This window comes from Carcharodon carcharias, chromosome 13 (assembly GCF_017639515.1).
Source record: "Carcharodon carcharias isolate sCarCar2 chromosome 13, sCarCar2.pri, whole genome shotgun sequence".
NCBI classification, from domain to species: domain Eukaryota; kingdom Metazoa; phylum Chordata; class Chondrichthyes; order Lamniformes; family Lamnidae; genus Carcharodon; species Carcharodon carcharias.
Window position 1 is genome coordinate 14,258,467 of NC_054479.1, and position 72,089 is coordinate 14,330,555.

The 72,089-nt window shown below is 47.3% G+C and overlaps 1 long non-coding RNA gene across 1 annotated transcript; it reads left to right on the forward strand.

The window, feature by feature from the left end:
* Positions 1–13,541: 13,541 nt before the first annotated feature.
* On the forward strand, positions 13,542–31,187 carry LOC121285452. The gene is made up of 3 exons (XR_005944687.1): positions 13,542–13,621; positions 23,433–23,593; positions 31,055–31,187. It is a non-coding gene; the product is annotated as an uncharacterized LOC121285452 (long non-coding RNA).
* The last annotated feature ends 40,902 nt before the right edge of the window (positions 31,188–72,089 follow it).

Sequence of the window (72,089 nt, forward strand, 5' to 3'; positions counted from 1 at the left end):
AGGTGTCCCAGTGCAGCTTCCAGGGGAGGGACCTGTGTGAGGAGAGGCACAGGCACAAAGGGTGCAGGGCCAGCAGGTAGTCCAAGGCATAAGGGGCCGCAGAAGAAGCCACTATCCTGCTGTCAGGGTTTACAGGCAGCGATGCAGCTACCTCAATATGACTGAGGTGCAATGCCGAAGGAGGCTCCAACTCTCCAAGGAGACTGTGACCTCCATTTGCCAGACGATTGGGCCTGAGATCACCTCCAACCTCATGCCAGTGGCTCTGAAGGTCACAGTGGCCCTCAACTTCTATGCCTCCGCTCTTTCTAGGGGTCAGTGGGGGATCTGTGTGGAGTGTCCCAATCAGCTGGCCACAGTTGCATCAAGCTGGTGACAGAAGCTCTATTCAGGTGGGCATTGACTTTCATTGACAGGCTGAATGAGCCACAGGCTTTGCAGCAATTGCTGCGTTCCCCCTTGTCATGGGTGCCACTGACTGTACACATGTGGCCATCAAGACGCCAGTGGGTCAGCTGGGTGCTTTTGTCAACAGGAAGGGCTTCCACTCCATGAACGTGCAGATAGTGTGTGATCACAGGAGGCAGATTCTGCAAGTCTGTGCAAGATACCCAGGCAGCTCCCACGATACTTACATCCTCAGACACTCCCAGGTGCCGGGGCTCTTCAGTGTTGCAGCCCGGCTGGGTGGATGGCTGCTGGGTGACAAGGGCTATCCATTGAAAAAGTGGCTTATGATACCTCTCTACCATCCTAGAACAGAGGCAGAGCAGTGGTACAACAGGAGACACACCTCCACAAGCTCGGTGCTAGAGAGGACCATTATCTGGATGCCTGGACCGTTCAGGGGGCGCACTGCAATACCCCCCAGAAGGGGTGTCACTGACAGTGGTGGCATGCTGCGTTCTCCACAGCCTGGCACTGGCAAGGGGGGACCCACTGGAGGAAGATGTTCTTGAGGCAGCTCCACAGGCCACAAGATGATGAGTCCAGTAGTGAGTCTGAAGAGGAGCATGGTGAGGAGAAGGCTGAGGGCATGGAGGCAGACCTCGGTAACCTTCAGCGAGGCAGGGACACCAGGGACACCTTGATCCAACGCTCCTTCAGCTAGGCTGCCACCTCTTGCCAGGGCTGCTGCCTCCATCCTAGATCCCAAAAAGGACCCTATCCTTGGCCCCCAAGATACACTCAGTGCCTGTGCAATAAAGTTTCAAGACACTCACATCCAGCATTAAATATTGGCATACCCTGCACCAATAGAATAAATGAAGCATACTCAGGCCAATAACACAAAATCAAATGTCATTTAATGTTGGAACTCACAGATTCTTGAACTGAACAATATTCCGTGTTGGTGGTCACGCTGTTAAAAAGCAAAAAGCTAAATGGGGGAACAAAAGATCACCCGTGACCAGCCCCTCTTTGTGCTTAAGGTGCTTTAAACTTATGTTTATGGGTGTTATGTCTAGGTGCTTCCCCCTCGCTGGCATCAGCTTTGGAGATAACCTGCTGACTCTGCTGTCTTGTTGACCTTGGTGATTGCCCTGTGGCTAGTGGAGCCGGTGCTGACCCCGCCTGGGAGGGAGTGGCCAGTCCCACAGCTGGCATCTCCCCAATCACCGCAGCCTCATTAGATGCCACGGTCACTGGCAGAGGGGCAAAGGACCTGCTGCTGTCATCCAGGGTGCCCTGAGAGAAGCCTGCAGAGATGACAGGCAGCTCGTGGACCTCCCTGCTCACCACTGATGGACGGGCACCTAGCTGGGATACTGTGTGCCCCATCTATCTCACACACGGACACTGGCCAGCTGAGATCATTGCCTGTGTGAGGGCTTGCAGGTCCAAGTGCAACCCCAAGAACCTCGGATTCTGTCCCCGGGGCAGCGTCTCCACGAGAGTTGACACCCTCCCCATGGAGGAGGCAGTGCGCTCAGCCATGACGGTCAACACAGTGCTCAAGCTCCACAGGGACTCCTCCAAAACAGAGACCATGGAACGCATACCCTCATGGATCTCTGCCTAGTCCTCCCACACACTCTGCTGGACATCCAGCATCTGCTGCCTAATGATCGACCCCAGAGGCCCATCATCAGCCATCGACTGAGCATCGCCCTGGTCTCCAGCAGTCCTCCGACTGCTGCCACCCTGGGCACTCTCTGCCTCCACCTGCTCCTCAAGCAAGTGTGAAGTGCCCTCACCAATGTGCACCGAGATACTGGACGCTGATCTAATGCTCACCGAGGTGCTGGTATCTGCGCTGGTGCCTGCTTCAGAGAGCGGGTGTGACGCAGGTGCTTGGGAGCATGGTGGTCCTCCGGTGTCAGGGGTGGTCTTTCAGGGTCCGGAGAGCAAAAGCCTGTAAGTAAACCTAAAAGAGAGAAAACGAACATGTCATTAGTTATAATCATCACACTGTCACTGTGCATGCCAGGCACCCTGGTGAGACAACAGAGATCTGCATCATGGTGCCCTCGTCTTCCAATGATCAATGGGGACTCCAGGTTCGAGCTGCACATCAATGAAGAGACTACACTAGAATGGTTGTACCAGCCGATATTCTCACGTCCGTGCACTGCACTCTTACCTTCATCTGACACCTCAACCTCACCGCGGCCAGTTGACTGAGGTGCAAGCCGCCTCTCAAGCTCCAAGGCCTCCTGCTTATAACGGGAGAGGCTGAGGGGATGCGGGAGTCCCCCCCCCCCGCTAGTCCACCACCTCTCAATACTGTTATGGGATGTCTTCCCCTGAAAGGGCAGAGGAGCATTGATTATTCCACTCTACCTGCAGCGCCACTGCAGACTGGCTAACCCTACCTGAGGAAGGCCTCGCAGGGCACATCTGAGTTGTGGCCATTGAGCCGCAAGGCACTCAGTCCAAGCAGCCATGCCTTGCGCTCCCGCCACCCCCCCCCCCCTTCTTGGCCAACTCCGATGTCATTAACTCAGACTCGAGCACCCCTGAGGGTTCCACGGTGGGATGGCCAGCTCAAAACGCTTCAGCACACTGACCCACGCCAACACGATACTCACCCTTCCCGAGTGCAGCAGGTCACTGAAGGGCCTCCGGCACTGCTGCCCAGGAGCGCCGCACCACATTGCGACCGCTCACCCGGGCTGCCACCTTGTCCTGTGCCTGCTTTGTGAGGCGTGGTGGCCTCCTCCTCCCAACTCTGGGGACAAGGGTGTCCGTTCTGGCAGCCACCTCCCCCCAGGGAGGGCGGCGAGGCACTCGTTGGAGAAAGGCGGGGCCAACAGCGCTGCCAACCTCACCTCCCGCTGGGTCGCGTCCATGGCGCCGCTGCAGCTCCAACACAGGCAGCCTCCCTGGGCTGCCGGCGCCATTTTTCAATCGGCCGCCGGGCCGCCATTAGACCCAGCGGACAACAGCCCTCGTCCTCTCGGAGGTTCTCCAGCCGGCTGGGTGGGCCTTAGTTGGCCTGCCAGCGCGAAATTGCCTTTCGGCCTTGATGGCGAACGGCGGTCAGCTTCCCAACAGGCCCCGCCCACGCCCGCCATTCCCCACTGGATGAGGTCAAAATTCTGCCCCACATGCCTCGCTGATGCCCTGTAAACCTTTGGGGAGAGGCTTCCTTGTTGTCAAACCCTCTGGAGAAACCATCATGGCCGTATGAGGTCAAGGGCTTGGGAGGGTTCCTTGGGACCTGGGTGGTGGTGCAGGGGTGCCCTTCAATGCTCCATGGACGAGTCATTGGGGCCTCCTCTGCCCCAATCCTCCAATGCACCAATGTCGTTTTAGAACACCGCATCCCCCAATTCACACATCCATCTGCTGGCCTTGACCTCATTCCCGTTGGTCATCAACACCTTTTTGCCTTTCGGGTGAACTGTTAAGCTGAGGCCCCAAAATGCCCTCCAAGGTGGACGTAAAAGATCCCACGGCGGTATTTTGAAAATGAGCTGGGGATTTCTCCCACCGTCCTGATCAATATTTATCCCTCAGCCAAAGGAACATGACCACCTGCTCATTGTCTCTCTTCTGCATGTAATTTTCCTGTTGTGTTTCCCCACATTACAAAGGTGACTGCTCTTCACGAGCACTTGGGAATTAGCTGTAAAGCACTTTCGCAGGTTGCAAAAGTCTTTCTTTCTTTACAGGACATAGTGGCTACCTATATTGCGTGCTGCTGCTATCTAGAAATGGTAGTGCAGCTCAGCATTAAAATGGTGATTATGCGTCTGCCTATAATGATTTCACTGTAAATTATCTCCATGATGCAAGATAATAAGGAAAGTGAAGAACTGCATGCAAACAATTAATCCTTATAAACCACATCCAGTAATTCAAAAGTTCTCCACTCCATTATGCACATAAAATGTTTTGTGAGCAGATCACCAACCATTACTGCTGCGATGTTTTGCTATTGACTCATTCATTTCTATTTAGCATTAGGCAGAAACATCAAAATTAATATTAAAGGTCATTCTCCCAGGTGGACAGCCTTTGCCATCTTGGTGGCAGCTCTGCAGGGAAGATGCTGCCAGCACTTAAGCCACAAAACCAGAGACATAGTTGCTCATAGCCTCACTGACATTTGTTCCGACGAGACTGGGAGTATTCAGAGACTCTGGTGCCACAGTTACTAGAAGGCGTGATGGCTGGATGAGACTTGGTGCAAGTAAAGACACAGGCAGCAGTGGTTTCGATGGTTGAATGTGGGAGACCAGCCAGGAGTGTGTTGGAGCAGCAGAGTCTAGAGGGAAGAAAGACACAGATGATGGCTTCGGCAGTAGATGAGCTGAGGCCGGGGTGGAGTCAGGCGATGTTATGGACGTGGAAGTCGGCGGTCTAAGTGATGGAAACAACCAAGAACGCAAAGAGGAATCCAGAAGTTGCTGAAGTTTAATTCGGCTAAGCAATCCCCTGTGGCTGTTTTAAATGTGGGACATCAAGTGTGTTGAAAGGCAAGATTCAGCATGAAGCAGGTATTCCATCTTCTGCTATATAAACAGTCTTAAAGTTCCTCTAATTAAACAGCGGTGGTAATGAGGTACTGTTAAAACACCAGCCAGTTCACAGATCTGCCACACTTATGTGTAACCCTCATTACTTTCTCTGCTGCTCATGTAAAACAGGCCATTAAGACTAAAACACCTAGTTTCTTGCATAGCGCTGAAACTACCTACAGTTTTTTTTGAGAAATCACAGCAGTTTTGCAAGTCAAATGCCTGGTGTTTTGTCTCTGGTACATTGGCATTTATTTCATCTATAAAATTAGCCAATAAAAGGCTAAGACTGCTGAAATGAGGGTTAATTATACAAGCCTAGAAACCAAATTGAAATTTCACGCCACTCAGTCACAGGGAACGCTGGTTGCTAGGTTTGTTTCTCTCCTCCCTGTACTTTTCTTCCCTTCCATCCTGAAAGCACTGCCTCTTCGGCTGAAAACTTCCGATAAGTCATCTGTGTGCCTATTATTCCTGTTGCCTTGAGCAGATGTGCCAAGCAAGCAACCTGGCCATGAGACACACATTTGACCTGCCCTCACCCAAAAATCCACACAAGTACCCCTGATCCAGTGGACTATTTAGATAGGTGTGAAAAAGAAGCTTTTGCAGGGATATCAGCAGAGAGAGCAGAGGGAGTGGGACAAATTGATTCATTTCTTTCAAAGAGCCAGCACAGGCACGTTAGGCTGAGTGGTCTCCTTCGTGTGCTATAAGGTTGTATATCTAATCAACGAGCTATAGGGTTCTGGTTTCCTGGACAGCATTCACTCTTCAGTGTACACAGCAACAATTTGCATTAGACCACATCTGGAGTATTGTGCGCTATTTTGGTCTCCATATTTAAGGAAGGATTTGCTTGCATTGGAGAAGGTAAGCGAAGGTTCACTAAACTGGTCCCAGATGATGAGAGGCTGAGTAAACTGAGCTTTCATCTCTGGAGGTTAAAGGAGGAGAAGCGATCTTATTGAAACAGACAAGAGTCTGAAGGGGCTTGATAGGGTAGATGCCAAGGGATTGGCCGGTTTTTCTGTGCACTTTGGTGAATGGCGTATTCGGTGGCCGTGAGCGGACAATATGGCGAGAAGGGCAAAAATCAGTTTCACGACATCGTGAAACCCAGTCTGCGATCGTCCGCTCAGCCCGTCAATGGCGGGCCGAGTTCCCCACCATCAAACGTCAGGAACCTCACTGTGAGTACATCAGCATATCATTATCAAGCCAGCCCGCCGAACTCATCCCCCACCTCCCCCCACCCACCCAGCCAACGCTGGATCATCCACCCACATTGGCAGGAAAGCACGCCAGTGCAGAACACGTCGTGCCAAAGTAAGTCGGGACTTACTGCCAGGGCCTTGCTCACATCGCGGACACCCGAGGAGCAGAAGATGCTGGAGCCCGACAGCAGTGGGATACTGGAGGAACGTCCATCGCACGCTGGGTGGATTCTCATCGACATGGCTCCACTGCGAAGCAGCTCACTGTGGGGTTAGAAAGTCATGCTTGCTCACAATGAATGATGGCCAAGGGGGGTGGGAGAGGAAGGCCTAGGATCGACTGAGAGAGGAAGAAGAGTCGCGGTGGGCGAGGCTGGGAGGGGGAAAAGGAAAGTGTCGGGGGAGTGAGGTTGGGAGAGAGGGTATGAATGTGTCGGGGGAGTGAGGTTGGGAGAGAGGGTATGAAGGTGTCGGGGGGAGTGAGGTTGGGAGAGAGGGTATGAATGTGTCGGGGGAGTGAGGTTGGGAGAGAGGGTATGAAGGTGTCGGGGGGAGTGAGGTTGGGAGAGAGGGTATGAAGGTGTCGGGAGAGTGAGGTTGGGAGAGAGGGTATGAAGGTGTCGGGGGAGTGAGGTTGGGAGAGAGGGTATGAAGGTGTCAGGGGAGTGAGGTTGGGAGAGAGGGTATGAATGTATCGGGGGAGTGAGGTTGGGAGAGAGGGTATGAAGATGTCGGGGGAGTGAGGTGGGAGAAAGGGCATGAAGGTGTCGGGGGAGTGAGGTTGGGAGAGAGGGTATGAAGGTGTCGGGGGGAGTGAGGTTGGGAGAGAGGGTATGAAGGTGTCGGGGGAGTGAGGTTGGGAGAGAGGGTATGAAGGTGTCAGGGGAGTGAGGTTGGGAGAGAGGGTATGAAGGTGTCGGGGGAGTGAGGTTGGGAGAGAGGGTATGAAGGTGTCAGGGGAGTGAGGTTGGGAGAGAGGGTATGAAGGTGTCGGGGGGAGTGAGGTTGGGAGAGAGGGTATGAAGATGTCGGGGGAGTGAGGTTGGGAGAGAGGGTATGAAGGTGTCGGGGGAGTGAGGTTGGGAGGGTGGAATGAAATTGTCGGGGAGGTGAGGTTGGGAGAGGTGGAGTGAGAATGGGAAGAAGGGGGTAACGGGAGAAGATGGCAACTGGGGAGATAGGTGTAAAGGGGGGTGAAAGGTGTAAGGGAAGGAGTTCGGATGGGGGGTGGAGGGGGGAGGGAGTCCTGGGCGAGGAAGAGTGCAGAGAGAGGAGGGAATAAGGGTGGAGGAAGAAGTAAGGACGGAGCCGGGAAGGGGGAAAGAGTAAAGCTGGAGGAAGTAGTGAGGCTGGAGGGAGAGGTAAGGCTGAAGGAAGGAGTTGGGAGGGGGGAAGGACTATGGGTGGCAGAAGAAGTAAGGGTGTCTGAGGGAGTTAGGAAGGGGGAGGGACTAAGCGGGTTGTGGGGGTGGGGCCAGATGGGTTGGAGAACTAACAGAGGTTCTGGGGGGAAGAGTTCTGGGGGGGAAGGGGTTCCAGGGAGAAAGGGGTCTGAAGGGGGAAAGGATTTTCAGGGCGGAAGGGGTCCAGGAGTGGGGTGTATCCGGGTAAATGTGCAAGGTAGGGGTCTGATGGGTCTATGACTGCCTCCTGGAGAGCGAACTGAGGGTGGGCGTGGTACGAGGGAATGGTGAGAATGACCGAGGGCAGCGTGAGGGTGTAGGGTGGGAGGGTGAGGGTTCGACGGTAGCGATAGAAGGGATGGTGAGGGTGCTTGGTGGGGAATGAGAGGCAGACACTGACCCTGGGGGTGGGAAGGAGGAGGTTGGGGAGGTGAATGTGGATGGGGGTGGGATTTTCAGGAAGGAAGGGAACGTACATCTGGACATCCCTGAAAGGAAAGGTCATGGAGGGGAGGTGGAAGGTGATGCCAGGGGGTTCAATTGTGGTGGGGGAAAGGAAATGGGTGACCGGGGGAGGGGAAGGGATGGGGGAGCTTACAAAAAACCAAATCCAGACCATGCTGCCCAAATCGAAAGTGAAACGACAGTCATGGTGGGCAAGATTGGGTGCTGCATGGGAGTGTGATCATTGGGTGGGTGGAAATGCGGGTCAGCTCAGATGGACAACTGAAAGTGAACTCCAGCAGGCAGCATTGAAAATGCTCAGGATATTGTGGTAAATGTGATACGTGAAGGATCTGAGTGCGTTGGGGAGTGGTTACACGAGACTCCAAAAGGTCCTGCCACACACACACTTGCCCCTCCAGAATCACTCATTGGCCAGCTGCTCCCTCTGTAGTGACAGAGGACGAGGCTGAGGGGGTCACAGGCAAAGGGGACTCGGAGGGAGTGGACAGCCTCTGAGATTCCTGAGTGGATGACCCAGGGGTGTCCAACTGCTGCTCCTCCTCCAGTCAGGCACCCAACGGCCCCAAGCCTGACTCCTTGAGGGGAAGGAACACCTGGAGGGACGTCGAGGTGCCCCATTTTCCTCTCGCGTTGCCACTGAAGGAACTCACCCATGGTTACCACGATGGAGTGCAAACCTGCACACCTCTCTGTGTTCTACTGGAGCAGGGTCTCCATGGCATCCACCATCCTCCCCATGGAGACCTCCATACATGCACATGTGGGCACCACTTCATCAGAGAGCAGGCGGACACACTCCTCTGACTTTTGTGCCACTCTGTTGAGGACTCCCAACAGCTCTGCATGATTTTCCCACACCTTCTACTGACTCTCCATGATGAGATAGAAGGCTGAATCCAGAGGCTTGTAATCTGACCTGGACCTCACAGATACCTCTTCCCTAGCAGTCCTCTGAGTGCTGGGGAACTCAGCTGAACCTGCCTCCTCCTGCTGCTGACATGTGCCTGTGCGGTGACCACCAGATTTTGAACCCGAGCCTGCTCTAGATCTAGGTCCTACCAAGGTGTGTGTCTCTGCGCTGGTGGAGGGTGTGGGTAAGCGCTGTGACGGGTCTTCCAGGCTGTTTATTTCCAGCTCTTCAACGGAGGAGGTGTCCTCTTGGCTGGAGGTGAGGATGTGGATGGAGCTGAGGGACTGGCTGGCTGAGGGTGTCGGTCACTTGGCAGAGCTCCCTGTGAACCAAAGTAAAGATAAATAGTGCTTGGCAGCAGAGTCAAAAGCAGGAGAGAGAGAGAGCACTCACAGCTGTGTTGAGAGAGGGATGATGTGGTGCAGGATCCTTACAAAGGTGCTCGCCACTAACCTCAGCGTCACCACAGGCACGGTCTATGTCCTCACCAGTCAGCGCGATGACACACTCCTCAATGTGAGTGAGGGGCCTAATGTGGGCCACTCCACCTCCTGTCTGTGAACCCTTCCTGCTGGTGTGATCAGGCTTCTCCTGAATGCTAGGAATGGAGAGTGTGAGAGCAGGACACGTGGCACTGTGTGGAATGTTTGTGTGGTGAGCGGAGACATGGACAGGATGAAGATGCCAGCCCGAGAGGGTGTGAGCCTGATGGAGATGTGAGGGTGTGCGTGAGAGTTAGTGATGTTGTCCTTTGACCTGTGAGATCCCTGTGGATATGTGATGGGTTTGTGAGTGATGAGAAAAGTGACTTACCCTGGGGCAACGGATGAAACCATTCATCTTGTAGTGGCATTGGGTGACTGTCCTCTTTTGCAGGGCATTGGCACTGACCACCGCTGCCACCACCTCCCAAGCCAGTTTAGTGCAGTTGCTGCCCATCCTGTGGCCAGAGAGGGGGTAGAGGACATCGTGGTGAGCCTCCACTACATCCAAAAGGCGCTGGAGGGACATGTCATTGAGCCTGGGGGCTGCAGTCTTTTTGCCTTTCGGGGCTATCCTGTCTTCCTGTGCAGCAGTCGTGGGCTGGAAGCTCTGAGAGGTGTGTGCGCGGCTGGACTTTAAATATGGCGTCGGGAGTGATGAAGCGGCGAGGTGATGGCGTGGTGGGCGAATGAGAACCTGCCAGCCAGGGAAACAACGTGTTTGCCGAGAATACATAATTAATACGATGGGGTTGGGATTATATGGCTTGAAAAACTGCCATTGCAGCCGGTGGGTAAAACATCATTTTACCCACCCACTACCCCACTTAGTGCAAATCTGGGACGATTTCGCTCATCGTTTCCACTGATCAGAGAAACTAAAACACAGGGGCACAGTCTCAGGATAAGGGGGCAACAGTTTCGGACTGAGTTGAAGAGAAATTGCTTCAATCAGGGGGTTGTGAATCTTTTGAGTTCTCTACCACAGAGAGTTGTGGATGCTCCATCGGTGAATAGATTTAAAGCTCCGATAGATTTTTGGTCTCTGAGATAATCAGGAGGTATGGGGAATGAGCAAACAAGTGGAGTTGAAGCCCAAGATCAGCCACGATCATAGTGAATGGCAGAGTTGGCTCGAAAGGCCATGCAGTGTTTTTCCTGCCTCCTTGACACTGATTGTGGCACAACGTGCCTGTAAGGGCGCTCACCAAGTGAGCCATGCGTGCACTGAAAGCAGAGGGAGCAGAGTGTGAGCTCACTCAGTATCTAACACGGTTCGGTTATCCGATTTGCCATTTTGAACCTTGCAGGTTCTTCGCCTCACTAGCGTAAGAGTACAGTTTGCTGCAACTTCAGCAAACTTAAAGAACAGACCAAATTTTATAGACTGTCTTGTTTCACAAAGCCGGAAGACTTTTTCAAGTAAAATAAAATGCTGAACGCTGCAAGCTGTTTCTCGCAGATAAGAAAGATGCTGGGCAGGAATGAGCTATTGGACCGTGACGGACATACTGATAAGGAAAAAATGGAACCAACCCTGGGTGGAATGCAAAATTTGGTATGTATGAGAAATAAGGATGGTTGGACTGGAAAGCCATTATGAACAGTTTACTAACAGGCTTGATGAACAGCTCTAACCTCAAACAACAGATAATAGACAAAGACAAACAATGAAGCCCCTGAATGTTAGCTTGAAGACCAGAGATGGGATGTCTCAAGGGAGCTGTGGAACGGATCATGAGGAATGGCATAGGATGAAACAAGGGAAGCTGATATAAAGATTTATTGATCAAAGACAGAATGTATGTGTAAAGGCCCTAGAAGCTCAAGGCAAATGGATAAAATTAAAGTGAGATTATACCCCATGGTTTAGACAAAGAACCGAGTATTCCATTGGAAATTTTGTATTAAGGGGGACCCTTATAGGACAATATGTCCTGTCAATATAGCACCCAGGTATACCTCTGAAAAAGGTATAAAGGATGTTTTAAAAAGATACTTGGGCTACAGTCAAGGGCAAAATGTCACTGGGAAAATGTTAGAGTCTATTATAAAGGATGTAATAGCAAAGCATTTAGAAATATATAATATAATCAAGCAGAGTCAGCATGGTACCATGGAGGGGAAATCATGCCAGACAAATTTATTAGAATTCTTTGAGGAGGCAACTAGCAGATTAGATTAGAACCAGTAGATGTAATATATTTGGATTTCCAAAAGGCGTTCAATAAGGTACTGCACATAAGGCTGCCGAATAAGGTAAGAGCCCATGGTGTTGGTGGCAGTATATTAGCTTGGATAGAGGATTGGCTAACTAATAGAAGACAGAATTGTGATGAGGGGGGTATTTTCAGGTTGGCAACTTGTAACTCGTGGAGTGCCACAGGGATCAGTGCTGGGGCCACAATTATTTACAATATATATTAATCACTTGGATGAGGGAAGTAAATGTACAATTGCCAAGTTTGTGGATGATGCAAAAATGGTGGGAAGGCAAATGGTGAAGATGATACAAAGAGTCTACGGAGGGACATAGACAGGTTAAGTGAGTAGGCAAAAACTTGGCAGATGGAGTATAATGTGGGAAAATGTGAGGTTATGCACTTTCGCAAAAAGAATAGAGGAGCTGAATATTATTTAAATGGAGAAAGACTGGAGAAAGTTGCAACACAGAAGAATTTGGGGGTCCTTGTTCATGAATCACAGAAAGCTAATACAGTAGGTAATAGGGAAGGCAAATTGATCGTTAGCCCTTATTTCAAAGGGAATGGAGTATAAAAATAGGGAAGTCTTGCTAAAACTATACAAGGCACTAGTTAGACCTTACCTAGAATATTGTGAACAGTTTTGGTCCCCATATCTAAGGAAAGATATACTGGCATTGGAGGCAGTCCAGAGAAGGTTCACTAGGTTGATCCCAGGTATGGAGGGATTTTATTATGAGGAGAGGCTGAGTAGGTTGGGCCCATACTCATTGGAGTTTAGAAGAATGATAGGTGACCTTATTGAAACATATAAGATTCTTAGGGGGCTTGACAGCTTGGATGCTGAGAGGTTGTTTCCCCTTGTGGGAGAGTCTAGGACCAGAGGGCATAATCTCAGAGTAAGGGGTCACCCATTTAAGACAGAGAGAAGGAGGAACTTCTCTCAGAGAGTACTGAATCTGTGGCATTCTTTACTGCAGAGGGCTGTAGAAGCTGGGTCGTTAAATACGTTCAAGGCAGAGATAGATAGATTTTTAATCAGTAAGGGAATCAAGGGAAAAGGCAAAAAAGTGGAGTTAAGGATTATCAGATCAGCCATGATCTCACTGAATGACAGAGCAGACTCGATGGGTCAAATGGACTACTTCTGCTCCTGCGTCTTATGGTGTTATGATTGCCAACTAAAGAACTATGTCAAGTCACCAGGATGCTGCCTGGTCTGGAGGTTATTAGCTTTGAGGAGAGGTTGGAGAAACTCGGATTGTTCTCACTAGACCGACGGAGATTGAGGGGCGACTTGATAGAAGTTTACAAAATTATGAGTGGCATGGACAGAGTAGATAGTCAGAAGCTTTTTCCCAGGGTGGAAGAGCCAATTACTAGGGGACATAGATTTAAGGTGAGCGGAGAAAACTATAAAGGTGATGTGCGGGGCAAGTTTTTTACGCAGAGGGTAGTGAGTGTCTGGAATTCGCTGCCAGAGGAGGTGGTGGAAGCAGGTACGATAGTGGTGTTTAAGAGGCAGCTTGACAAATACATGAATAGGATGGGAATAGAGGGATACGGACCCCGGAAGTGCAAAATGTTTTACTTGACGGGCAATATGATTGGCGCAGGCTTGGAGGGCCGAAGGGCCTGTTCCTGTGCTGTACTTTTCTTTTTATCTCTGTACTTTTCTTTGTTCTTTGTTCTCTTTGTTCACTGCCAAACTGATCACTCACATAGGAGGTTTTTGCTTATAGTGATCTTGGCTGAAAGTAACTGTGCATACTTATGTGTAATCTGGGATTTCTGTGTGACAGTGCTATCGGCTGCTTACTGGCAGTCTCTTGCTGATTTTTACGTAAAGCAACTTATTCCAGAAATTTTTGTCTCAAATTGTTTGTTCCACGGGTTAAAGCCCTGTAAACTGCTTGACGGGCGAACACCTTACACTCGTGTAATTAAAGGGATCAGCGAAGGATTCTAAGGTGAGGTGAATTTGACGTTCTTTGCTACACTGGGGAAATACTGTACACCGTGTTGTTGGAGGAGTTCAAGAATGTAGTTGGAGGTGGAAGAGAGTGGCCCTGGACTTCTCCAGGGAGTTCAGTGGAGTTTGATGTCCTGTCTGTAAAATGCCTCTATCGCTCATGGGGGCAGCAGTTGCAGCCCCTCTTGGATGGGAGAATGTCAGGGACATGGAGCACAGAAAGCAGAGAGGGGCAGCTGTGCACAGGGGAGTTCCCGCTTTTCTTCTGTAAACAGTACAAAAGGAAGAGATTTAGGTTAAATATTTATCCATCACTGCTTAGATCTCAGATGGATTATTGAATCTGATTCCAGGCGCCACCCTTTAGAAAGCATGCCAAGGCCTTAAGAGGATGCAGATGAGATTTACTAGAATGAAGCCAGGATGAGGGATTTCATTTATGCAGAAGAGTTAGAGAAGCTTGGAATGCTCACTTTAGAGCAGAGGAGGCTAAGAAGAAATTTCATCGAGACGATAAAAATTATAAGGGGTCTTGATAGAGTAAACATGCAGAAATCTTAAGGGCAAATGTGGTGGGTGGGGGGCCTGGGTTGGCATGAGCTGGCACTAAGTTGTCTTAGGGGGCTATAAAGGGCCATAGGGCATGGACGGCATGAGGGGTTAGGGGGTGGGTACATGAGGTGGCATGGGTTGACATGGATGAGACATGGAGAGTATGTGGCGAGTGAGGGAGGGTGAAGGATGAGGGCTTGAGGCATGTTTTATGTTGTATCCTTTATTGTCAAATTTTGGACATAGTGCCGGAGACCCAGCCTTCTGCCCAGCCTCAGTGCCTCCAGGGTCGCCTTCCCTGACTCCTAATATAGCCTGCACCCCCCCCACCGCCTCCACCCCCCCAACCGCGGACCGAAAATCTGACATCCAGGCAGCCATTTTTAAAAGCATCGGCGGAGAAGAAAAGAGTTGACGTTTCGAGTCCTCATGACCCTTCGACAGAACTTGCCAACTTTGGCAAGTTCTGTCGAAGGGTCATGAGGACTCGAAACGTCAACTCTTTTCTTCTCCGCCGATGCTGCCAGACCTGCTGAGTTTTTCCAGGTAATTCTGTTTTTGTTTTGGATTTCCAGCATCCGCAGTTTTTTTGTTTTTATAGCCTTTTTTAAAAGTTGGCTCACGGAGCAGTGAATTCCCTTGACACTGCACACCCGAGCAGCGGAGCAAAACCCAGGTCACAGAGTTCAGAGAACTCACTGAAGAGCTGAATGAGATGAAGAGGGATTGTTTCGCTCAACGAACAATTGTGATGTGGAGAGCACCAACTTTCGCAAGGGAATTGGATAAATACTCGAAAAGAAATGTTTGTATGAATAAGAGGTAAAGATCTCTCCATTCTGGCATCACTCCAGTAAATCTTTTTATACACCTTTCCCAGTGCCTCTTTGCCTTTTCTCTAAAATGAAGGCTATTCCCTGGACTCTAAGTGCAGTCTCAACCAACGTTCCATATAAGGTTAACATAACTTCACTGCTTTGCCAGCCTTATTAACCTGTGTCAATATTTTAAGTGATTTTTTTGTATGTGCTTCACAGATCACCCGGTTCCTCTACCCCATTCAGAGACTTATTTTTCAAGGAACGTGTTCTCTTTAATCTTCCTACCAAAAGGTACCATCTCACAATTATTCATATTGAATTCCATTCGCCGGTCTGCAAGCACAATGCATGTGGCATGTTGACAGTGGTCAGAATCTTGTGCTCATGCAATGGCAGGCTTGCAGGCAGGGTGGGTATTTACTTAGGTGGGGTGGTGGTGTACCAAAACCCCATCACCTTTCCACCTCCCCCGGCCGACCTCCCCACCCCGCCACCAACTCAGACCCTTAAGTGGCCAAATAATGACCACTTCAGGGCCTCATGCCGCCACTCCTGGAACTAACCCAGCTGCAGGTGAGCCTGTCACCATGCAGCGTGCAGGGCAGCTAAAACTGTGAAGTCAGCTTGTCACCTCCGGACGGGGAGGGGCGTCCCATTGACCAAAGGCACTCGGTACCTGATCGAGGGACTGGACACTGAGGCCCTCGCTCCCACCTCCTCCCCCACAACGCCACTGCACTTGCTGCTGACTGCACCTCCCACACCCCTCACCCCACGACACCCACCCCATGAATCCCACCCCCCCCCCCCCCCCCCCGCCCCCCCCACCTGCCTTCCACATTACTTACCTGTGGCCTGGGTCCCTTGACCATCCTGAGTCTCCGGTGCCTGTCCTTCCGGCAGCAGCCACCGTCTCCCCAGTGGGGCTTCTGAGCACAAGAGCTGCTGGCCTCTGATTGGCCAGCAGCTCTGAGTAGGAGAGACTTCCACCCCTGGGGTCTCGATTCCAGAGGACCCCCCGCCGTTGGCCTCGCCACTGCCTCATTGGCATGTGGTTCAACGGGTCTTCCTGAAAAGAGGCCCTCTCGCCGGCTCTCCAGCTGATAGGTGGGAGTCCCGACACCTCAACAAGATTCTACTGCCCAGTATCTTAATACAATGGCATTAAATTCTAAACTGACCTTACACCTTTATTTCCTGCCTGAAAGAAACTATTAATCAAGTCTGTGGCTTTATTAAGAGGTGATGGAAGGATCAGAATTTCTGCTGCTTTCAGCACTAAAATGGTCTCTTTCAATCTTGACCCTTGCCATAATGGTTGGGTTTTGGCTGAGGGAAGCCAGATCTCACGTCCACTGATGGTAAAAGTAAACTATAAAGGCTATCAGTGTGACATCTAAGCAGAAGATGCTCATCATTGTTAACATTTTGGGTGCCAATTTTCATTAGAGCTAGCTCGGCGAGGCTGGGGGAACCCATTTTAAAGAACTGACACAAGCCTTCAAAGCAAAAATGCCCCCTGTACCTAAGCAGCTTAAGATAATCATTGTGCAATGTGCAGTCCCATTACACCCTTTCTCCCTGCAGCCCTCTGCACCTTTTTCAAGCCCATTAAAATTTACGAGTAATTCATAAAAGGCCATTTAACGGCCTTATTTCTGAAACAACTAGATTTGAGCGCTTAACTCCTGTTGTACTTCCGTCCTCCTCTCTTTTAGGGTAGATCACGCCATGAGGCATCTCTGTCGGCCCCATCGTAGGAACGTCGCCAATCCTAGACCATCTTGCCAGCATTGGCCAAGTAAAATCTTTGCCATGAGGTGCAATGCTCAACGGAACAGACCTTCCAATCTTAAAGAAGTTCACACTGCGGCAGCAGGGGAGTTTAGCTATGCTGAGCAGTAATGGGTTTTCTAGCAGTAACAGCTGATGCCTGGGGAAGCTCTCAGCTCATACATTAAACAGGCTTTAACAGGTCATAAACTTGGGAACCCGTGGCGTGGAATTGAATTTGAAGGGATTTGGTGTGTTTCTAGTAACCCTTCATTTAACCACACCCTTGCTCTCAAAGTTGTTGACTCCCTTATTCAGCAGCATTGATGCCTGGCCCAAGTGGTAATTGTTTAACAACTTGACCATGAGCGTTACTCTGTTCTGCTGCTTGAAAGAGATGGCCACCTTCAAGTGAAATCTCATTCTCTGCACCACACGTAATCACCCTCCAAGGGATGCTTAATGGATGAAGTGAAGCAGTTCCGCAAGCGGAAATGTTGAAAAATACGCCTGTACATTCCCCTGTCAGACCTTGTTCTCACCTGCGTAATTCCAGCAGCGCTTTTGGGAGTTGGCAACGTAGGCCTGAATTTCACGCTTGGCGCGTGTTGCCAAGTCGGCGGGCCAGGAAACGGACACGGAATGCGCTTCCACCCACGATCAGCCCCCAAAGGCAGTTTCGGGCTGGCTGGCCAATTAACAGTCGGCCAGCGTGTGACGCGCACTGAGAAAGCCTCAGCGCTGCCGGTGTGGGGGGGGGGCGGGTGGTGAAGAAGGCGGGCGCCAACAAAAGTGAAGGTGCTGGTGGGCGCTTCTAGAGAGCTCCCTGAAGGCAGACAGCCGCTGCGGAGCCGCCTCAGGGGGGCTAGAGACCCGGACAGATTAAATGACAAGACAGAAATGTACCAAACTGTGTCTATTCAGGACATTCAGGCACCTGACAGCAGAGCTCATAAAAACATCAGACCCCAGATATCTTATTTTATTATATTTCACCCCGGATGTTTCATCCCGCCCTTGGATGAGGTTTCGTTAAAAGCGGGCTGCCCATCTGCCCATTTGTCCTTGCGACGAGCGCCAAAATTGATAAGCGTGATAATTGTCCGTGACCTTGGTCAATAGGTTTTTTAATGGCCTTAACTGGCCCTTTAATTGTTGGCGGGCGCAGTTCCAAATCCTGCTGACCTCAATATTGTTTGCGTGCGCAATGACGTGGGGGGGGGGGGGGGGGGCACGCCCGACAACATTTTGTGCAATTTCATGTGTGTCTGGGTCGAGCGTGTGCCCGCCTGACCAAGGTAAAACTCCAGCCACAGAACAGACCCCACAATACAATAATGTGGTATTTGGTGGGCCGCATTTACGCACAATAGCTTTAAAACTGTAGAATGGTTTCCGCTATCACCACTATATTCTGCATGGACATCACAGTTCAAAATTTCTGATCCAAGGCACAATGTCTGTGGCCCCTCCCCAAAAACCATTTCTGTGTATTAACCTATTTGGAGTGAGTGTGTGCCCCGCCATTTAGAAATGTAAATATTTTATAATACTTTCAAGAGTCTATGTGCAGTTCTTTTTCCAATATAGATCTGAAGTAGTTAAGAAATACTGCTCCAGTTACAGCATTTGCCAAATGCAAACATCTTGATAGGAACAGCTCCAACAGCAAGGAAAATGCTCCTTTTCTTTGACTTTCACTCTGCCAAGTTGTCTCCCTCCTTCCTTCCCTTCAAGGCACTGATCTATCCTCAGATAGTCTCAGGTATCTTGATCAAATGGATGATATCAGAGCAATATCTGGCATGAGAACCTATGGTTGTGAGGGGAGACTTGAGATACTGGGACTACCTTCAGTGAAAGGCTAAGAGATGATTTGATACAGATTTTTTCAAATTACTGATGGGGGAAGGCTATTCCCTCTGGTTAGCAACTCGGTGGCAAGGGGTCATCAGGGGAGTGTGAATGAGAGACAGAGTGCAGACAATTGACTGAACATGGAATTCTTTGTTACAGGGACAAGCTGTGTACGTAAGGGGAGAATAGATAAACATCTGAAGCAGTAGAGTGAGTTTTAGATTGCTGCAGTAAAGAGCATGGATACAATGGACTGAAAAGGATCCTTCTGTGCTGTAAATTTCTTCATTTGCCAACAGGCATTTAATTGAGTTATGCCTGTGAGGAAGAAAAGAATTTGCATTTATACAGCGCCTTTCACCACCCCAGGCTCTCCCCAAGCATTTTACTGCCAGTTAAGTGCTTTTGAAGTATAGACAATTTATGCACTGCAAGGTCCCACAAGCGGCATTGAACTGATGAGGAGTTTGTCTGTTTTTTAAAATGACGTTGGTTGAGCAATAAAAATAGACTAGGCCACAGGGAAGAGCCCCTCTGCACCCTTCAGAATAGCGTCCTGGGATCTTTGACAATTGGAGTCTCAGTTTAACATTTAAAAAAAAAAATTCTTTTCTAGGACATGAGACTTGTTGGCTGGGCCAGCATTTGTTGCCCAATATCTCCAATTTCCCTTGAGAAGGTGGTGGTGAGCTGCCTTCTTGAACCTCTGCAGTCCTTCTAAGCCGAAGGATGACACCTTCAACAGTTTAGCACTCCTCCAGTCATTACAGGACAGTGTCACGGACAACTGCTTTTTGATTGCCTGCGATCAATACGTTTGTATGTAGATGTGTCATGTTTTCTTACCCTCGGAATGGTTTTCTTAATTTTTAACAACCCAGCAGCAAAATTTTGTGCATTTAAAAATGAAGATTATTTTATTTATTACACACTTGTCCTGGAGGTTAATGGGAACGCAAACTCTCGTTCACTTGACTCATCACACACACAAAATTAGATACAGATGTAGATAAAAACAGTTGTTATAAACTGAAATTTCACTTTGTCTCAATTTTGTCACTTGGCCTGATGTTTCTTAGTTCAATTCACACTTCAGCTGGAGTGAAGGTCTTGATAAACAGAGAATTCTCAGTAGCTGCAAAAGCCCCTGTTGTTGATATACTAGGAGGTTGGTCTCTTAGGTGAACTCAAGGTTGGAACAGGACATAAGAGTGTCCTCCTTCCTCTTTCAAGGTATTTCTGTTGGGTACCTTGGCTGCTTGGTTGACTACAGTGGTCCAGTAGCTTTTGATGGTGTTTTGTGGACTCTCTGATGTAATTCTGCTGTAATGTTTTAAAAGCAGGGAGCAAAGATGGCTGCCTTAACCATGTGACCTCGTATCAATGCTGAGTCATTGCGCGGAATCGCCCCAGATTTGCACTAATTGCGATAGTGGGTGGGGTTACCCGCCGGCCACAATGGCAGCTTTTCACACCCTATCATCTCAAACCCGCTGCATTAATTATGCATTTCTGGGATACACACTGTTTCGATGGTGGGCGGGCTCCAATTCTCCTGCCATGCTGTCACCTCGCTGCTTCATCACGCTGGGCACCACATTTAAATTCCAGCCGCGCTCAGTGCTTCCAGCCCAGGACTGCAGCAAAGAAGACATGACCCTGAAAGACAAGAAGCCTGCAGCGCTCGAGCATCTTTTGGACATTGTGGAGGCCCGCCATGATGTCATATGCCCCACTTTGACCTTAGGAGGGGCAGCAACATTACCACTCCAGCTTGCTAGGCGATGGCAGTGGTGATCTGTGCCAATGATGCACAAAAGAGGTTGACCATCCGATGCAGATAGAGGATGAATGATCTCACCTGTGCAGCCAGGGTATGGCAACCATCTCATCACTCTAAACTCACACACTCACAAACCCATCACACATTCACTGGCACCTCACTCACTGCTAACACAAGGGATATCACCACCCATTCTCACACACACCCTCACATGTCCATCTTGCCTCATTTCCTGTGGAGAATGCCTCTTCAGCCCTCACCATCTTGAGACTACTTGCCACATTTGCCCCCATAAACTCACCCTGGGATAACGTCCTTCTCATCTTGCAGCCTCTTCCCTTGCCTGAGGCCACTTCTCCCCCTTCCCCAAGCAAGGCCTAGCCCTGCAGCCATTGAAAAGCCACCCATATATGGCTGGTCTGGTAGGCAGAGACCTGCCCATGAGCCCCCCTCAAAGTGATGAGGTGCTGTCAGTGAAGCCTGGTGTTGATGACTGCGAGTGTTGACAGAAGCAAGGTAGGCAAACAAATCTTGAAGTCCCAAGTGAAGTGCAGCTCAGCAAGTGTATGCCTTATATATGCTGCTGTGAAACACATTGGCGTGTTCCCGTTGATGAGGGCGAACGATCCAGCAGTGGGAGGGGTGGGTGGTGTGATGGGGTCTGGTGGGCTGGCCTCATAATGATATGCTGATGTAGTATAATGAAGTTCCCGATGTCCGGTGGTGGGAATGCAGCATGCAAACTGGTTTCACGAAGTCGTGATTCCTGCCACATTGTCTGTTCACGCCACCCGATACACCCAACGCCAGCAGGCATTGAAAATCTCGGCCAAACGGGTGTTGCGTCAATTCAATAAGCAAGCTATGGTTTAAACAGCCGAAGGCCTTTGTGTTTGAAGGACAGACCATCATATTACAATGAGGTGACGATGGGTTTCATTTACCTTTTGGTCTGACTCACGACGAGTCACATCAGTCAGCCATGTACTCTTCTGATCCTCTCTGGACACCATCTTTTGCAGTCTTTAAAAAATGTGGCTTTTAAAAATAGCTTCAAAAAATTGTAACATCTACATGCCTATACATGCCTATAATAAATTAGCTGCTCTAAGGAACAAGAGCAGGCCTTTCAATTAGATTATGGTTGATCTGCACCTCAACCCTATTAATTTGTTTTTGCTCTTTCTCCCTTGATAACCTGTCTGAACAAAAAGCTTAAATAAAAACAAAGAACTGTGGATGCTGGAAATCCAAAACAAAAACAGAAACAGAAATACTTGGAAAAACTCAGCTGGTCTGTCAGCATCGGCGGAGAAGAGCACAGTTGATGTTTCAAGTCCTCATGACCCTTCAACAGAACTAAGTAAAAATAGGAAAGGGGTGAAATATAAGCTGGTTTAAGGGGGGGGTTAAGGTTAGGTTACAACAACGCCCCCCCCCACGCCCTTAAACCAGCTTATATTTCATAACTTTCCTATTTTTACTTAGCTCTGTTGAAGGGTCATGAAGACTCGAAACGTCAACTGTGCTCTTCTCCACCGATGCTGCCAGACCTGCTGAGTTTTTCCAGGTATTTCTGTTTCTGTTTTTGTTTTGAACAAAAAGTTTTCTCCGTCTTGAAAGCAGGATGGTCAAGTCTTATGAAGTAAAATAAGGGACACTTTGACTACGGGACCAGGAGGAGAGGGTATTGGTGACCAATTGAGCAGGGGCATTAAAGCAACTGAAACTTACAACTTACTTTGCAGAGTCAAAACATTATCATCTCTCCGCTGGCCGACTCACAGACTTGCAGTCCCGCTCAAATTACTCAACTGAGGCTCCCAGACCCAGCATCCCACAGGCTGGCCTAGAAATATGGGCCAAAAGGTGAACCTTAAGGGACGCAGGGCAAACAGTTAGGGACAATCCTTTAAAATATGGCGTGTTTGGTCACCCTGCTTGAAGGTTCCAATTAACCACTAGCTTTCCTTTTGCACCTTCTCAAGGGCAATTAGGGATGGGCAATAAATACTGGCCCACGTCACGTGAATGAATAAGAAAAAGTTCCACAACCCCCTCCCTGCTTTCTCTAAAAATGCTCGCTGGTTTTGCTCCTTTAAGATGATTCCCCCCCCCCACCAACTTTGAACTCAATTTCCCACAAAAAACTGCGGATGCTGGAAATCCAAAACAAAAACAGAATTACTTGGAAAAACTCAGCAGGTCTGGCAGCATCGGCGGAGAAGAAAAGAGTTGACGTTTCGAGTCCTCATGACCCTTCAACAGAACTAGGTGAATCCAAGGAGAGGGGTGAAATATAAGCTGGTTTAAGGTTGGGGGGGGGTGGGATTTGGGTGGGGGGAGAAAAGTGGAGGGGGGTGGTGTGGTTGTAGGGACAAGCAAGCAGTGCTTTAGATAATATCACCAACTTCAACACCTCTTTGTTCTTTTGTTCTTTTGTCTGTGACATCTTTTGATTATCTGCTCCTATCACTGCTTGTTTGTCCCTACAACCGCACCCCCACCTCCACTTCTCTCCCCCCACCCAATACCAACCCCCCCCCCAACCTTAAACCAGCTTATATTTCACCCCTCTCCTTGGATTCACCTAGTTCTGTTGAAGGGTCATGAGGACTCGAAACGTCAAGTCTTTTCTTCTCTGCCGATGCTGCCAGACCTGCTGAGTTTTTCCAGGTAATTCTGTTTTTGTTTTCAACTTAACAAGAGTTCTACCCCTGGGGCAAGACTGACCCTCCAGCCCAAAGGGGGCAGTTCAATGAGAGGCAATGATCCAAGCAGCTTTATGGTGGATTTATATTGTGCGTTCTGTGTAAATTAACACTTTTCTCATTATTACTTACGGAGGATGTATGTTTGCTTGATCAAATGATTCCTTTTATTGACATTTCGAATCGACATGGGACGGTGTAACGGAGGGATGGTGCAAGTACCCCATAGAATTTTAATAGGCAATTACTGGCAGTGATTTTCCACTTTCTATCCACTAAATATATGATGAACTTTATTTTGTGCAATTATAGTTCTCATCTCCAGAGGTAAATCATGCTGGTGTAATGACACCTGTCAATCCAGGATGACATGTAAATTAGAGGATAATGAGATGGAAATGATTCACGGTGCCTCTATTACCTCCAACACCTACAACGCCGGAAATCAGGCAACACCAGGAGAAAGACACAGAGTGAGTACAAAATAGACTTTTCAAGTACACCAGTGACAAAGTGAATTTTGTTACAATCTCGGTAGATTTTAAAAAGGAATTCGAATTTCCAGTTATTAACTGAAAAGGCTGTGCAAGGAGATCCCATGTTTTAAACGAAAGCTTTTACTGTGACAAACGTCAAACAAAACAAGCACTACTAGCTCACCACATTGGACCGTGACTTCCGAGCCCCAGGGCAATGTAACTGGGAGGGGGAGGGGGTAACCACACAGATGCGCCGGAGAACCCCCTCCCCGGAAGTTCCCAAGTAAGGCTTGCATGGCAAGCGCCGGGGAAGTGCGAACTTCCGATGGGCAATCGTCCTGCGCTGGGAATCATCTGAAAACGCCATTTAAATCGCGGGGCAGGGTATTTCGGATGGCGAAGTTTCCTGCCCTGCCACCTGAAGAGTTGGTGGGGGAAACATTCCCGACGACACTGCCTGCTGGGCCAGCCATTTCACGCTCGAACGAGCATCAGTTGGCAGCAGGTAGGACTTCCACCCTCAACCTGGGAGGGTGTCCAGCCTCAGAGAGCTGCCGGCCAACCTGATTGGCTGGCCGCTCTCTGGTCCCTGCAGTTTCAGCAGCTGCAGTGGACTGAGGTGGAGCTTCATGAAGGCGATGGAACCCAGGTCCTGGGAGTTGACGAAAACGTTGGTTTATGGGGTTTCAGGTCTGGGAGGTTAAGGAAGGCCTGGGGGGGGTGGGGTGCAGTGGTGGGGTGCAATGGTGGGTGGATAGTGGGGGATTGGAGTGTCAGGGTATAGGCTCGGGTGGGGGTGAAGGAGTTCCAGCCACCCTGCACCTTAAGCGGGAGGGGGGTGGGCCAAGTTAGTAGGGGGCTTCTGATGGAGGCACCCTCCACGCACCCACTGCCCCCCCCACCAACCACCACCACCACCGCTCCTGCCCGAAGCCTAAACCCCGATCATTTTCGGGTTTCCCCCATACCCAGAAAATCCTCCCGCCAGCCTAAAAATTGGTCTGTAATTGGCCACTTAAGGACCTCAACTGGACAAGTGTGGCAACCCCTTCGAGGCCTTGCCTGTCCCAGCGTAAAACCATTGAGAGGTGGCGAGCAGGAACCCAGCGGGAAGCCTATTCGTCTTATTTCATGCTCCACTGTTATGACACAGCAGTTGGTAAAGGCTGAGTTGTTTAAACCTGAGAGGGAAACTCGAACAATTTTAATAACCTATATTTTCAATTGGTATGTTTAAGCTGCAGCTCTGAATTCAGGAATAAGACCATTGCGCCTCAAGGAGGTTTTTTTATGTAAAACTAAATTAAACATTTATTAATTTAACAACAAATTAAACACTTACACACATCTACAAATTATTACCATAACGACTCTTAAACAAATCCCCAAATTAATGACTCCCAGGTAAATCTTCACCAAGGCAACAATAACCCATAGACTTTAAATAGACACCAGGCAAAGCACATTTGACCATATAAATTCAAAATGAGGTTCCTTGCAATTTGGTTCCTTTGCAGGCACAGATGTAGATTTACAGGCTGGTTAGACCTTAAATGCCTCTGACTTATACACAATTTCCTTTCCCTCTTTTTCCCCAGCTTCCTCATTGAATGTAAATGTTCCATGGTATCCTAGGCTTTTAACATCACGTCTTCAAACAATAACATTTTCATCCCACTAATTTTATTAGTAATATAAACACATTGCTTGGCGTCTCCCAGCTAGGAGCAAAATTTTACACCCACCCTTAAAATTTTACACCCACCCTGCTTTATTCAACAAATGTAAATTTACACTTTACCTTCTATCCTCCCCACTGTTTACCCAATTAACATCTCAAACTACGAGACATCAAAGCACCCAGACTAGCTGGCTTTAATCCAATTAAGACACACACAGTCAAACACATAAACACAAGACCCTACTACAATTCCATTTTAAAAATAATTTCCAATAATATTATAGACTTTAATATCTCTTCATGACACACCTCACCTAAAAACCCACTGGCTGGGGAGCGTGAAATTCAGGCTGCAAACTATGGATGGTTCTGACAATGTTACATCAATAGTTACCCAGAATAAGTTAAAAGAATTAAAACTGCTTCTAACTTCTGTAACTATTGTGCAGACTCACATTGAGCCATTCACAGGACACGCCCGACATCCCAAACCCCATTAGACCATAAGACCATAAGACATAGGGTCATAAATTAGGCCATTCGGCCCATCGAGCCTGCTCCGCCATTCATCATGGCTGATAGGTTTCTAAACCCCATTCTCCCGCCTTCTCCCCGTAACCTTTGATCCCCTTACCAATCAAAAACCTATCTATCTTGGTAGAGATAGATAGATTCTTGATTGATCTCGATAGCCCCAGGGGGCTTCCCACAGCCCCTGATAACCCCCCGCAAATAAAACTCCCCACCCCCACGACACTCCCCCAGGGCACTCCTCCCAACCCCCCAATTACCCCCACATGGGACTCCCCCCTCTCAACACTCCTCCCAACACCCAAACCTCCCAGAGGACTCCCCCCACCCCCCAACTGCCCCCCATGGGACTCCCCCCTCTGCCAGGCTCCCCCCAACCCCTGACTAACCCCCTCCAGGCCCGACCCAACCTGACCCAGCCTACCACCCGCTAACAATCTGGCGCACCCCCTCGACTGTCTGTCGCCCCCCCCCCAACTTCCTGCCCACCTGAACGTCTGCTAGCCTGGCTGTCCCACTCCTCACCGACCGTCAAACCCTGTCTGTCTGCGGGTCTCCCTTTCTCCCGCTGTCTAATTTTCATCACCCCACCCCCCCCCCCCACCCCCACAATGTCCCTGACCAACACCCCCCATCCCAGCTTTCTATCTGCCAACCCCTGGCTGTCTGACACCACCACCCCCCTCCACCCCACCCAGGCTGTCCAAACCATCTCCCCACCTATCCGACCCCACTGAGTGCCTGACTCCGCCCACCCCTGATTAAAAATGTAGGAGCGGAGTTGCCATTCCATAGAAGTTCAGGCACAATATCTCATATGCACTTATACTTAAAATCAGGGCTATGGAGAGAGATCACGGGCCCTGGTTCACCTCTTTCTGGGCCCCTTGTCTCCCCCACCCCCTTTAAACCTCCCTATCACATCCTTTGGGTACCCAGAATTGGGGCCCATAGTCACCGAGGGGTCAAACTGCTTTACATAGGTTTAGCAAACCTTCTTGGCTTTTGTATTCTATGCCTTTATTTATAAAACCCATCGAAAGCAAGTTTCAGTCTGATGCACTTTATAACCATGGCATTGTCACACAATTATGCACAATTTGGTCATTCACATTATGTAACCAGCTCCGCGTACTTGAACCTGGCCCTATGCAATTTCCAAAAGGCTTGTACCTACCACACAAGCACCACAAACAATGAGCAATTGATAAAAATGACTTTTAAAATATGCCAAGCAGCAGAGATAACTAATATAACAGAGCTTGAGAGAGACAGACTAGGCCCCAAGTCCTGGTCACCAGGAAAGGGGGAAGGGACCAGGGCCAAGCTAAAGGATAAAAACAAAATATCTGCGAATGCTGGAAATCCAAAACAAAAACAGAATTACCTGGAAAAACTCAGCAGGTCTGGCAGCATCGGCGGAGAAGAAAAGAGTTGACGTTTCGAGTCCTGAGGACTCGAAACGTCAACTCTTTTCTTCTCCGCCGATGCTGCCAGACCTGCTGAGTTTTTCCAGGTAATTCTGTTTTTGTCCAAGCTAAAGGAGTTGGGTTTAAGTAACGCCGACCTTGCGTTGACCTCTGGTGGCACACACTCCGAGCTGGCCTTGGCGGAATTTACATGAAAGCTGGGGTCAGAAATGGATTGCCTTTCAGCCCGGGTTTTCTTCCTCTCCCAGCCTAGTGTGCGGATAGGTTTTTGGGAAGGGAGGAGGAGGAGGGGAAGGAGGGAGGGGGTACGTGTGTGTACGTGTCTCTGCACCAAGCAGCCTGTGTGTGCGTGCATGCCTGTGTGTCTGGCACGGTCCCAGTATCAGGGTTCTTTCTCTCCTTCTCACTCTCACAGTCACTCCCTCACTGCCCCCCACCGCACCCCGGGCTGGGAGTTTAGAGGTATTATTGCTGAGGAGGAGATTGGGACAGCTGTGAATGCGGTTAGACCTGCTTCCGTTGGGCCCTGTCTAACACTCCAGCTGCTCCAAGTCTCACTGTTGCTGCAGCCAATGCTCCTCCTCCTAGTCCCCCTCCCCGGTCCACTCCGTCATCTTCACCTCTGTTGTCCTTTAGGGGACCAGAGTCTACACAGGAGAGCAAGAGTGCAGCCAAAAGTGGAGTACCTCACCCAGAAAAGAATGGCCATGTGGACTCGGGGTCTTGCTCCAATAACCCCTTTTACTACAGAAATTTGTCCTGGAGGGGAGCGCCCACGATGTGCTTGTTTGCCAGCACGTTGGGAGATGAAACAGCCACTTGAGAGAGGAGGCTGTGCTGCTTGAGCCTAGGCTCCCTGAAAGCCTGGGCCGTGTTCACCCCCCACTCCTGGACCCTACTTTAAACGAACATTCCGAACAGAACACTCGCCATTCTACTTTGTATTCCAACGGAGAATCCCGTTTTACATTACAATTTTGCAAGTGCTCATTCACTTCTCCTGGAATCAAACCAACGTGTGCCACAGCTCCCAGGAATTCACCCCAATTCTCCTTAGTTTCTCAATCTTCTAGGACTTTCCACTGCCAATCTCATCCACCAGCTTTACTGGGCAGATCTGGCAACCTTTAATTTCTCATAACTTTGGGCTTTCCATTCTGAGGCTGGGCTTCACTCGCACTCCCTGCATTGTGACGCACAGAAAACATTCTTGGTTTCTGTCGCTCTTATTCACAGCTCCTGGCAGATTCTCTCCCTGCCTGATGCGAGCTGCTCTGGACACAGGCTGCCCTCTCACATACTGTCAGCTGGCTGACTGCCCCACCGACTGTAAGAGAGCAATATTACCAAAAAGAGGACCTTCCCCTCTCAATCTAACACCATAGCAACTTGACGCTCATGGTCTGTTTTCAGGTAGAATTTCAAATCCATTATCTTTCACTCTAAACTTTTCTTTTGACCTGAAAAGAATATGGATACCTTAAAACCTTTCCTTATTTGCCTAAACCCTTCTCTCGAGATGCCTAGAGACAGTCTCCTCAAGAGATAATTAATAAGGCTCCCATTATTTAAAGTTTAACACCTCGCATCATGGTTTTTCCAACATAACATGGGCCTTCAATCTGTAATTACCTCAGGCTTGTCTGCCAGGTCCTCAGACCAGGATATTCATTAATTTTTCCTAGATTTAAAAATTACAATTTTCAAAGCAAAAATAATTTTATAATGTACACATTTGTAATGATGTTTAGAACCAACGACCAAAAACCAGAATGCCAAAGGGAGGAAGATGGGGGGTGGGATGCTGGTGGTGGGTGCGGAGGATGAATCATTAAGGAGGAATATTCTAGAAAGATGAAGAAATCATTTCGGTTTGAAGATAAAAACAGAAAAGATAGGAACAGGAGTAGGCTGTACAGTCCCTTGACCCGGCTCTGCCATTCTCTAAGATCATAGTTGATGTTCTACCTCAACTCTAATTTCCCGCACTTTGCACATATCTTTTGATTCTCATTGTTTCCAAAAATCTATCATTTCCAGTCCTGAACATACTTAGTGACCAAGTATCAATTGCCATATAGGGAAGAGAATCCCTAGGATTCGTAAACTGAGTGAAGAAATTTCTCCTCATCTCAACCCTGACTGGCTGACTCCTTATCCTGAGACGATGTCCCTTAGTTCTAGACTCTTCAGCCCAGAGGAAACAGCCTCTCAGTGTCTGCCCTGTGCTACGGACAGGGGAGAGAGGTAAACTGAAACCCCCCAATTCCCCTTCCTTTCTCCCCATCATCATCGTAGTTTATGTTTGAAAAGGTTAATGTGTATGTTCCCAAACACCAGTCAGTGTGCGGTTAATTTAAGAGTCAACAGGAGCTGACTTTCATGGATTTAAACAAGGATTTTTTATTCCTACACTCACCAGGGAACGTCTAACTCTACGTCAATCACATATCACATACTCAAGAAAGATACTATTAAAGAATGTAGTGCACTTCTACAAGTATTGGAAACAATCAGAATAGTTAGCAGCTCACATGTCTTTGATAGTCCAGTGAAGGAGGGGGCTTTTCCCACTCTGGAATCGTAGTTCGGATAATTTCAGATGGCTGGGGTCAGATCCAAATTAACAGCAGGATTCCTTCGAAGGGTCTGTAGGTCATGCAGACCAGCTCTGGTGACTTTTATAATCAGAGGTCCAATTTCTTTACAGTGAACTCAGATCTTTTTGGAAACAGGTGGAAGAGGCTTTTTAAAAGATTTTTAAGCCTCACAGCTCTTGAAAGGCAAGATGGCACAGCCTTTTGCTGCAGCTGTGGTATTGTTGATGTTGGTCTGCATACTGTCCAGGCCTCTTCTGGTTATTGGAATAAAAGATTTTCAGTATCATAGAACAGTTTCAATCACATGACTAATAGCCATTGATACATGATAGAAGATAATGCTGGTCTTTCAGGTGTAAAGAATTAATTTCATTCACATGGTCAAAGGCCATTGATATTTAATAGAAGGTAAAAAGTGGTCTTTCACACCTCTTGTGGATAAATGGCCACAATAGCGTTTCTTTGTTACATCTCAAATCTGGAGTCATAGAGTCTTGAAGAAGAATTTTTCTGACCCCTCCTGTCACCAGGGTCATCCAGTTCTGCCAAAAGTCAATGGACTTTTGGCTGGGCCACTGAATCTCCTACGGCAGGGTCCAGCCGCAACAGGGCCGAGAATCCTGGCCTAGGAGTCTATTGTCTCTGTCTTTTGGAGTAAGCTTCAACAATAGCAGGTGTGAAATTCCACAGAGGAGTGTGATTTAGGCATGTCCATTCACGGGGGAGACCACCGGCCATTATAATTCAATTTAGAACTTCTGGGACAGAAACAAAAATACCTGGAAAAACTCAGCAGGTCTGACAGCGTCTGCGGAGAGGGATACAGTTGACGTTTCAAGTCCGTAAACATCAACTGTATCCCCTCTCCGCAGATGCTGTCAGACCTGCTGAGTTTTTCCAGGGTATTTTTGTTTTTGTTCTAGATTTCCAGCATCTGCAGTATTTTGCTTTTATCTTAGTACTTTTGGGAGCTTGTGAGTCTGTTGAAGTTGCAGAAGGTCACTTGACCCTCTAGGCAGCCATCTTAATAGTTCGTCAGGGTCCATTTTAAAAGGAATACAGTTCTTTAAAAATGTAGCATCTTCTCTTCATGCCTGTACTGGCATTACACCTGCCAAGTTCACTAAGAATTTTACATGTTTCGATGAAATCACTTGTCATTCTTCTAAACTCTGGAGAATATAAGTACATCCTACTCTATCCCTCCGCACAGAACAACTCTCTCATCCCAAGAATCTATCTGATGAAACTTCTCTGCACCTCTTTGAAGGCAAATAACCCTTCCTTAGGTAAGGAGCTACAGACGTCACATAGCAGATGCAGACGAGTTGCAGTGAACGTGTGAGGATGGTGCAAGACAGGCAAGTGCGACATGCCATGATAGCAGATCTCCTGATAGGAGTGACTACAAGCAGAACAGGGGGAGGCAAGGGGGCCAAAAGTGCATACAGTACTGCAGGTGCATTGAAACCATATAGAAGTGCGGCAAGACTTCCTTATTCGTTTAGTTTGAGTTTTAATTACCTGTGCTAGGGTGAGAGAAATTCACTGACAAATGCACTAGGGAAGATGGTGACTGTAATATTTATGGTTTTATTTAGTGTGCACTGTACCTTTAATAACAATGCTTGTTAAGGATGATCACATGATCTGTAGCAACCAATAGGAGAGTAGCGCGGCTACCTCTGGAGTCAGTGTAGAGAAAGAGTTAGAGTTGAAAGCACATGTGTTGTTGCAGCTGAGTTATTGAAAATAACAGTGTAAATTTGACATTAATTGCTTCGTTAATGGCCTTAATAGGCCTTTTAATTATCGGCAGGTGCGCAGTCGACTCCGGCCTGTGCTTGCCGAACGAAACATCGTGAAACAGCGCGATGACTTCGGGACGCACGCCCGACATCATCGCGCGTCATTTTACTCGCCAGCATGTCGGGCCCAACCCGGCACGCTGACTGGAAAAGTAAATGTCAAACCTGTTAGAATGGAAGTAGACACGGGAGCTTCCACTACAGTAACTGGGGAACATACCTTTGGATATTTGAATATTGGTGAACATCACTTAAATTTAGAAGAAACAGCTGCCAAACTAAAAACGTATATGGGTGAAGAGTAACTGTCCATTATGGAGGCCATTTGGCAAAGCTACCCTTGATGGTCATAGCAGGTGAAGGGCCAAGCCTCCTGGGACAAAATTGGTTAAAGGAGATTAAGTTAGAATGGGCTGAAATTTTCCAATTGACAGCAAGTGGGCTACCAGAGCTACTTAGAAAGCACTCCACTGTCTTTAACAATGAACTGGGGAAAATCCAGGGCCTGCAGGCCAAGATTCATGTGGATATATAAGCAAACCCTCGCTTCATGAAAGCGAGACTGGTACTATATGCCCTGCATTGAACTGAACAGGCTAGAGAAACTGGGCGTTATACAACCTGTTCAGTTCTCAGAATGGGCAGCACTCATAGTCCCCATCCTTAAACCTGACCGAAGTGTCCTAATTTGTGGAGCCTACAAACTGATGATTAATAAAATAGTTAAGTTGACATGCACCTCATCCCAAAAATGAAGACCTGTATGCCAAGCTGGCAGGAGGGACAATGTATACAAAGTTTGACATGAGTCATGCCTGTCAACAATTAGAGTTGGATAATGCCTCCTGGGAATTTGTTGCAATTAATACCCACAAAGGGCTGCACCAATATACACAACTGCCTTTTGGTGTCTCCTCAGCTGGTGCCATCTTTCAGAGAACAATGGAAAGCTTACTGCAGGGACTGGCCCACATTGTCATCTATTTAGACAATGTATTGGTGAAAGGATTCACTGAAGAATAGCATTTGGCAAACTTAGAACAAGTCTTAAAATGTTCCTTGCAAGCTGGAGTGCATTTAAAATAAGAAAAATGCATGTTCCAAGAGAGGCAGATAATCTATTTGGGTCACTGGGTAGATTCACAGGGCCTCCACCTGCTTGAGGAGGAAGTGAGAGCCATAAGAGAGGCACCTGCACCAAAGAACACCTCAGAGCTCAAATCATTCCAAGGAATGATCAACTATTATGGGACTTTCTTACCAAAATTGTCTACAGTGATGCTCCCTCTGCATTCTCTACTCATAAAGAACCAACGTTGGTCTTGGGAGGCACCCCAGAAAGAAGTTTTCATAAAGGTGAAACAATTATTGCACTTGTCCAATCTATTAGTGCATTATGGCCAGACGAAAGAGTTGGTGCTGACATGTGATGCATCTCTCTACAGAGTGGAGCAGTGCTGTGTCATTGGATGGATGAAGGCACGGAATGGCCAATAGGTTACACATCAAGAACACTCACCGCAGTGGAAAAGGGGTACTCGCACATAGGAAAAGAAGGCCTGTCCATCATCTTTGGTGTCAAGAAATTTCACCACTACGTACACAGCTGTCATTTTACAATTGTTTCAGACCACAAACCATTCCTAGGATTATTTAGTGAGGACAAGGCTATACCACCAAAGCCTCAGCAACAATACAGCGATGACCTTAATTCTGGCAGCATACAAATACACTTTCGTACATAGGCCTGGCAATCAATTGGTAAACACCAATGCCCTTAGTTGTTTGCCTTTACAAGAAAATGATGAGCATATCCTAGATCCACAGGAACTTGTTTTACTGTTAAATTTCTTAGATTCCTCGCTGGTTTGTGCTCAACAGATCAGAGAGTGGACAAGTCAGGACCCAGTCTTATCTCAAGTACGAGAACAAATGCTACATCTTTGATCACAGGAGCCCATATCTGATGAAATGAAATGGTACTTCAACAGAAGACATGAAATAACCAGCCAGGCTGGCATCTTATTGTGGGGAGCACGAGTGATAGTTCCTCCAAAGGGAAGGGAGTCACTTTTAATTGAACTACACAGTGCCCAGGAATTTCCTGAATGAATGCCATAGCACGCTGTTATCTATGGTGGCCTGGGATGGATGGCAAAATAGAGAGTTTAATAAAGCACTATCTGCAATGTCAGCAACTGCAAAAGTTGCCAGTGACAGCTCTGTTACATCCATGGGAGTGGCCAGGTAGTCCCTGGGTGCGGTTACACATTGACTACATTGGACCTTTCCTGTGAACAATGTTCCTGCTCATTGTCGATTCCCGTTCAAAATGGTTGGATGTATATGAGATGAAGTCACCAATGTTGTCCACTACAATTGAGAAACTAGGTCAGAGTTTTGCCATTTGCAGACTACCAGAAGTAGTCATTTCCGATAACGGCATGGCATTTACGAGTGCTGAGTTTCAACGGCTTATCAGCCTCAACGGGTATCCCTCATGTGAAAACTGCACCATATCACCCTTCCTCAAACAGACTGGCCAAAAGGGCAGTTCAAATGTTCAAGGCAGGCATGAGAAAGCTAACTGGCAATTCCATGGCAACCAAGCTAGCACGCTTTCTTTTTCATTACAGGACTACCCCTCACACAACAACAGGTGTCACACCTGTGGAGTTATTATTGAAACGTCATCTCAGGACAAGATGGAGCTTAATAATACTAAAATTAGAGTGAAAGGTGGAAGAGAGTCAGGGAAGCTAGGAAACTAGACACGACTGGCATTGTTGTGAGAGGAAACGTTGGGGAAGGACCAAAGTGGTTACCAGGTCAAATAAGTGTGCTAACTGAACCTCTATCGTACCATGTGGAGGTGGAAAGCTGGATCATCCATAAACATGCGATCCATTTAAGGAAGAGAGAGACAAATTATCAAGATTTGGTTCCACCAGTGATCATGAGCGGGTCTGCGTTTCCTGTTGAGGATACTCAAGCCAGGACTGACATGTCTGATGTTCCTGTAAGAGTTGACGATACAGAACTACAGGTGCCCACCAAAGCACCTGATGTTCAGGCAACTCCGGAAGAGGAGGTTCCTGACAAAGAATCTGAGGTTGTGGAGCTGCGACATTACACACATACCAGGAAGCCACATAAAAGACTGATCTTGTACATCCTTACCCGATGTAAATATTATGTTGTCTTGAAAAATATGTATTTGTAAATATAATATGTATAGCTGAGTTAAAGGGGGAGGAATGTAGTAATTATGGTTTTATTTAGTGCATATGCACTTTTAAGAATAATACTTGTTAAGGAAGATCACATGATCTGTAACAACCAATAGGAGAGTAGCGCGGGCTACCTCAGTAGTCAGAGTAGAGATTGAGTTGGATTGAATGTACACGTGTAGTTGAAGCTGAGTATATTGTAAATAAACTTCAGGTTTCCACCCAAGAAGTGTCTGCAGATCAACTCCATCATTAATAGTACAACTCAGCCACCCTACAACAGTGACCAATAGGTATTTTGTAATGTCAAGTAATGAAAGAGGCAAAAAAGTTAATTGTGGAGTCCGGTTATTGTACAATGAAAATTAATTGCTTATATTTTTGATATTATTCTGATATATGCTATAGCGTTGTGATATGTTTTACCAATGAGACACTGGAAACATTGATAACTGCGGTAAAGAAGATCTGCAAGCAAAGCTTTGATGGTGAATAATGACTCGAAATATCGATGGGGACCAGAGTGACAGTCAGGGCAATCTTAACCAAACCTGCCGTCCACAAACTGGTGAGATTTGATGCCACTCTGGTTTTACGCTCTGCCTGATTTTACTATAGAATCATAGAAATGTTATGGTGCAAGAAGAGGCCATTTAGCGTCTGGCCAAAAAGACGAAAAAGAAACTAGCCACTCCTTCTAATCCACTTTCCAGCGCCTGGTCCGTAGCCTTGCAGTTTACAGCTCCTCAGATGCACATCCAGGTACTTTTTAAATGAATTAAGCATTTCAGCCTCAGCCACCAACTTAGGCAGTGAATTCCAGATGCCCACCACTCTCTAGGTGAAAAGTTTCTCCTCATGTCCCCTCTAATCCTTCTACCAATCACCTTAAATATATGCCCCCTGGTAATTGACCCCTCAGCTAGGGGAAACAAATCTTCCTGTCTACTCTATCTAGGCCCCTTATAATTTTATGCATGTCAATTAGGTCACCTCTTAGCCTCTTCTGTTCTAAGAAAACGACCATAGTCTCTCCAATCTCTCCTCAAATTGCTGCAATTTTCTAGCCCTGTCAACATTCTTGTAAATCTCCTCTGTACTCTCTCCAGACCAATTATATCTTTCCTGTAATGCCATGACCAGAACTGTACACGAAACACCAGCTGTGGCCTAACCAGCATTTTATACAGTTCCAGCCTCACATCAGCTTTTGTATTCAATACCTCGCCAAATAAAGGAAACATTCCATATGCTTTCTTGACCAACTTGTCCACCAGTCCTGCCATATTCAAGGACCTGTGGACATGCAGTCCAAGGCCTCTCACTTCTTCAACCCCTCTCAATAACTTCCTATTTATTGACTATTCCTTTGCTTTGTTTACCCTCCACAAATGCATTACCTCACACTTTTCCAGATTGAATTCCATTTGCCACTTCTCTGCCCACTCAACCAAACCATTGATATCATTGTGAAGTCATCAGCTATCCTCTTCGCTATCAACTATTGAAATCACCGGAGAGGAATATTGGTTGGGGTGTTAAACCTGTGTTCCACCCAATCACATGGAACTCCCCTGCCCCCTCTGGGTTAAGTTAAAATTACATTTAGCCTGTTGTGGAGACAGTAAATGTGTTGCTAAGGATTTGCAGAATCAAATGGAAGCTAAGAAGTTGCATGATTTAAGAGAACACAAACAGTACAGCATAAATATTACTTTAAAATGAAGACTGGGACATATAGGAAGGATAGTGGCAGCGGTAAAAGGCAGCAAGGTATAACACAGCACAGAGAAGTATTGGTGAGGATATAGCAGGTTGTAACAATTTCCATTTAAATAGAGCATCTCACTTAAAAGAATATTTCCCATGGGCTCCTCCAAGTCATTGACACTGAATTGACTTCCTCTATGACATACTTTAAAAATAAGTAATAAGAAAGTAGGACTTGCATTTATATGGCACCTTTCACAAACTCAGCATGTCCCAAAATACTATACAGTCAGTGAAGTACTTTCAAAGTCTAGTCACCTTGACAGCGTAGATGCTTGTGTACTTTGTATAAAGTCCCCCCTCATTTGCATGTTTTTCCTGCATTTCTTCATAGCTCAATCACACTTGGGATCAACCTCTCTGAAGCACAATAAGGACCTCAGTGCTTTCCCTGTGTTTCAGTGACCAGAGACAGATACTTTTCAAGGTGGTAGCTGAAGTATAGCAACATATACAGCATCGGTGTGAGATCGAAGTGAGGCGGAAGGAGTAAGGGGATCTTAGGAAAGGAGGGAGGGGAAGACAGAAGGGGAATGGAATGGGTTTCAAATGACAGGGCATTAGATTTTGGACCCAGTTGGAGGGTGAGCTTGGAGAATCACAAAGGAGGCCGCATCTCAGAACCCCACTGGTAGGAAAATGATTCCGATGAAGAATCATATGGGCTCGAAACGTTAACTGTGTTCCTCTCCACAGATGCTGTCAGACCTGCTGAGTTTTTCCAACTACTTTTGTTTTTGTTTCAGATTTCCAGCATCCGCAGTATTTTGCTTTTATCCTTGGCTCCTGATTATGTTGGCGGAGGGAGGGCAAACCTGGGAAACTTTGTCTGTTATTGACGGGAACCTCATGAATATTCAAAATTAAACACTTGCAAGCAATTCAAATATCATTCCCTGGGATTTAATGCAGCCTCCTCAATTAAATAAAACTGACATGAGTCTCCCATTCAATGCTGGTGATATAAATGTGGCTTTCCTGACTCACTGTGAGAGCTCTTTTGATTTACAAGGGAACGATTCACAGAGAGATGCATTGTCTTTGGAGATTTTCTCTCTATGTTCAAACTTGATAATCTTACTCTCTGACAGATGGAATCTGAGGTAGGAAGTGACTGAGTCAGAACTGTTGGCTCCAAATATTAAAGGACAGCCTAGGGGCCACCCTTTAAAGTGGCATTAGATATCTCAGTCCGTAAGGGGAGGGTACTTCAGAAGCTGTCTTCAAACCAGGGTGAGAGGGGCTTGCAAACTGGGCATCATTCACGCAGTAGTCCTTCATCCTCAAGCACTGAAGGGGATCAGTGCTCCTTCTCTGTTGTTGACTTCAATGGCTTCTACATAATTTGCACATGGACAGAGCCATGACTGCTGAAGTTCCATGCAGATAAATACACTGGGACAAATGGTCGGCATTGCTATTAAATGGAATGGTAGAGGCTGGAAGACAGTAAACTCAACACAAACAATGCACAGTCTTTGCACAACAACCGTAATATCGAGCTATATTGCCAAAGTAGCAAAGTACGAGTGTGACGATCTCGTACTGACGCTGAAAATGTTGCTTTACTTCAGCTGCCACCTTTAAAAGTATCTGCCTCTGGTCCCTGAAACACATGGAAAGCACTGAGGTCCTTATTGTCCTTCAGAGAAGTTGACCCCAAGTGTGATTGAGTTATGAAGAAATTCAAGAAAAGCATGCAAATGAGAGGGGGCTTTATACAAAGTACACAAGCACCTGTGCTGTAGAAGTGAAAGCAAAATGGTGACCTTTACTGTCAGTAGTAATGGTTGACTTCAATTCTTTGTGCTCTGCATGCCATACCTCAGTCACCGCTCGGCAGAAAGCCTACACTCCTCATGGACTGCTCCTTCTCCAGTAATTCAGTGCTGCCTCTATCTTATTAAATTCACTAGTTTGGGTGCATACTTGCTGTAAGTGTGCAGCACTCGCATTCTGCTAAACCTGCTCTACCTCATCCACTGGCCCGCTGCACCTATGCCTCAAGCAAGGAAATCCTCTGTAGTGTTTTTCAGTGAATGACATTAGAAATCTTCCTTTCCATTAACAGACCAATTCCAGGTCCCGAAGAGAAACAAAACACATACTTTGGGATGCTGCATACGTTCCTTCATTTGTGAGTTTAACAAAACCTCAGTGAGCTTCAGTTGACTCTTTTGCTTCATTTTCAATAATGCTATCCATTAGGGAGCTCATGAGCAGCATTAAGCATAGGCAAACAGCCCATTAGTGTGGTCCACTAGCCATTACTTCTTATCTTTTAAACATTTACTTTCTTGCTAATATTATTAAAGAGTGCAAAATATGGCCCCTAGTTAGTACTTCGAATAACCGACAAGGAAATTGGATGCGATTGCAACCTCCTTCAAATATGTGAAGCTTTGTATCATGTTAAAGCTGATACACCTAGAGACAGATAAAATTAGAAGAAAGAAACAGAGTATGTGAGTCTAATTCCAAATAGGTGAATCTTGACAGGTGTTAAGGTTTAATTGTTCAATTAGCATAATCCTAAATGATTCATCTGTCCCATGTCACACATTCATGAGTTTGTGAGTGAGAGGACACAGTATGCTCTCCTTTCCAGTCTATAGCATTAAGAATAATGACAAAATTAATTTTGCAACAGATGCTGGTGAAGCAGGTTAGCACTTGCTGTTGCTATCATCCTAACCCCTGGCAGATCTGAGGTGATCAAGGCTGCGATTTTAATTCACTCTGTCCTTAAACAAGAACAGCCTCAAAAAAAGGATGATTAACTGTGTCCTTTTTTTGGATAAATAGGTATGGAGTCATAGACTCTTGAAGGGAAAAATTGGCCAAGAGCAGGGAATAATTGGATTGCTGTTTCATAAAGCCAGCACAGACATGATGGGCTGAATGGCCTCTTTCTGTGCTGTGTCAGTCCATGATTTTATGAACTCAATGGGTAAAGGCACAGCCTGCTGCACTCCTAGTGTGTTAGCTGACCTCAGCCATTGGGGTGTTGCAATTGGTATCATTATTCCTGGGCTAGAGAGGAGTGGGATGGTGGGGGGTGGTAGCACATCAATCAAGATATATCCATACTTTCCCCCTGATAGGAAGTATACCTTCATAGAAGTCAGGAAAGGACAAGACAGTTTGACTTCAAATCTGACCGTCTCTGATTGAATAGCCTGAATGCACCACATAAATAACAGCACAAAGGACCCGAGCGCTGTTACTATTGAAGGAACTGTACTTCAACACTATACCTGTCCATTAAGCAAAGAAGGAAGAAAACTGGAGAGAAAGAGTAGGCTAATGGCATACTGCTTTTGTTCTCCAGGGCATTGGAATTGCTAAAGCAAACAAAGTGACGCTTCAGCTGCAAAGATACTTGGTCAGTCCCCATCTGGAGTCGTGCCTTCAGTCTTGCTTATCAAACCTAATGAAAGGTCTTGGCACAGCGCAGGTTCACCTGCAAGATACCGGAGCACAAAGGGTTAAATTGCGAGAACAAATTGCATGGACCTGGCTTGCATTTCTCTGAATTTAGAATTGATCTAATTGAAGTGTTTAAAACGAGTATAGGGTTCGACAAGGTCGACACAGAGAAACTATTTCCTCTGATGGAGAAACTATACCATAGATAACCCATTTTTCCATCCTCAAAGGATCTAACTCCTGTTCCTCCCTTTCCAGGGGCTTCATGATTTCTTACAATTTGGGGGAAGGTTTCCTCCATGAAGGGAAAAGGCTGACCCCTTGATCAATCGCTTCAGATCAAGGTGTTCGATAAACTGCAATACTAACTTGATAGACAAGGTAGATGGCCAGACTCAGAGCAGGACTGCTTTGCTTGAAATTTCGAGCAGCGTCTCTTCACCAAGTTTCACTTTGGGCACCCCATAGTGACTTGTCAGACCTGCGATAATTGCTGGGATGTTGTCCCTTGGTATCATCTGGTCAGGCTCACCTTAATCATCATCCTTATCACCTCAGGAACCAAAGAGTTGCATCCAGATTTCTTCTTAGTGAACTTCTCAGTTATAGCTCATAGGGTTCAGTGATTAAGGCAGCTGGAGACCACAAGGAGTTCGGGAGTGAGGTAAAATGTCCTGGCAAGCACACAAAAAGGGAAAATGTTGAAGGAACACTACCAATAAGCAGGTGTAAAAAGTTTGGGTTTATACATAAAACATAAACAAAAGCAAAATACTGCAGATACTGGAAATCTGAAATAAAAAACAAAGTTCTGGAAAAATTCAGCAGGTCCGACAGCATCTGTGGAGAGAAAAACAGAGTTAATGTTTCAAGTCCGTATGACTCTTCATCAGTGCTGAAGAAGAGACCAAAGAGTCATGTGGACTCGAAAGGTGAACTCTGTTTCTCCCTCTACTGATGCTGCCAGATCTGCTTAGTTTTTCCAGCATTTTCTGTTTTTATTTAATATCATATGCTGCATATAAAACATATGTTTAAATATGATTTGCGCTGAGTGCAGTAGCGGGCATGAAAAAGGTCATTTTAACTGCCCGCCGCAATAGCGAGTTTTTTATGCTGTACTGTCCCATTCCCGGCGCATTCTGCCTCATTAATGATGCATTCACGGGAAACACACCAGATCGCTGGTAGGCAGGCTTGGATTTGCCCGCCACACCGTGACCTTAGCGCTTCCTCGCTCCGGCCGCCATATTTAAAGCGCAGCAGAGCGCAGCCTACTTCATGTCTTCAGACAAGGACCGCTCCAGGCAACAGGTGGCCCTGAAAGCAAAGAGGACGGCAGCCCCCAAATTGAGTGATGTCTCTCTGGGGCACCTGCTGGACTCAGTGGAAGGCCACTGTGATGTCCTTTACCCCCACTCTGGCTGCAGGAGGACCACCAGAGTCACCAGTCCAGCCTGGGAGGTGGCAGCAACAGTGGTCAGCGCCAACAAAGCACAGAGGAGGTCAGCCATCCAGTGCAGGAAGAGGATGAATGCTCTCGTCCACTCCGCCAGGGTAAGTCAAACACCTCATCACTCTCAACTCACAGGCTCTCAAACCCATCGCACACCCACAGGGATCTCACACCTCAAGGGACAACACCACTAACTCTCACGCACACCCTCACATCTCCACCAGGCTCATATCCTCGTGTCATCATCCTGTCCAATGGCTCCGCTCACCACACAAACATTACACCCAGTGCCCTGTGTCCTGCTCACACTTTCTCCATCTGTTTTCATGCAGCAGAAGCTGGCTCACAACAGCAGGGAGGGGTCCCAGACAGGGAATAGAGGGGCCCACATTCCACCCCTCACTCACTTTGAGGAGCGTGCCATCGTGCTGACTGATGAGGATGTGGACCGTGCCTGCAACGACACTGAGGTCGGCCGTGCGTACTCACATAAGGATCCTGCACCACATCATCCCTTTCTCAATGCAACTGTAAGTGGTCTCTCTCCTGCTTCTGACTCTGCTGCCACGCACCAATTATCTCTACGTTGGTTCACAGGGAGCTCTGCCAAGCGACCAACACCCTCTGCCAGCCAGTCCCTCAGCTCCATTCACCTCCTCACCTCCAACCAAGAGATCATCTCCTCCATTGAAGAGCTGGAAATAAGCAACCTGGAAATAAGGAGTGCTTATTCACACCCTCCATCAGCACAAAGACACACACCTCAGTGGGACCTAGATCTGGAGAAAGCTCGGGTTCACAATCTGGTGGTCACTGCACGGATACATAGCCGCAGCAGGAGGCAGGGTCAGCCTAGCTCCCCAGCACTCGGAGGACTGCTGGAGAAAGGGCATCTGTGATGTCAGACGACGAGCCTCTGTTTTTGGACTTCCAGCTCATCGTGGAGAGTTAGTAGAAGGTGGGAAAACATTACGCAGAGCTGCTGGTAGCCCTCAACAGAGTGGCATGCGAGTTGGAGGAGTGCGTCCGCCTGCTCTCTAATGAAGTGGTGCCCACATGTGCATGCATGGTGTCATGAAAATATAATAATTTTCGTAATATTATCATGATTTATTGTAAAAGTGGGTTAATAGTGGAGTTTGGATTAGTTTCTCCGTGTGTATGTGTGTGTGGGGGGGGATTTAATTGAATTGGTGACAGCTGGTCTGGAGGCTTTGAGTTATCAAAAAGAAGTTAGGTTTGAAATGCTAAATATATAAACATAGCTGAACTTGTGGAATGTGAGGTGTGAGAAAAATTTGCAGTTATATATAAGTTAGGGTAGTTTGAATTTCCAAGAGATGGTAAGATGTTACACCTAGCCAGAAGAAGCCAAGCCAAACAGTGTGTTTATTTTTCCCAAAGGTTACTGATAAAATTAGTACTAAAAAAAAATTTGTATTATGAGAGGGGTAAAGTTCCAAAGACATATTAGAACAATGGAATCTACATTAAAAAGGGAGAAACTTGTATAAAGGAGATGAGACTGTGTGTATGAGGAGAAGGCATTCTAAGACCTAACACAAGTGTGAAAAGCCTCCAGCCTCTGTGCATCAAGTTACTGTCTACAGGAACAAAAGCTGAGAAAACTCATTTTGAATGCGACCATCCAGGGTATTGTGTTGCTTTGCCTGGGTCTGTTTAAAACTATTTGTTTTTACTGCTGCCTTAATGGGGGTATAACTGGAAACCAGATTAATTACCTCCACCCCTGCTGCAGATGTCAGGGCAGCGCCTAGATGAAATGGTAGGCTTAGAAATGTTAAGACATTCTAATCACAAGCAGTCACATGGGTGAACATATGTTGTCACTTTACAGTCTGAAAATATATTCACTTTCACTGTATGATGTGTAACGTTGTCTTTCAGCTTCATTTATTGGCTTCGCAAGTCATCCCACTGCATCCCCCATCCCCCCACCACTAGCAGTTCAGCTGTACGCAGCCAGACCACAAGTGATTCTGGGGGGAGAAGTGCGTGTGTGTGGCAGGGCCTTTCAGAGCCTCGCCAAGCACTCTCCCACGCATGCGGAGCCTTCATCCTTCACACCCATCTCACTGTCCCGAGTATTTTCAGTGCTGCCTGCTGGGGTTCTCTTTCCATTGTCCCTCTGAGCCGACCTGTATCTCCACCCACCCCCTGATCACACTCCCATGCAGCACCTGTACCCGTCCAACACGAGGCTCCACCCACTTTCCATTTCTGCAAAATGGTGGTTGTCAGGTTTACCATGAGCTCCCCTGTCCTTTCCCCTCCCCCTGTCATCCATGTCTTTTCCCCCACCACTATCTGCTCCCCTGGCATCATCTTCCATCTCTCCACCGTCACCTACCAAACTGAACCCTTGTCTTCCCAAGATGTCCAGGTGAACATTCACGTTCCCCACCTTCCTGAGAATCCCACCCCAACCACATTGATTTCCCCAAGCTCCTCCTTCCCACCCCCAGAATCTGTGTCTGCCTCCAAGTCCCCACCAACCACCCTTGCCATCCCTTCTAGTGGTGCCAATGCACCCTGTCCCTCCCACCCTACTGGCTACTTCTGCCCCCCCTCTCACACACACACCATTCCCTCCTACCACACCCATTCTCAGTTTGTTCCCCAGGAGGCAGTCATTGACTCCACAGACCCTTACCTTGCATGTTCACCTGGACATCCCACCACCCAATTGCACCCTCCCCCACCCTTACTCCCTCCTCCATGCAGACACCTTCCCCCCTCCAATCTCCCTCTGAACTCTGGACACCTTCCCCCCTCTGAACTCCTCCCCACATCCAAATATCCTTCTCCTCCCGGACAACTTCCCTTCTCCAAACTCCTTCCCCTCTCCGAAATCCCTCGCTTACACCTTTCTCCCCCCTTAACACCTTCATTCCCACTTGCCACATTTTCCCTATTACATCCTCCTCCCCCTGTACTCTCTCCTCCCCCCTCCCAACCTTACCCCCCCCCAGAACCTTCATATCCACCACCCCCCCAACAACGCAACTTCCAACTTCGCCCCTCTCTGTACACCTATATCTCTTAGCCAAACCTAAACCTTCCTCTCCCACCACCCTCTGGTACACCTTCCTATCCCGCTCACAGCTGGACCTTCCTCTCCCCACCACCCCCCTCCATCGCTGATCATCTGTAGCAGCCCTTGGCCCAAGACTGTGATGTTCTGAAGCAGACCAGAGACATGAACGGAGACCTTCCCCCTTTAAATGAAAGACATAATTGATAATGTAATCATAAAAGAGTGAAAATGAGCAGATGGCAAAGCATTTTGGGATGTCCTTGGGTTGTAAGGGGTGCTATATAAATGCAATTTCTTTCTTGCCCACAGTGAATGTGCGTCCTGGTTTGGAGTTAGATTTGCAAGATTCAATTTCCCCGCTTTCAGCCCGTGCTCCCTGTTTTCTATGTAGTTGCAAACCGAGACCGAGTGAAACCGTGGAATCAGATTATGGTTTCAAATAACATTATAAAGAGAGGCATTCATCAGCTCAACCTTGCTCACAAACTCCAGTCTTTACTCGCGCATAGATAATTGCCACTTAGGCAAGATGCCAGAGGGCATCTCTGGCATCCTACTGTACCTACTAAAGAACTGATGCCTCTAGGAGCATGCCATAGGATGTAATACATTGTTGAACATAATCGTAATCTCTGTAACCGAGGGGCACAAAATAAAGAAGTGCACAGAGAGCTCAGTGGTCTTTAAAACGTAAAAAGGATTCAGTAGGATAGATTCAAATAGCTATTTCTTCTGGTGGGGGATTCAAGATCAAGTGGCATTTAGTGCTGGGCCATTTAGCAGGCAAGCACTGGGGCAAAACCAGACTGAGATCAATAGATTTTTTGTCAGGTCAGGGTATCAAGGGACATGGAACAAAGGCAGCTAAATGAGTTTTAAGAGAGAGGTCAACAACAACAGGATGTGCTTATATTGCACCTTTAACATAATACAATGTTCCATGATTTTTCATAGAAGAGTTGTCAAGCAAAATATGACATTGAGCCATGTAAGAAGATTCTAGGGCAGACACCCAAAGTGTGGTCAAAGGAGCAAGTTTTAAGGTGCATCTTACAGGAGGAAAGAGAGATTTAGGGAGGGAACTGCTGAAGACATAGCCATGGAGCAATTAAAATCAACAATGCTCAAGAGGCAGGAATTAGAGGGGTGGGGGGACTTATCCTGGAGGGTTGTGGGGCTAGAGGAGATTAAAGGGATAGAGGAGGGTGAAGCCATGGAGGGATCTGAGAACAAGGATGAGAATTTTAAAGCTAAGAATTTTTTGGCTGGGAGCCAGTGTTGGTGAAGGGTGAATGGGACTTGGTGCAAGTTAAGACAAAGGCAGCAAGGTTTTAGAGGACCTCAAGTTTACAAAGATTGGAACAGCCAGGAGTGGAATAGTAAAGTCCAGAGGTAGCAAAGGCATGAATGAGGATTTCGGCAGCTTGGAACAACATGGGCTCTTTCACAACTTTGATTTAACAATTCTTTATGAAAGACAGCACCTGTGACAGTGTAACACTCCTTCAGTATTGCACTAGAATTGGCTCAAGTTCTTGGAATAGGGGTTGAACCCATTGCCGTCTAACTTGAGGGAAAGCTGGCAGACAATAAATATCTTTTACCGCAGGCCTAATTTTGGCATTCGGTAATGGAATAACAGGACAGACAGACCTAGAGGACACTGTGAGCTCCCGAGTTACTCTGCATTTAGGGAAAATGAAGCGGCAAGGCAGCCTGTGGCTGCAGCTATGGCTGGGTAAGTATGGCAGCTGTGGGGGAGGGGCCTCAAAGTAACCCTTAAGCACAGGCATTCAGTACTGCCACTAGGAGACCACCTTCAGGCATCTGCCATGTTTTCAATACCACAAGGGGCCCATAGGGTGACTGGAACATTCCAATCAGCCTCTGATTAATGGTCTTAATTAGATTTGTGATGATCCACATGCTTCGGAAAGCATGCATTTTCATTTTGTGTCATGTCCCTTAAAGGCTAAAGGGGACTGGGAGTATTCTGAAAGAGGGCTAATTAGTTTCCTGCTTATGACTTTATCAGGTTCCAAGAAACGTCCACGTGACCTGGGGATGCCATGGGGATGAACAGCTAAGAAGCAAATGGTAATTAAATGCAGTATGGTTCAGTTTCAGTTTGTATTTTCTGTTTGGCAGTGCAGAACACTCTGAAATTTGGATGGGAGAAAGCAAACAAGGTTCTCTCCGAATGGAAAAGTTTTCTGTTAGACAGTTTTAGAATAGATCCCAATGTTGAAGTAGGGCTCTGGGAATATAGCAGAGGCTGTGTTACATAGAAGCATAGAAAATAGGAGTAGGAGTAGGCCATTCGGCCCTTTGAGCCTGCTCCGCCATTCATTATGATCATGGCTGATCATCCAACTCAATAGCCTGCTCCCGCTTTCTCCCCATATCCTTTGATCCCTTTCGCCCCAAGAGCTATATCTAACTGTGTGTGTTATACAATTAGAAAGAACAGAACACTGAAGACAGGAAGGGCAAAGGATTGTGGATTGGACAAGACCCATTGCTGCCAGTTCAGTGTTGCCAGAGCCTGCCAGATTGTTTAAAGGATTCAGAGAAGGGAGACTTTGGGGATTCTGTATCTCAGGACTGTCATTGTCCAAATGAGAGAGGGTTCATAGATATGCACCTTGTCAGTGGAAAACATGTCCAGGGCTTCAGATGGAATATGGCTGCTGTTGAAAGTGACTTCAGGGCCAAAATGATTGGATGGGAAGTGAGAGAAGGCTGAGTTGGAAAAGCTGTGAGATTGCACATGGTGCCATATTTGCGTGGGAAGTAATGCGAGTGCATATAACTATGTGAGGTTTATCTCTGTTGAATCGACTATTTAAAGTTAAATTTACCTTTTTATTTGCAATATCCTTTGCCTGTTAATTAATGTTTGAAGTATGTTAATTTAGTTGGTTTGCTACAGTAAAGGTTTTTAAAAAGTGAAATCATATGTCCAGCGGTTTCTTTCCGCTGGCATTATGGGGATTTCTTTCTTTTTGAAAAGTTATCGGGATCTTAATAGCTTTTTAACTGCCTTGACAAGCTACCTGCTGCTTGTGGGCAGGTATGTATTCCTCGCTTGATCTGGTCTCCAGGAAAATAGCCAGCAGTCAGGACAGTAGTGGAAAACTTAAGCCTCCCCACCTCCATTCCTGCCCCCATATTGGAGCCAAAGTCCTGCCCTTGTCTTTGCACACAGAAACTGCAGAGGTAACCATAATTTTCCTTTAAACTGACATCAAAATCATAGAATCATACAGCACTGAAAGAGGCCATTCAGCCCATTGTGCCTGTGTCAGCTCCAATTATCGCAATCTCCCTGCTCTTTTGCCATGGCTCTGCGAGTATTTTCTTTTCAAGTATTTATTCCACTCCTTTTTGACGTTGGTTATTGAATCTACCTCCACTCTTTCAAGCATTGCATTCCCGATGATAGCAATGCGCCACATTAAGAAAATTCTCCTCATCTCCCGTCTGCATCTTTTGCCAGTTCTACTGACCTTTTTTGCTTCCTTCAAAGAAGGAATAATTTATGTTGACATTGAAGAAACAGTAAACATGAATCAATTAGAGCGCTTATTTTTACACAAGGCAGGGAGGGAATGATAAAGAGTTTGCACTTTAGTCATTTGGACACTGATTAAAAAATGGATTTGTGCTCTTCCTATGCTACAGATGAAATGCTATGTTGGAGGTCCCTGTGCATTCGATTGGCGTTCTCAATATATGGAAGAATATTCATGCAGAAATAATTGGTATACACAAATTGATTGTGGAAGAGTTGTCTTTCTCTCAGAGAGCTGCACTATAAACTATGTCCATCAACATTTTCCCCAGCACTTAAGCGCCATGTCTAATTTTCAACGTGCATTTGACAAAAACCAAAGGAATATAATGTTTAAAAGTTAAAACTAAGTATATGACACACAAATATAATTCACTGTATATGCTGTTGATTGCTTCTTCTTAGAGAGTAGATGCTTGAAAGGCTGTTTCCTCTGGCTGGAGAGTCTACAACGAGTGCTCATAGTCAGCCATTTAGGACTCAGATGATGGGAACGTTCTTCAATCAGAGGGTTGAACATCCTTTGAATTTTCTAACCCAGAGAGCTGTGAGTGCTCAGTCATTGAGTATGTACCAAATTGAGACTGATGGTTGTTTTTGGTCACTAAGTGAATCTGGGCATATGGGAGTAAGTGAGGACATTAAAGTCGAGGTATTATGTAAAGGTGAAATCTGGCTGATCAAACTTCTGTCTCATTTGTCAATGGAATCATAGAAATCTCAGCACAGAAGGAGGCCATTCTTGCACGTCATCCCTGTACTAGCCTTGGCTTTCTCCAGTAATTTTTCCCTGCTTTTTCTGAGGTTTGTATCCCTAGAGATTTCATCACATAACAAGTGCCTCGCCCAGTCAAACAGACCCAAGACAAAATGTGGCGGAAAGTACCCATCACTCATGAAATGCTCAGTGCCAACAAGAAATGTCGGAGCCAAAGTTCAGAAGCCACACCGGCACATTTCTTTGCTCCTGCCCAGGAAATGCCAACCTCTACCCTCCCAGTACATGAAGCGGATTATGCTTTCAAGTGAGGACAGGGTGGGCAATCTTTGGAAGTCCCCTCGAAGTGCCATTAATATGCAATGTACCTGTCAAAACACAGCTGGTTCTGCCAATGTGCCAGGAGCAGAGTTTCATTCCCAAAGGGCTGGGTTTTCCATGCGTGGGTGGAAACAGAAGTCGGGACTGTTTCCAGGCCCCAAATCTACCCCCATAGGTTAAGTCACTTACTGGCATTTTCATGGAGCGGTCCCCTCAATTGGCATGGAATCAGGTTGTTTTTTAATTCATTCACGAGATGTGGGCTTCGCTGGCTGGGCCAGCATTTATTGCCCATCCCTGGTTGCCCTTGAGAAGGTAGTGGTGAGCTGCCTTCTTGAACCGCTGCAGTCCGTGTGGTGTAGGTACGCCCACCATGCTGTTAGGAAGGGAGTTCCAGGATTTTGACCCAGCGACAGTGAAGGAACGGCTGATATATTTCCAAGTCAGGATGGTGAGTGACATGGAGAGGAAATTCCAGGTGGTGGTGTTCCCATCTATCTGCTGCCCTTGTCCTTCTAGCTGGTAGCGGTCGTGGGTTTGGAAGGTGCTGTCTAAGGAGCCTTGGTGAATTCCTACAGCGCACCTTGTAGATGATACACACTGCTGTAATTGTGGGTCGGTGGTGGAGGGAGTGAATGTTTGTGGATGTGGTGCCAATCAAGCGGGCTGCTTTGCCCTGGATGGTGTCAAACTTCTTGAAAGTTGTGAGAGCTGCACTCATCCAGGCAAGTGGGGAGTATTCAATCACACTTGAATACCTGACTTGTGCCTTGTAGATGGTGGACAGGCTTTGGGGAGTCAGAAGGTGAGTTACTCATCACATGATTCCTAGCTTCTGACCTGCTCTTGTAGCCATAGTATTTATATGGCTAGTCCAGTTCAGTTTCTGGTTCCCTGTACAATTAAAGATGGCAGGCAGGCTCTCAAAAGCTGGAGGGACAATGACAATCAGAAGCCTTCCAGCTTGAGAGTGGCAGGCTTTGATGGCAGGTAAATAACGAAGAGGGTACCTCAAAATGGAATGCTCTCTCTCCAGCTTTTTATAAAACTTTAAATAAAGGATGTTTCTTACAGCCGGGCCACCACCGTTATGGGGGTGGTGGTGGGGGAGCAAGCCCCCTCTCCTAGGCAAAATGTGGCTGCTCTCGCACCCAGCAGGCAAGGAAGGCCTCCCAGCCTGTGCCTCCAGGCCCTAAAACTGGCCTCAATGGTGTGGAGAGCTGGAGGCCCGATCAGAATTGGTGGTCTTAACAAACCTTTTACCGAGCCTAGTCAGCTCCCAGTCATGTGGGGGTGGGCCCCCCGATGGTTCCAGAAGCTCCCTCCTTCAAAATGGTCATCACTAGGTAAGGCATCAGGAAACAATGCCTGACTCCAGCATCATCGGGCTCCTGAGCTCCTATTCCTGCCCCCAATGGACCTGAGAAACTAGCCTAAAGTGCCAATTCAAGGGGAGCGGTGTATCCCATGGGCATTTGTCCACACATAACATCCTTGGGCCTTACTGAAGGAAGACTCTTTTACCCCCTCAGTCCAGGCTGGATTTTAACTCAAGTCTCAAAGGCATCAGGCCCTTTTCTTATGATTAGTAACATTCAGGTGTTGTCCAGATTTATGGCCAGTCCTTGCACTAACAGTCACTGACAAAGCAGATGTTAACTATCATCTGCTTCGTACTAATGACACAAAGCTATATTTGCACTCGTATAACGCACAAGTACAAGCATGGACTAGTCAACCGGAATGGGCTGTTTCTGTACTGTACATTCAACGTAATGAGATGAATGACAAATATGTGCATGTTTATTGATGAATAATTAAGGCTGATGATATCCTAGGATCTGAATTTACTTCAGAAGGAAAAAAATCACACAGGAAGGCCTGAGTGTTCGCTCCCGGGTTTGGAGCACACAGTTAGGGCAGTTCCCAGCCAGGCAAACCCAACCTGAGAAAAGTGCGCTGGATGGCCAGATTTTCATTCCAGGTGGCAGGGGGAGAGGGTGAAGATGGGAACCATGGCAGGCGACCTTGGGAAGAGGGTGGGCCAGCCGGATACAGAGGTCAGCGGGGTAAAAGGTTGGCCTCAGTGCACCAGCACTTTTTCTAAGTTATGAAAAACAGCCCTCATGCCCTCACCCACCACCCACCACACACACTCCCCATGTCCCATCCATACCAACTTATGCCACCTGCCCCAAGTCATCCCCAATGGCTGCTCATACCCTCTATGCCAGCCTAGGGCCCCACCCACCCTCCATGGCCCCTCATATCCTCTATACCAGAGATCAAATAAAGCTCTTAAGTATCTATTGATAAATTCACTATTTCACAGATAAATTGCTGTAATTGATAAAAACCCATTCACTAAATTTAGCTCCTTTTACTCCCTTATGAAAACAAACATTTATATTCATAGTCCCAGTTCAATGGGTTTATTACCACTTGGAGCTGTCAATCAATCTGTGAGGTGACAGGAACCCTACTGTGATAATGATAGGTAGTGACATTAGTCATGCAGCACTAATCCTGTAATAATAAACCCCAAGCATATGTCAACAGACAGAGTGAAATAGCGAACACTGATTTTTTTGAACACTGCAGAGTTTTTTTTCCAAATATTTAAAGGGCAGGACATTTAAATGCCCTGATAACTTGACATCTCGCCTGACAGCTCACCTGACAGTTCCAATGACCTTCACAGTTCCAATAAATTTATGCACTTTTTACATACATTCATGGCTAATGTTAACAATCCCAAAGAGCATCTTATCTTTCCCAAAAGGCAACTGACCTCTCCCAAAGGTGTCCTGGGACCATATTCCTTTCCAAATGGGTATCCTACCTCTCCAAAGAACTTGGCAGCTTTAGGTCTTCTCCTACCAGGTCTAAAGTGCACAGCGTGTGTTTTGGACATCCCACCCCACCCCTGGCGAGCTGTCAGGCGAAAATTAGATCTGACTGAGTCAGCTGCACTTTAAGATGTGCAATTGTTTCCATGAGCATGGATGTGCAAAATTGAACCCGTCCCATTCCCCCTCTGCGAAAATGGCAGGAAGTCCAGCTGCAGACCTCCACTGCCATTTTTGCTAAGATGGAGAGCTAGGCAAAAATTCTGGCCTAGGTTTTACAAAGCGAAGACCATTTACTTTTTCATTTTCAACTTTCAGTCCCTTAACCTACTGCTCTTCATCTGTGCAGCAAAATCTGGGAGGACAATTTGTGCTAAGCAAAGAGCTGTCAAGTTGTGGACCTTATCTTTCAAGAAAGATGGAATCAAGCTTCCATTTTCTGCACCTTTGATCCTCCTTTCCAAAATACAACCACAAATAGAGTGGAATGGTCATGACAAATCATTATATTAATCACCAACTTCTTCAGGGTAATGTGACCACGGCTGCGATTTTTCAGACAGGGCCAGAAGCTGGGAGGAAACTCCACTTCGGTAGGACTCAGTGCTGAATCTTATAGGCAGCAGTCAGTTAAACGGCTGTCACTGGGGCTGTTGTCCAATTAAAGATGGCAGCCCACCCTTAAGAGCTGCTGGCCCAATCAGAAGACCAGCAGCTCAGCAGCCTCAGCAGTGCTACTGGGAGCGGTGGCCATCTCTGGAACTGCACCTGGAGGAGGAGGGTGCATGGATGGGCATGCAGGTAAGTGCAGTCCGAAGATGCAAGGCCAATCAGGCAGGCCTCAGCAAGTGTGTGGCAGGGTGGTAGTGGGGGGGGCGGGGGTCACTGAGGACAGGCGATGCCAATGCTGTGTATGGGGGTGGGGGGGGGGGTGGGGTCACTGCCACAGGGGGGGGGGCCTTGTTGCGGGCCAAAGAGTGCCCATAAAGGAGATCCTCCAGTAACCCCCACCCCCCTCCCCCCCACTCACCCTGCCACCTGAGGTCCCTGGAAGGCTGCTGAACCTGTCGAGCTCTCCGCTTGGCAGAGGGCACCATGCCCATGCCACTGGTAAAATGCCAGCGGAGGTGGGAAGAGGCCTTTAATTGGCCACTTAAGTGAGCTCAGGCCAGGGAGGCTGTCTGTCACATTTCCGACTGCTGGCAAAATGGCAGGACAGCAAGAAAGCACGGGCATGTCACCTGATGGCTCCCCACACCATTCCGCCAGCCTTCCCAGCTCCAAGCCCGACCCTAAACGCCCCATAAAATCCCAGCCTAGATTTTTTTTTACCAGTTCTGTGGTCCGTTGACTATGGCTGCATGGATAGATTATAATGGAAAGGAGGCTTACTGCCTTCATTTTATGCGGCTTTACTTAAAAAAAAAGTCAAGGTCAGACTAGGGGCTGCCCATTTTTTGCTATGTTTCAAAATGGAAGAAGGTCAAATGAGGTTGACACTGGTCCTGTGAAGCACCTTGGAATATTTTACAATGGTAAAGGCGCTACATAAATGCAAACTGTTGTTATCGGTGATCAGTCTCATTGATCAATATTCCTACAGATTGTGTTCTTTTTAGCTTAATGCAGCATGTGCCGAAATTGATTGGAAAAAATGGCCAATCCAATAATTTTCCTGGGAATAACGTCGAAGCAAGAGGAACAAATGTTAAAGAATCTATGAAATCATTCCAATGAATTACTTGATATGTTCCTGATCTGCCTGGATAAGTGCAGTTCCAACACCTTCAGACACCATCCAGGATAAAGTAGCCCACTTGATCTGCACCCCATCTACCATGTTAAACATTCTCCACCAATGATACACAGTGGCAGCAGGGGTGTACCAAATAGAAGCTGTGCTGCGTCAACTCAAAAAAGTTCCTTCGCCAGCGCCTTCCGAACTCGAAACCTCTACCACCTAGACGGATAAGTACAACAGAAACATAGGAACACCACCACCTGCAAATTCCCATCCAAGCCACAGTTCAGTCTGACTTGGCTCTATATCACTGTCACTAGATCAAAGTCCTGGAAGCCCATCCCTAACAACACCATGAGGGTTGTGCACCAGATGGACGCAGCAGTTCAAGAAGGTGGCTCACCATTACATTCTCAAGAGCAATTAGGGATGAGTGATGCCAGCAACGCTCACATCTCATGAAAGAAAACTTCCTACATTTGAAGAGAAATGAGATAAAAAAGGTACAACAGATTCATCAATAAATATCTGAGGAAATGTAAAGATCCTGAGCATTTGAAAAATGTGAAGAAAGTCCATTCGGCCTTTGAAACTTGCTACGATCAGTTGAAGATGACATTGGGCCATGACACAGCAATGCATCTACTATCTTGTTTTTTTTATTCATTCATGAGACATAGGCTAGGCCAGCACTTATTGCCCATTACTAATTGCCCTTGTTTAGGGGGCACTTAAGAGTCAACCACATTGCTGTGGATCTGCAGGTGAGACCAGGTAAGGACAGTAGATTTCCTCACTTAAAGGATGGGTTTTTATGACAAACATCATCAGACTTTTAATTCTTGATTTTACTAGGTTCAAATTTCACCATCTGCTGTGGGATGTGAACCCAGGTCCACATAGCATTACCCTAGGTCACTAGAATACTGGTCCAGGAACAATACAACTATGCCATCACCTCCCCTAAAGTACTATTCTGTGTTTTAGCATCAAATTGACTGGACAAAGGTTATGAAAATATTGTTTGTCACAACTCAGGTAAATTAATTACAGTCCTAAATTTACAACGTGTTATTCAATACATATCACACTCAAATATTAATCTTACAGTAATAAAAGGGCGATTGTATTGAGTGTCAGTGCAGAAAGGGGATTAGCGAATAGGCTCTTTTGTTATTCCCTCAGACAGGCTCTACATGACCCCAAAACAAAAACAGAATTACCTGGAAAAACTCAGCAGGTCTGGCAGCATCGGCGGAGAAGAAAAGAGTTGACGTTTCGAGTCCTCATGACCCTTCAACAGAACTTGAGTTCGAGTCCAGGAAAGAGCTGAAATATAAGCTGGTTGAAGGTGTGTGTGTGGGGGGTGGAGAGATAGAGAGACAGAGAGGTGGAGGGGGTTGGTGTGGTTGTAGCGACAAACAAGCAGTGATAGAAGCAGATCATCAAAAGATGTCAACAACAATAGTACAATAGAACACATAGGTGTTAAAGTTAAAGTTGGTGATATTATCTAAACGAATGTGCTAATTAAGAATGGATGGTAGGGCACTCAAGGTATAGCTCTAGTGGGTTTTTTTTTTTATTTTATATAATGGAAATAGGTGGGAAAAGGAAAATCTTTATAATTTATTGGGGAAAAAAAAAAGAAGGGGGAAACAGAAAGGGGGTGGGGATGGGGGAGGGGACTCACGACCTAAAGTTGTTGAATTCAACATTCAGTCCGGAAGGCTGTAAAGTCCCTAGTCGGAAGATGAGGTGTTGTTCCTCCAGTTTGCGTTGGGCTTCACTGGAACAATGCAGCAAGCCAAGGACAGACATGTGGGCAAGAGAGCAGGGTGGAGTGTTAAAATGGCAAGCGACAGGGAGGTTTGGGTCATTCTTGCGGACAGACCGCAGGTGTTCTGCAAAGCGGTCGCCCAGTTTACGTTTGGTCTCTCCAATGTAGGGGAGACCACATTGGGAGCAACGAATGCGGTAGACTAAGTTGGGGGAAATGCAAGTGAAATGCTGCTTCACTTGAAAGGAGTGTTTGGGTCCTTGGACGGTGAGGAGAGAGGAAGTGAAGGGGCAGGTGTTGCATCTTTTGCGTGGGCAAGGGGTTGTGCCATAGGAGGGGGTTGAGGAGTAGGGGGTGATGGAGGAGTGGACCAGGGTGTCCCGGAGGGAGCGATCCCTACGGAATGCCGATAAGGGGGGTGAAGGGAAGATGTGTTTGGTAGTGGCATCATGCTGGAGTTGGCGGAAATGGCGGAGGATGATCCTTTGAATGCGGAGGCTGGTGGGGTGATAAGTGAGGACAAGGGGGACCCTATCATGTTTCTGGGAGGGAGGAGAAGGAGTGAGGGCGGATGCGCGGGAGATGGGCCGGACACGGTTGAGGGCCCTGTCAACGACCGTGGGTGGAAAACCTCGGTTAAGGAAGAAGGAGGACATGTCAGAGGAACTGTTTTTGAATGTAGCATCATCGGAACAGATGCGACGGAGGCGAAGGAACTGAGAGAATGGGATGGAGTCCTTACAGGAAGTGGGGTGTGAGGAGCTGTAGTCGAGATAGCTGTGGGTGTCGGTGGGTTTGTAATGGATATTGGTGGACAGTCTATCACCAGAGATTGAGACAGAGAGGTCAAGGAAGGGAAGGGAAGTGTCAGAGATGGACCACGTGAAAATGATGGAGGGGTGGAGATTGGAAGCAAAATTAATAAATTTTTCCAAGTCCTGACGAGAGCATGAAGCAGCACCGAAATAATCATCGATGTACCGGAGAAAGAGTTGTGGAAGGGGGCCGGAGTAGGACTGCAACAAGGAATGTTCCACATACCCCATAAAGAGACAGGCATAGCTGGGGCCCATGCGGGTACTCATAGCCACACCTTTTATTTGGAGGAAGTGAGAGGAGTTGAAGGAGAAATTGTTCAGCGTGAGAACAAGTTCAGCCAGACGGAGGAGAGTAGTGGTGGATGGGGATTGTTCGGGCCTCTGTTCGAGGAAGAAGCTAAGGGCCCTCAGACCATCCTGGTGGGGGATGGAGGTGTAGAGGGATTGGACGTCCATGGTGAAGAGGAAGCGGTAGGGGCCAGGGAACTGGAAATTGTTGATGTGACGTAAGGTGTCAGAGGAATCACGGATGTAGGTGGGAAGGGACTGGACAAGGGGAGAGAGAAGGGAGTCAAGATAACGAGAAATGAGTTCTGTGGGGCAGGAGCAAGCTGAGACGATCGGTCTACCGGGGCAGTTCTGTTTGTGGATTTTGGGTAGGAGATAGAAGCGGGCCGTCCGAGGTTGGGCAACTATCAGGTTGGAAGCTGTGGGAGGGAGATCCCCAGAGGAGATGAGGTCAGTGACAGTCCTGGAAACAATGGCTTGATGTTCAGTGGTGGGGTCATGGTCCAGGGAGAGGTAGGAGGAAGTGTCTGCGAGTTGACGCTCAGCCTCCGCGTGGTAGAGGTCAGTGCGCCAGACAACAACAGCACCACCCTTGTCAGCGGGTTTGATGACAATGTCAGGGTTGGACCTGAGAGAATGGAGTGCAGTAAGTTCAGAGAGAGACAGGTTAGAATGGGTGAGAGGAGCAGAGAAATTGAGACGACTAATGTCGCGCCGACAGTTCTCAATGAAAAGATCGAGAGAAGGTAAGAATCCAGAGGGAGGGGTCCAGGTGGAGGGAGAATATTGAAGATGGGTAAAAGGATCCGTTGAACTGGGAGAGGACTCCTGCCCAAAGAAGTGAGCCCGGAGACGAAGACGGCGGAAGAAGAGTTCAGTATCATGCCGAGCCCGAAATTCATTGAGGTGAGGGCGTAAGGGTATGAAACTAAGTCCTTTGCTGAGCACTGAACGTTCAGCATCGGAGAGGGGAAGGTCAGGGGGTATAGTGAATACATGGCTGGGGTTGGGATTGGAAGATGGGGTGGGGACGGAGGGACAGGCAGGGGTGGAGGGTCCTAGATGGGTGTTGGTGTCGATGAGTTGTTGGAGCTTGTGTTCCTTAGCACTTGAGAGAAAGAGAAAAAGTTTCTTGTTGAGGCGTCGGATGAGCCGAAGGATAAAATGAAACTGGGGGCACGCGCAGCTTTGAAAAAGGGTACGGCGGTGCTGCTGGAGGGAGAGGTCGAGTGTGTTCATATGGCGGCGCATGGCACTGAGAGTGGATTTCAGAATGTGACGGGAACAGCAGTCCGAGAAACGTTTTATGTCCCGGAGATACCTGTATCTTCTTCCGCCGTCTTCGTCTCCGGGCTCACTTCTTTGGGCAGGAGTCCTCTCCCAGTTCAACGGATCCTTTTACCCATCTTCAATATTCTCCCTCCACCTGGACCCCTCCCTCTGGATTCTTACCTTCTCTCGATCTTTTCATTGAGAACTGTCGGCGCGACATTAGTCGTCTCAATTTCTCTGCTCCTCTCACCCATTCTAACCTGTCTCTCTCTGAACTTACTGCACTCCATTCTCTCAGGTCCAACCCTGACATTGTCATCAAACCCGCTGACAAGGGTGGTGCTGTTGTTGTCTGGCGCACTGACCTCTACCACGCGGAGGCTGAGCGTCAACTCGCAGACACTTCCTCCTACCTCTCCCTGGACCATGACCCCACCACTGAACATCAAGCCATTGTTTCCAGGACTGTCACTGACCTCATCTCCTCTGGGGATCTCCCTCCCACAGCTTCCAACCTGATAGTTGCCCAACCTCGGACGGCCCGCTTCTATCTCCTACCCAAAATCCACAAACAGAACTGCCCCGGTAGACCGATCGTCTCAGCTTGCTCCTGCCCCACAGAACTCATTTCTCGTTATCTTGACTCCCTTCTCTCTCCCCTTGTCCAGTCCCTTCCCACCTACATCCGTGATTCCTCTGACACCTTACGTCACATCAACAATTTCCAGTTCCCTGGCCCCTACCGCTTCCTCTTCACCATGGACGTCCAATCCCTCTACACCTCCATCCCCCACCAGGATGGTCTGAGGGCCCTTAGCTTCTTCCTCGAACAGAGGCCCGAACAATCCCCATCCACCACTACTCTCCTCCGTCTGGCTGAACTTGTTCTCACGCTGAACAATTTCTCCTTCAACTCCTCTCACTTCCTCCAAATAAAAGGTGTGGCTATGAGTACCCGCATGGGCCCCAGCTATGCCTGTCTCTTTATGGGGTATGTGGAACATTCCTTGTTGCAGTCCTACTCCGGCCCCCTTCCACAACTCTTTCTCCGGTACATCGATGATTATTTCGGTGCTGCTTCATGCTCTCGTCAGGACTTGGAAAAATTTATTAATTTTGCTTCCAATCTCCACCCCTCCATCATTTTCACGTGGTCCATCTCTGACACTTCCCTTCCCTTCCTTGACCTCTCTGTCTCAATCTCTGGTGATAGACTGTCCACCAATATCCATTACAAACCCACCGACACCCACAGCTATCTCGACTACAGCTCCTCACACCCCACTTCCTGTAAGGACTCCATCCCATTCTCTCAGTTCCTTCGCCTCCGTCGCATCTGTTCCGATGATGCTACATTCAAAAACAGTTCCTCTGACATGTCCTCCTTCTTCCTTAACCGAGGTTTTCCACCCACGGTCGTTGACAGGGCCCTCAACCGTGTCCGGCCCATCTCCCGCGCATCCGCCCTCACTCCTTCTCCTCCCTCCCAGAAACATGATAGGGTCCCCCTTGTCCTCACTTATCACCCCACCAGCCTCCGCATTCAAAGGATCATCCTCCGCCATTTCCGCCAACTCCAGCATGATGCCACTACCAAACACATCTTCCCTTCACCCCCCTTATCGGCATTCCGTAGGGATCGCTCCCTCCGGGACACCCTGGTCCACTCCTCCATCACCCCCTACTCCTCAACCCCCTCCTATGGCACAACCCCTTGCCCACGCAAAAGATGCAACACCTGCCCCTTCACTTCCTCTCTCCTCACCGTCCAAGGACCCAAACACTCCTTTCAAGTGAAGCAGCATTTCACTTGCATTTCCCCCAACTTAGTCTACCGCATTCGTTGCTCCCAATGTGGTCTCCCCTACATTGGAGAGACCAAACGTAAACTGGGCGACCGCTTTGCAGAACACCTGCGGTCTGTCCGCAAGAATGACCCAAACCTCCCTGTCGCTTGCCATTTTAACACTCCACCCTGCTCTCTTGCCCACATGTCTGTCCTTGGCTTGCTGCATTGTTCCAGTGAAGCCCAACGCAAACTGGAGGAACAACACCTCATCTTCCGACTAGGGACTTTACAGCCTTCCGGACTGAATGTTGAATTCAACAACTTTAGGTCGTGAGTCCCCTCCCCCATCCCCACCCCCTTTCTGTTTCCCCCTTCTTTTTTTTTTCCCCAATAAATTATAAAGATTTTCCTTTTCCCACCTATTTCCATTATATAAAATAAAAAAAAAAACCCACTAGAGCTATACCTTGAGTGCCCTACCATCCATTCTTAATTAGCACATTCGTTTAGATAATATCACCAACTTTAACTTTAACACCTATGTGTTCTATTGTACTATTGTTGTTGACATCTTTTGATGATCTGCTTCTATCACTGCTTGTTTGTCGCTACAACCACACCAACCCCCTCCACCTCTCTGTCTCTCTATCTCTCCACCCCCCACACACACACCTTAAACCAGCTTATATTTCAGCTCTTTCCTGGACTCGAACTCAAGTTCTGTTGAAGGGTCATGAGGACTCGAAACGTCAACTCTTTTCTTCTCCGCCGATGCTGCCAGACCTGCTGAGTTTTTCCAGGTAATTCTGTTTTTGTTTTGGATTTCCAGCATCCGCAGTTTTTTTGTTTTTATCTCTGTGTTTAATTGACTGCCACTGCTCTTCAAGAAATGCCTACCTCCTTGAAGAAGTTCTGTTCCTCTCTGCGACAAGATTTCCGGATTTCTCTGTTGCCTTGTTCACCTTCATTGCTTTCCATTTCTCTCCTAGTGTTTGACAAGGTGTTTACTAAAACCCGCTTTCACAGCCATATCTCCTTTCTCAGTGACTGTCTCCGTCTCCGACTTACCCCACATGGATTTCAACTGAAATTCCACCCCTCATGTTTCGAACCCACCCAGGATTACAGGTATCTCCGGGACATAAAACGTTTCTCGGACTGCTGTTCCCGTCACATTCTGAAATCCACTCTCAGTGCCATGCGCCGCCATATGAACACACTCGACCTCTCCCTCCAGCAGCACCGCCGTACCCTTTTTCAAAGCTGCGCGTGCCCCCAGTTTCATTTTATCCTTCGGCTCATCCGACGCCTCAACAAGAAACTTTTTCTCTTTCTCTCAAGTGCTAAGGAACACAAGCTCCAACAACTCATCGACACCAACACCCATCTAGGACCCTCCACCCCTGCCTGTCCCTCCGTCCCCACCCCATCTTCCAATCCCAACCCCAGCCATGTATTCACTATACCCCCTGACCTTCCCCTCTCCGATGCTGAACGTTCAGTGCTCAGCAAAGGACTTAGTTTCATACCCTTACGCCCTCACCTCAATGAATTTCGGGCTCGGCATGATACTGAACTCTTCTTCCGCCGTCTTCGTCTCCGGGCTCACTTCTTTGGGCAGGAGTCCTCTCCCAGTTCAACGGATCCTTTTACCCATCTTCAATATTCTCCCTCCACCTGGACCCCTCCCTCTGGATTCTTACCTTCTCTCGATCTTTTCATTGAGAACTGTCGGCGCGACATTAGTCGTCTCAATTTCTCTGCTCCTCTCACCCATTCTAACCTGTCTCTCTCTGAACTTACTGCACTCCATTCTCTCAGGTCCAACCCTGACATTGTCATCAAACCCGCTGACAAGGGTGGTGCTGTTGTTGTCTGGCGCACTGACCTCTACCACGCGGAGGCTGAGCGTCAACTCGCAGACACTTCCTCCTACCTCTCCCTGGACCATGACCCCACCACTGAACATCAAGCCATTGTTTCCAGGACTGTCACTGACCTCATCTCCTCTGGGGATCTCCCTCCCACAGCTTCCAACCTGATAGTTGCCCAACCTCGGACGGCCCGCTTCTATCTCCTACCCAAAATCCACAAACAGAACTGCCCCGGTAGACCGATCGTCTCAGCTTGCTCCTGCCCCACAGAACTCATTTCTCGTTATCTTGACTCCCTTCTCTCTCCCCTTGTCCAGTCCCTTCCCACCTACATCCGTGATTCCTCTGACACCTTACGTCACATCAACAATTTCCAGTTCCCTGGCCCCTACCGCTTCCTCTTCACCATGGACGTCCAATCCCTCTACACCTCCATCCCCCACCAGGATGGTCTGAGGGCCCTTAGCTTCTTCCTCGAACAGAGGCCCGAACAATCCCCATCCACCACTACTCTCCTCCGTCTGGCTGAACTTGTTCTCACGCTGAACAATTTCTCCTTCAACTCCTCTCACTTCCTCCAAATAAAAGGTGTGGCTATGAGTACCCGCATGGGCCCCAGCTATGCCTGTCTCTTTATGGGGTATGTGGAACATTCCTTGTTGCAGTCCTACTCCGGCCCCCTTCCACAACTCTTTCTCCGGTACATCGATGATTATTTCGGTGCTGCTTCATGCTCTCGTCAGGACTTGGAAAAATTTATTAATTTTGCTTCCAATCTCCACCCCTCCATCATTTTCACGTGGTCCATCTCTGACACTTCCCTTCCCTTCCTTGACCTCTCTGTCTCAATCTCTGGTGATAGACTGTCCACCAATATCCATTACAAACCCACCGACACCCACAGCTATCTCGACTACAGCTCCTCACACCCCACTTCCTGTAAGGACTCCATCCCATTCTCTCAGTTCCTTCGCCTCCGTCGCATCTGTTCCGATGATGCTACATTCAAAAACAGTTCCTCTGACATGTCCTCCTTCTTCCTTAACCGAGGTTTTCCACCCACGGTCGTTGACAGGGCCCTCAACCGTGTCCGGCCCATCTCCCGCGCATCCGCCCTCACTCCTTCTCCTCCCTCCCAGAAACATGATAGGGTCCCCCTTGTCCTCACTTATCACCCCACCAGCCTCCGCATTCAAAGGATCATCCTCCGCCATTTCCGCCAACTCCAGCATGATGCCACTACCAAACACATCTTCCCTTCACCCCCCTTATCGGCATTCCGTAGGGATCGCTCCCTCCGGGACACCCTGGTCCACTCCTCCATCACCCCCTACTCCTCAACCCCCTCCTATGGCACAACCCCTTGCCCACGCAAAAGATGCAACACCTGCCCCTTCACTTCCTCTCTCCTCACCGTCCAAGGACCCAAACACTCCTTTCAAGTGAAGCAGCATTTCACTTGCATTTCCCCCAACTTAGTCTACCGCATTCGTTGCTCCCAATGTGGTCTCCCCTACATTGGAGAGACCAAACGTAAACTGGGCGACCGCTTTGCAGAACACCTGCGGTCTGTCCGCAAGAATGACCCAAACCTCCCTGTCGCTTGCCATTTTAACACTCCACCCTGCTCTCTTGCCCACATGTCTGTCCTTGGCTTGCTGCATTGTTCCAGTGAAGCCCAACGCAAACTGGAGGAACAACACCTCATCTTCCGACTAGGGACTTTACAGCCTTCCGGACTGAATGTTGAATTCAACAACTTTAGGTCGTGAGTCCCCTCCCCCATCCCCACCCCCTTTCTGTTTCCCCCTTCTTTTTTTTTTCCCCAATAAATTATAAAGATTTTCCTTTTCCCACCTATTTCCATTATATAAAATAAAAAAAAAAACCCACTAGAGCTATACCTTGAGTGCCCTACCATCCATTCTTAATTAGCACATTCGTTTAGATAATATCACCAACTTTAACTTTAACACCTATGTGTTCTATTGTACTATTGTTGTTGACATCTTTTGATGATCTGCTTCTATCACTGCTTGTTTGTCGCTACAACCACACCAACCCCCTCCACCTCTCTGTCTCTCTATCTCTCCACCCCCCACACACACACCTTAAACCAGCTTATATTTCAGCTCTTTCCTGGACTCGAACTCAAGTTCTGTTGAAGGGTCATGAGGACTCGAAACGTCAACTCTTTTCTTCTCCGCCGATGCTGCCAGACATGCTGAGTTTTTCCAGGTAATTCTGTTTTTGTTTTGGATTTCCAGCATCCGCAGTTTTTTTGTTTTTATCTCTGTGTTTAATTGACTGCCACTGCTCTTCAAGAAATGCCTACCTCCTTGAAGAAGTTCTGTTCCTCTCTGCGACAAGATTTCCGGATTTCTCTGTTGCCTTGTTCACCTTCATTGCTTTCCATTTCTCTCCTAGTGTTTGACAAGGTGTTTACTAAAACCCGCTTTCACAGCCATATCTCCTTTCTCAGTGACTGTCTCCGTCTCCGACTTACCCCACATGGATTTCAACTGAAATTCCACCCCTCATGTTTCGAACCCACCCAGGATTACAGGTATCTCCGGGACATAAAACGTTTCTCGGACTGCTGTTCCCGTCACATTCTGAAATCCACTCTCAGTGCCATGCGCCGCCATATGAACACACTCGACCTCTCCCTCCAGCAGCACCGCCGTACCCTTTTTCAAAGCTGCGCGTGCCCCCAGTTTCATTTTATCCTTCGGCTCATCCGACGCCTCAACAAGAAACTTTTTCTCTTTCTCTCAAGTGCTAAGGAACACAAGCTCCAACAACTCATCGACACCAACACCCATCTAGGACCCTCCACCCCTGCCTGTCCCTCCGTCCCCACCCCATCTTCCAATCCCAACCCCAGCCGTGTATTCACTATACCCCCTGACCTTCCCCTCTCCGATGCTGAACGTTCAGTGCTCAGCAAAGGACTTAGTTTCATACCCTTACGCCCTCACCTCAATGAATTTCGGGCTCGGCATGATACTGAACTCTTCTTCCGCCGTCTTCGTCTCCGGGCTCACTTCTTTGGGCAGGAGTCCTCTCCCAGTTCAACGGATCCTTTTACCCATCTTCAATATTCTCCCTCCACCTGGACCCCTCCCTCTGGATTCTTACCTTCTCTCGATCTTTTCATTGAGAACTGTCGGCGCGACATTAGTCGTCTCAATTTCTCTGCTCCTCTCACCCATTCTAACCTGTCTCTCTCTGAACTTACTGCACTCCATTCTCTCAGGTCCAACCCTGACATTGTCATCAAACCCGCTGACAAGGGTGGTGCTGTTGTTGTCTGGCGCACTGACCTCTACCACGCGGAGGCTGAGCGTCAACTCGCAGACACTTCCTCCTACCTCTCCCTGGACCATGACCCCACCACTGAACATCAAGCCATTGTTTCCAGGACTGTCACTGACCTCATCTCCTCTGGGGATCTCCCTCCCACAGCTTCCAACCTGATAGTTGCCCAACCTCGGACGGCCCGCTTCTATCTCCTACCCAAAATCCACAAACAGAACTGCCCCGGTAGACCGATCGTCTCAGCTTGCTCCTGCCCCACAGAACTCATTTCTCGTTATCTTGAATCCCTTCTCTCTCCCCTTGTCCAGTCCCTTCCCACCTACATCCGTGATTCCTCTGACACCTTACGTCACATCAACAATTTCCAGTTCCCTGGCCCCTACCGCTTCCTCTTCACCATGGACGTCCAATCCCTCTACACCTCCATCCCCCACCAGGATGGTCTGAGGGCCCTTAGCTTCTTCCTCGAACAGAGGCCCGAACAATCCCCATCCACCACTACTCTCCTCCGTCTGGCTGAACTTGTTCTCACGCTGAACAATTTCTCCTTCAACTCCTCTCACTTCCTCCAAATAAAAGGTGTGGCTATGGGTACCCGCATGGGCCCCAGCTATGCCTGTCTCTTTATGGGGTATGTGGAACATTCCTTGTTGCAGTCCTACTCCGGCCCCCTTCCACAACTCTTTCTCCGGTACATCGATGATTATTTCGGTGCTGCTTCATGCTCTCGTCAGGACTTGGAAAAATTTATTAATTTTGCTTCCAATCTCCACCCCTCCATCATTTTCACGTGGTCCATCTCTGACACTTCCCTTCCCTTCCTTGACCTCTCTGTCTCAATCTCTGGTGATAGACTGTCCACCAATATCCATTACAAACCCACCGACACCCACAGCTATCTCGACTACAGCTCCTCACACCCCACTTCCTGTAAGGACTCCATCCCATTCTCTCAGTTCCTTCGCCTCCGTCGCATCTGTTCCGATGATGCTACATTCAAAAACAGTTCCTCTGACATGTCCTCCTTCTTCCTTAACCGAGGTTTTCCACCCACGGTCGTTGACAGGGCCCTCAACCGTGTCCGGCCCATCTCCCGCGCATCCGCCCTCACTCCTTCTCCTCCCTCCCAGAAACATGATAGGGTCCCCCTTGTCCTCACTTATCACCCCACCAGCCTCCGCATTCAAAGGATCATCCTCCGCCATTTCCGCCAACTCCAGCATGATGCCACTACCAAACACATCTTCCCTTCACCCCCCTTATCGGCATTCCGTAGGGATCGCTCCCTCCGGGACACCCTGGTCCACTCCTCCATCACCCCCTACTCCTCAACCCCCTCCTATGGCACAACCCCTTGCCCACGCAAAAGATGCAACACCTGCCCCTTCACTTCCTCTCTCCTCACCGTCCAAGGACCCAAACACTCCTTTCAAGTGAAGCAGCATTTCACTTGCATTTCCCCCAACTTAGTCTACTGCATTCGTTGCTCCCAATGTGGTCTCCTCTACATTGGAGAGACCAAACGTAAACTGGGCGACCGCTTTGCAGAACACCTGCGGTCTGTCCGCAAGAATGACCCAAACCTCCCTGTCGCTTGCCATTTTAACACTCCACCCTGCTCTCTTGCCCACATGTCTGTCCTTGGCTTGCTGCATTGTTCCAGTGAAGCCCAACGCAAACTGGAGGAACAACACCTCATCTTCCGACTAGGGACTTTACAGCCTTCCGGACTGAATGTTGAATTCAACAACTTTAGGTCGTGAGTCCCCTCCCCCATCCCCACCCCCTTTCTGTTTCCCCCTTTTTTTTTTCCCCAATAAATTATAAAGATTTTCCTTTTCCCACCTATTTCCATTATATAAAATAAAAAAAAACCCACTAGAGCTATACCTTGAGTGCCCTACCATCCATTCTTAATTAGCACATTCGTTTAGATAATATCACCAACTTTAACTTTAACACCTATGTGTTCTATTGTACTATTGTTGTTGACATCTTTTGATGATCTGCTTCTATCACTGCTTGTTTGTCGCTACAACCACACCAACCCCCTCCACCTCTCTGTCTCTCTATCTCTCCACCCCCCACACACACACCTTAAACCAGCTTATATTTCAGCTCTTTCCTGGACTCGAACTCAAGTTCTGTTGAAGGGTCATGAGGACTCGAAACGTCAACTCTTTTCTTCTCCGCCGATGCTGCCAGACCTGCTGAGTTTTTCCAGGTAATTCTGTTTTTGTTTTGGATTTCCAGCATCCGCAGTTTTTTTGTTTTTATCTCTACATGACCCCTGTGGTTCCCAGTGTCTTCAGCAGTTATCATGATTAGCAATTGTGTTGGTCCAAATCTTGCTGGAGAGGCGCATCTCACTGCATGTGCCCTTAGTTAGACCTTTGACCTGCATTTCTCTTCATCCCCTGAATATGCTGGCTGATTTACACTTTAATAACAGTGTGTGGCACGAATTCTCCATTATTTATCCAGCAATGTGTCATTAATGTGATTAATGGATGATAAAAACCTAAATGGAACGTAATCAACATATGACTTTATAGGCTTAATGTAGAAGTGCTGGAGTCTCCACTTAGAAATCCTGCATTGCTGTTAATTAGGCTACCTTTCAATAGAATAAAAAGGTATTTGCCACCTTCTAGAAGTATGACAGGAATGAGGGAGGAAAATAAACAGTTAGCTTACCATTTACATACAGATACATCACTAAGATAATTGGAGTTCAGCGAGGTGCAAGCAGCTGATTGAGTCTTCTTGAAGACCAAACTTTGCCTGAAATCAGCAGAGCTTTTTATGTCAGTAAATTGATTAATGAGGCGAGAGGAAACCATTGAACTGTCCAAAATAGTTGGTGCAGTTAATATGCTGCAAGTGGCACCTTTTTAAGTGACGCCTATGGCACTGGCAAATGTCAGCGCGATTTGCCTGACATACTTAAGCAGGGGAGGGGAGCTAAACTAGGAAATGATGGACCTATTGGTTGACTGTCTCCTGTGGGCAAATTACCAGAACCTTGTTATTAGGGACAGAGTGACTGAGCATTTAGATAGATACAAACTGATCAGAGAGAGCCTGCATGGATTGTAAAGGGCAAGTCAAGTCTAACAAACCTAGTTGAATGTTTTGAGAAGGTAACGGACATCTGGATAAGGGAATGTCCATAAATGTTACCTATATAGACTTCTAGAAGGCATTCAATAAGGTTCCACACAAGATAGAATTAACAAAAATGAAGGCGCCTGGAACTGGAGGCACCTATTGGCTTGGATAGGGAAGTGGTTAGGAGGTAGGAGACAGAGGGTTGGGGTAAGTGCTCAAAAGCAGGATGTGATTAGTTGTGTCCCTGGGGATCTGTCCTCCAGGGCCTTAGCTTTTCATTATATATATAAATGAGTTGGATGAAAGACTAGAGAGCGGTATATTTAAATTTACTGATGACACTAAATTAAGCGGCACAGTAAATAGTGCTGATGGGAGCAGAAAGTTGGAAAGGGTCATTAATAGATTAATTGAGGGAGCAAAACTGTGGCAGATTTAGGTCATCCCATTCGAACCCAAGAAACATAGATCAGAGCATGTTGGGAATAGAAGAACTGTGAACGGGCAGAGAGATTTAGATGTCCAAGTGCAGAAATCACTAAAAGCTAGAGGTCAGGGACAAAAGTTAATTAAAAAGGTTATTAGAATGTTGGTCTCTATCTCAAGAGGATTGGAATACAAAGGGATGGACGTTATGTGACAGTCATGCAGAATGCTAGTTAGACCCCATCTGAAGTATTGCAATCAGCTCTGGACACTATCTCAGATAGGATATATTGGCTTTGGAGGGGTTGCAGTGCATGTTCACCAGAATGATCCCTGGGCTAAAAAGATTAAATTATGAGGTCAGACTGCTAGGCTGGTATTCCCTTGAATATACAAGATTCAGGGTGATCTAACTGATGTACTTAAGGTGATGAAAGGAGTTGAGAAGGTTGACATGGAGAAACTATTTCCTCTGGAGCAGGGGGAGTCCAGACCGAGGTGACATGTGTCAACTTAGCTTAGCTGGTAGGTCTCATGTCTCTGAGTCAAAAGGTTGTGGGTTTGAGTCCCACACCAGGACTTGAGCACAAAAATCTTGGCTCACATCCCATTGCAGTACTGAGAAGATGGTCTTTCAATTAGAAGTTAAACTGAAGCCCTACCTGCCCTCTCAGATAGATGTGAAAAAGCCCATGGTGCTACTTAGAAGAGTAGGTGAGCTATTCCTAATGTAATAGCAAAATGCTGTGGATGCTGGAAATCTGAAATAGAAACAGAAAATGCTGGAAAAACTCAGCAGGTCTGGCAGCATCTGTGGAGAGAGAAACAGAGCTAACCTTTCGAGTCCATATGACTCTTCTTCAGAGCTGTGGAGTCCTTGCCAATATTAATCAATTAACATCACAAAGGAACAGATTTCCTGCTGATTATCACATTGTTGTTTGTGGGAAATCCCTGCGTATAAATTGGCTGCTTTGTTTCTTACTTTACAACAGTGACTACACTTCAAAAGTACTTCATTGGCTGTAAAGTGCTTTGGGACATCTAGAGGTCACGAAAAGTGCTGTATAAGCCCCAATCTTTTTAACATTAGAGCTAAACCATTCAGGAATGAGGTTAGGAGCTATTTCTTCACACAGAGGGCAGTGGACATCGAGAATGCTCTCCCCAAAAAGTTGTTGAGGCTGGGGGCAATTTGAAAATTTCAAAACTGAGATTGATGGATCTTTGTTCAACAAGAGTATTAAAGGTCATGGAACCAAGTCTGGTAGGCGAGGTTAATATTCAGACCAGTCATATCAAACAGAATGTCGAAACAAGCTTACAAAGCTGAATGGCCTATTCCTGATCCTATGTTCCATCTCCAGCCCTACAACTCTCTAAGATTTCTGGGCTCCTCCAATTCTGGCCTTTTACCTACCTCTGGTTTTTATCACCCCAGCCTTGACAGCTGTGCATTCAGTAGTCTGGGCCCTAAAATCTGGAATTCCATCCCTGAACTTCTCTGCCTCGCCACCATTATCTCCCCATTTAAGAGACTCCTTTGATAGTACATCCTTTGGTCACCTGCTCTAACATCTCCTTACAGGACTCAGTGTCAAATTTTGTTTGACAATACTCCTCCTGTGAAGCATCTGAGATATTTAACTACAAAAAAAGTACAACATAAATGCAGATTGTTGTTGCCCAGGACAAGCAGTGGTTGGGAACACATTACCGCAGAGAACTAAGTACATTCTCTTTAATATTTTTTACCCCCATCACAAAACTGTCTGTTTCTGCCACTTTTTTATTTGTATTCACACCAAAAAAATATTGAACAAGTTAATAACCTATAATTAAGGTTGCAGCGCAGAAAGGGATGTGCCATTGACTCACAGTTCATGGTGGTAAAGATTTTGTTTTCTTTGCTGCTTTGCCTTTATATGAATTCCAAATTAAGATTTTGAATTGGTCCCTTCGAGTCATGGATTAGCAAAGCATTAATTTTTCAATACTTTTCATTATTTATGAACAATCTGTTTCTTAGTCTAAACAAAGCTCTCCAGGCTGACATGACACAACAGATTTGCATTCATATGGCAACGTTCATGGCCTCAGGATGTACCAAAGTGCTTCACAGCCAACAAAATTCTTTTAAAACATTGTCATTGTTGTAATCTAGGCAAAGCAGCAGCCATTTTGCACTCAGCAAGCACACATGGGTTAATGACCAGATAGTTCATTTTAGTAATGTTGGTCAAGGGATAAATATTGGCTAGGACCGTGGAGAGAACATCCCTGCCCTTCAACATAGTGTCATGGGATTCTTTACATGGACTTGTTCTCACGAATCATCCGAAAGATGGCACCTTCGACAGTGCAGCACTCCCTCAGCATATGAACATAAGAATTAGGAACAGGAGTAGGCCATTTGGCCCTCTGGAGCCGGCTGATCTGATTGTGGCCTCAAATCCACATTCCTGCCTCCTTCTGATAACCTTTGACTCTTTTGTTAGTCAAGAATTTGTCTACCTCTGGCTTAAAAATATTCAATGGCCTTGCAGCCCCTGCTCTCTGGGGAGGACAGTTCCAAAGACTCACAACCCTCTGAGGGAAATAAAATCTCCTCATCTCTGTCTTAAATGTGCGACCCCTCATTCTTAAACGGTGTCCCCTAGTTCTAGTCTTTCCCACAAGGGGAAACATCCTTTCAGCATCCACCCTGTCAACTCCCCTCAGAATCTTGTATGTTTCAATCAGGTCACTTCTCATTCTTCTAAACTCCAATGGATATAACCCAGCCTGCCCAATTTTTCTTCATAAGGTAACCCCCAAACCTTACACCGGAGTGCCATAGGCAGAAATAAAAGATATTGCTTGAACTTCTCAATCTAATCTCCTGTGTCAATTAAGCTATATCTCTGCCTACATAACATCTCCACACCACTCATTGTAGGAAGCCCTTTGTAAGTCAGATGTAGTAAAGCATGATCGAAATGCAAGCAGACTTATTTAGCATTAATGTTAGAAGGATAATGCCTTCTAGATTCTACAATGTATAATCTGTTACCACTAAGTGGTGGTTCTTTGGATTAGGATAATCATTCTTGCTTTTAATAAAGAGCTATCAGGTTCAAATGTCAGACAAGCCTGATTTTAAGGCTGTGGTTGTGAAAAGCAAATTTAGGCTAGGCAATTTATACATTGGGTAACCAACATCTGGCATGATACATGTGCTGCACTATAATTTGGTAAGGTGGAACATCAAACACAGGTATGAACCTAAACAGGCTAACCTAACTAAGTATTTATTTACAAATGAAAGAATATAATGAAACATCAGAATTCATTTTATTATTATGGGATAGATAATATAAATAATGCAAAGCAAACAAATCTGGACCTTTTGCCAAACCAGAGCATGATTTCAAACAGAGTTCTTCTTACCCATGTGTCTCAACTTGTGAGAAACAGCTACATGGAGAACATTTCACTTAATCAAAATATAGAAGCAGCTACTGATGTTCCTAAGGACTTGATTTATCCATTCCACCAACTCCCCTGCAATATGCAAGGAAAAGCCAATTCTGTCTCTGTCGAGAAAGTTCTTCATTTTCCAATACAGCGTCAACT